The 60948-nt window shown below is 47.2% G+C and overlaps 1 protein-coding gene and 1 long non-coding RNA gene across 3 annotated transcripts; both read left to right on the top strand.

Moving 5' to 3' along the window:
* The first annotated feature begins 217 nt into the window (after positions 1 to 217).
* On the top strand, positions 218 to 36848 carry SLC25A17 (solute carrier family 25 member 17). 2 transcript variants are annotated; one of them, XM_072656241.1, is made up of 9 exons: positions 218 to 444; positions 21114 to 21174; positions 25171 to 25237; positions 25910 to 26061; positions 30573 to 30689; positions 31305 to 31450; positions 31928 to 32023; positions 34497 to 34579; positions 35771 to 36848. In XM_072656241.1, exons 1-9 carry the CDS (start codon positions 391 to 393, stop codon positions 35916 to 35918), a joined length of 924 nt encoding a protein of 307 aa, XP_072512342.1. In that variant the 5' UTR covers positions 218 to 390; the 3' UTR covers positions 35919 to 36848. The 2 variants fall into 2 exon arrangements, with proteins under 2 accessions (XP_072512342.1, XP_072512343.1); XM_072656242.1 differs by having other exon boundaries at positions 220 to 444; positions 35731 to 36848.
* LOC140534780 (uncharacterized) lies at positions 1513 to 1856 on the top strand. The gene is made up of 2 exons (XR_011977456.1): positions 1513 to 1600; positions 1701 to 1856. It is a non-coding gene; the product is annotated as an uncharacterized lncRNA (long non-coding RNA).
* Positions 36849 to 60948: the final 24100 nt, after the last annotated feature.

Below are 60948 nucleotides of genomic sequence, written 5' to 3'. Positions count from 1 at the left end.
CGCTGTTACCGAGGGAATCTGGGAGCTGCGATGGAAAATAATTCAAGAATGAAAGAAGTCTGTGCACAAAGCGAGAATCGCCTAATGCGCCTGCTCCAGGTCCCGGGCGCCCATTGGCGGGCCCGCGCCGCCGACCTCCGATTGGCTACCCCTAGGACACGCCCCCGAGAGTCCCGCCTCCTCTCTCCTAGGCGGGAGGGCTCAGGGCGACCCGGAAGTGGTTGCCATGGCGGAGGCCGGCGGTGAGGGCGGGGCCTGCGGACGCTGGGAGCCGGACGCTGGGCAGGGCCGCCGCCTCGCTGCCTGTTACAGCAGCGCGACCTCGTCTCGTCCACCCGCCGGGACGGCCACGGCCGAAGCCCCACCTGGGATCGGACGGGAACCGAGCCCATGGCCGCCGTGCTATCCTACGAGAGTCTGGTCCACGCCGTGGCCGGCGCCGTGGTGAGGAGGGGGCGGGGCGCGCGGGCTCCTGGGGGCGCCCGGATGTGGGGGGCTTGGGGGAACCCGGATGTAGACGGCGCGAGCTGGACACCCGGATGTCCGGGCGCGAGCTAGGGAGGGGGTCCCATCGGGTGCGTACTGATGAGTCTCGGAAAAGGACCTTTGAGTCGTTCTTGAGGCCGGGGTCCCTTGTCTCTTGAAGGGGGCGGGGCCATGGATGGCCTCAGACAGGAAAGTCCACAACGTGTCAGCTGAAGGGGGGTCCAGCCCAAACCCCACCCCGTCCTTGGACAGGAAAGGACCCGCCCCCGCTGCTGGGCCCCGGCCCTTGGTCGTCCTCGGGGTGGGCCCCTGGGGGGAGGGGCCGGGCCGGGTGGGCTCAGCCCCGGGCTTCTGCCGCAGCACGTGCTGGGCCGCAGCCGCGCGGCGGTGACGTGGCCCCGGGGCCGAGGCGGGGCTGGTTGGCTCCCACTGCGGGCTTCCCCCGGTCTTCTTGAGCCCCCCTCTGATCGTTGGAGATCGGGACCGCGTAGTTCAGATGGAGCGAGGACCCTCCGAGGCCCTTTGGCCCGACCTTACCTGGATCTGCGCCGCCGTCTGCTGCGGCTTTCTTTGGGCGGTGGGGGATGGTGCAGGAGCCCAAAGGCTCGGCTCCTGTGGCCTTGTCCTCCTCTGTAAAATGAGGGCATTGGACTTGGTGACCTCTGAGGCCTCTGGCAGCTTTGGATCTGGTCTTTAGAGCCCCCGGCCCCCTTCCCTACCATGACTAAAGTCAACCAAAGATCACCCTCCAGAAGTCACAGGAAGGACCGTGAAGTATCTTTTCTGTGCCAGTCTCATAGCAGGCCCTGCCCTCGAGGGACGCTGTGCTGGTGGGGCATGGGGAGAAACAGTGAGAAAATCAAGGTGGGAGAGGGTGTCCCGCGGGGGGCCCCTGCAGGGCCGCTTTGAGGAGATGACAGCCGAGCTGAGGGTCTCCCAGGCTGCTTCACTGGGGACTGGGATTTCTCCACAACTGCAGTCACCCTCCACCTGGGCCCTAGGGCCCTTGGCTCCAGGTCGGACCTGCGTGGGCATGGCTGCCCAGCAGATCTTGGGCTCTGCCCTCGCCCCGCCCGGCCGGGGCACCACCCTGGCTGTTCTTCCAGTTCCCCAGGTTTGTGATGCTCCCTGTTCCCTCCCTCCTCACTGCACCACATTGATGTGTCACACCGTTTTTCTCCATGAGGGTTCATTCTGCTCTTTTTTCCCCATAGCTGTTGCTGCTGCGTAGGCTTCTGTGGCAGACTCCTGCTCTTTCTCCCCAAGTCTCACTAACCTCATTTTTCCCCGTTGGAGGGCTCCTCTTCACCAAGCCCTGTTCTCCTCCTTCACTACTGTGGTTCCAAAGAAACATTCCATATTGAACATGATTATTGAACCTGATGATTCCTTCAGTCTTACGCGCTCAGCGTTCCAAGCTCACATACATAAGAGAGTGTCAATTCTGGCTGTGTTCCATAGTCTTAGAAAGTTTCCTTTTACATGTGTTCATGTACTTTAGTTCTCACTGGATTGAAAGTTCTGGGGCCGTGGTTTTTGTTTTTTTTATGATCCTAGGCTCTACCTTCAAAATGTACAGACCCACTTAAATTCTTCAGCCATATCAAGCTGAGGAAGCAGGCCTCTTACTTCCCTATTAACTATAGGCAGAATTAAAGTTGGAGTTTCTGAGACTGAGACTTCAAGCCAGAGGTACATCAGCGGTTATAAAAACCTATCTCTACTCAGGTCATAGTTTAGAATTCTTCAATAACCAGCCCTTGGGCAGCTGCTCTGGGCCTCAACTGCCAGGAGGAGCAGATAAGGTGGGAGGGCACTAAGAGCTGTGGAGTTTTGGAGGAAGAAGAAAGAATGTCATGGGGGCCGTGGTTCAGGGAAAGCCAGTATGACAAAGATGAGTCCCTTCTAGAAAAATGATACAATCTGGGATGATGGAGCTAGAGAGAGGAGGGCATTGAGCTGAGGGGGGTTAGGAGGAGGAAAGAATCCTGGTAATGAATGATGAGTGAGCATCTAGTAAGCGCTTCCTGGGTGCAGTGTGCTGTGGTAAGACCTGGTGTTGCAGATAGAGACATAAACAGACCCTGCCCTTGAGGCCCCATAGGAGTAGCAGAGATCCCACAGAGAGGAGGGTTCAACCACAGGGCCAATGAAGAGCCCCCATGGACCTTTGGGGCAACAACAAGGCACATGGTAACACATCTTCATTTCTGCTGATAGAACCATGTCCGTTTCTGATGCTGAAGCCTTTGGCAGTCACTTGGACAGTAAGACCTTTCTGGCCCTCTTCAGTGCCTCTGGCAGATGATGGCTATGTTGTCATGAGGCTTGCTTCCCTGGAGGGGGCTGCACCACTTGGGCTCTTGGCTCCAAGTCTTAGACTGAGAACTAGTGGGGCAGGGGCTTCTTGGGATCTGCCTGGAACAAGATTTTTCCTGTTGTTCCCTTCAGATGTCCATTTCATAATGTGGCATTTTCTTCTAATATAGTCCCTGCCTCCTTATGTAACACTTTAGTTTTACATGATTCAGAATTCCAGTGGTACTGTGTTTTAATATTTCCCCTGTAAAAAAATTAAGACTCTAAAATAGACTATGTTCACATATAATAAAACACTTTGCTTTGGCCTTCTTTCTGCCCTGGGGCATCCCTGCCTGCTCCCAGTACACATCTACCTCAGTGGGAAGTGCTTTGCTTCTTTTCTCTTGTAGCTCTCCTGTAGAAGAGCTGGTCTCTGACTTTTTCATGTCATAAGCAAAGTCTACCTGAACTTCATCCATTCCTCAGCAACATCCCAACCAAATCCATCATCAAGTCACAGGGAAGATGGAGCCTTGCTTGGGAGGGCACTCCAGTGAGACAGTAGCTGGGTTTTTTATTCAACATCATAAGCCTAGGATCATGAAGCTTCAGTAGGGCTGTTGCCATAGTGGGAGTTAGGCCTTCTGATTCCACGTAAAGGATTTTTCTCTCAAAGAGCCTTTGGGGCATTGTGACTTCGTTTGGACAACATATTGAGTAAATGAATGAATGAACAAGCATTAATTAAACATCATGTGCCGAGATAGAATTAGAAAAGTAGACAGCTGTGCCCCCAAGGAAATCTCATTCACCACAGGCTCATGGCAGATAGACATGAATCATGTGCAGTCTTTGAATGGGAAAGGACCAGAGATCGTCTAATCTAACTACATCTCATCCTGGATCCCCTTTCCTTTCATGACAAGTGGCCCCTCAGCCTTTGCTTGAAGGCCCCTCATGAGAGGCACTCCATACCTCCCCAGGTAGCCCACAGCACTTTCTGGTTACTGTCATCCTTGGGGGTTCAGGCCTGATGGTGCCTTTGACCGCCATGTCTGCCGATTTCACTTGCTTCTGCTCTCTAGGGCTAAGTCCATTTCTTCTCCATGACAGCCTTTCAAACATTTGAAGACAGCTCTCCTGGGCCCCCCATATGTACCACATTGGTATTAATAGAGAACAGTTTTCTCAGTTGTGATCTTTTTGAAAAGAAAACCATATAGGTATATACTGACAAATAATTACCAACTATGGTCTGGGCTTCCCTTAGGTTTTGTACAAGTTACATCAGTTTGAGGAAAAGCACGTCCCATGTTGAGAGCAGTATGGGATCCATGCCCTGTGGGTTGGGGGGGTAGCTATTATAGGTGCAGACAGCCGTTGTAAGTGCAAGTAGCTGCCCCACTAATGCTGCACATCATTGCCAGATAAACGTGCTTAGAAAGACAGAGCAGACTGGGTGAGGTTGGCAGGCCCTGCCCCCTTGTTACAGTTTCTTCACTTTTGCATTTTTTGCAGAATCAATGAGCAACATTAGGGAAGGGTACATCTTGTAAACATAAGTGGACTGAACTTTCTTTCGTGTATGTTTTATTTTGAGTTCTGCGACACCTGCCAATGATATTTTGTTGGCATCTTGGGATGTTGTAGAGTGGGAATTGAGAACCTTTTTTTTTTTTTTAGGGAGAATGCCATTTTACCAGGAGCCAATTTAGAGGCTGAGGACAATGGGCTGAGTAGCCTCATATCTAACCAAAGCGGAATCTGTAAGACTTCAAAGAAACAATTGCTGCAGACAGGCCTATCTGTACTTGTTTGAATCTCTTGTCTTGACTAGAAGACTCATAATTTATGGAAATAGAAATTTAGAATTTTATCCAGATGAGTTTGGTTTTTTAAAACTAGGATCTAATGCCCTGTAATGCCACAAGAGCCTTATTTTGTTGGAATTGTCCAAGAAGATTGAGAAATCTTGGGTTTTAACGGCAAAGCAGACTTTGAAATGACAGTGACATTGATCAGGACCTTGCAGGGCCCATCTTGGCTCTGGCCCATGAAGAGCCTGGCCTCAGACCTTCATAGGTAAAGGGGCATGATTTCCTTGACTTTCCTCCCAGGTTTCAGCCTTTCCTCATTAGGCAGCTTCCAGGAGGCCTCTGCTTTAGAGCTGAAAGGAGTTTTGGAGGCCACCCCCTCCTCTCTCCTTTTATAGATACAAAAACTGACGGCCCGAGAGATTTAGGGACTCTGTCTGGTGTAACAGGTGGTAAGCTTGGCCTAAATCTAATTCTTCCCACTGTATTACTCACTGCTGAAAAAAGTACCAGGGGCCTGGCCTGACCTTGCCCTGAGGAGGCCTACATCTTTCCCCACAACTTTCTGTCTCCACCTGGATATGTTCCATGTGTCCAAAACTGAATGCCCCCAGGTTTGCCCCACATGTGGAAGTCATCATGGTAGAATGGAAAGGAAACATATTAGTTCTGGAGGCAGGACCAGGATTCTAAATCTGCTTCTAGGGTTTATGTGCCACCTGTGGATCTGAGGTAAGCCACCATTCCCTTGGGGCCTCGGTTGCTCATCTCTCTGTAAAATGGGAGAGTATGGCCGTTGAGGTCACTGCAAGCCCTAAACCTGTTGTTACCCAGGCTCAAATGATCCCCCTGCTGTCATTCCACTGCCTTACTTAACAGTATCCAGCTGGTGGCCAAAGTCTATGCCTTCTGCCCTGCAGGGGGCAGGATTCAGGCCCCAAGCCCCTGTTCCCACCTTTATGGTGGGCCAGTCATTAACTTCTTCAGGCCTTAGTTTCTGCCCTCCTAGTCATGGGATCAGTGGCTTTGTAAGTTACACAGCCGTATCTGAATGCCCTTCCCTCCTCATCAGCTCTCATCCAGCTTGAGAGTAGAGCCCTTCCAGTCTTCCAGTCTGGTCTGGGTGCTACTGCCAGGTGTTCGTGTCACTCTGATCTCCCCAAATCATCCAAATTTCCCCATTGCCTACCAAATAAATTCTCACTTACCCTGGTATGTATGAATATCCTGCCTAATGCTGCTATCAGCGGAGTCTAAATATTGGATTTTAAGCAAAACAGTTCCTCAAGCAGGGCACATCCTAGGATGCTACATATATAGACCAAGCATTGCCATAATCTCTGGTGTCCAAGGATTCCCCTGGACTTCAAATGCTGACTCAAGCCATTGGAATTCCTCTGATTTTGTCTCAATTTAACTCAACAGACATTTTAAGCTCTTCTTCCAAAGCCCTGAGCTCTGCTTTGGAGCTACAAGGTCTAAAATAACCTTTGCTTTTTGGGAGCTCACTGCCCTCAAAAACTTAAGGGACTCACTGACCAGCCCTATGAACTAGTGACACATTCAAGGCTCTGACTGACCTGCTTGGCTTCATACCAGTGACCTTCCTATCTCCAGCTTTCCAGCTAAGTTGTACTCTCCTCTTTCTCCTCTCTTCTTGTCCAGCCCAACCTGTGTTTTGTCACATTGTCCCCTGTGCTTAGCGTGACCAGCCCCACTGCCGTCTCTGCTGGAGCATCTCTCTTCCTTCAGGTCCTCCTTCCTGGAGCCTCCCTTCTCTCCCCTACCTTCTCAAATTTCTCCTAGTACTTTGCGCTGTCTGCTATCTACTACCCACCGTAGTGCCTTGCTCATGTTCATGGGCAAGTTTGAAATTACTCCTGAATAATAAATGATGTCATTGTCAGACACCAGATGGGGCAGCAGTTTGCTGCAAAGTGTGCCCAGCTTCCTCTTCCTGCCTGTAATTTGTTCCTAGACGGACCCGATGACTGGTTCTTGAATTTGTCCTGTCCTTTGCCATCTCATCCCCCTTGCTCATACTTTTCCCTCACCTTCAAAGAAAGCCCTCTGCAGCCCTGCCTGTGGATGTCCCTGGCCATCCCCAGAAGCCTGACTCTTGTTTCAGCCCTTGCACAAAAAGCCTTAAGCCAACTGGAAAATTCCTTCTGAAATGTCAGCATTTCTCTTTTGCCTTGACTCTGATTTTCATGTTCTAGATTGTATATCAGTTTGCCCTGTCCTGTTAGATTATCAGCTCCTTGAGAGAAGGAATGGGCCCCTTTTGGTCTTCTTTGCAAAGTACCAAGAACGTTTGTCGAATTCTATGTATGTTAAATTGAGTAGACCTGTTTTTTCAGTTTTCGGTTCTTGGTAAAGGCCATATGTATGTCAGAACATTTGTTGTACTTTGGGTTGAATAATTATAATAATTGGTCTGAAATGTACCCATTTTAACTTCACAATGTACTTTTTTATGTCCATTATCTATCAGTCAGCAAACATTGTATGCGTGTTTATTCATTTTACATATGATAAAGCTAAGAGCAAGGGAATCCAGAGAGAGAAATGTTAACTAAACCCAGACTAGAACCCAGGTCTCTTGATTCTAAGATTGGGATTCAACTCTTATGACACCTTGTTCCTCCATTTTCTGATTTTGTGGTTTTTGGTTACACTTGAGTTTGCTAATGAATTTAATGTAACATCTTGAGTCCTCAAAACAACACTAGTCAGTCCAGTCAGTGACATTCCAGTTTACAGGTAGGGAAATCGAGACAGAGATATTGTACAGGTTACATTAGTTACACAGCCAGACAGTATTTCATGTAAAAAGGATCAGGGAAGAGGTGAGGATTTTGGATTACGAGCTCAGTGATAAAATGACCAAAGCTGACACCAGCTTTGTCTGCCTTCATGGTCAGAGAGAGTCTGCTGTGCTGAACTCTGTCTTGGTCTCACCACCTTGGGAGGCCTGGGTTCTGCATTGTGTATTCTGTTCTAGGAAAGGACTTGATAAACATGAACTACAGCATGTTTAGAAGTGACAGAGCTAGGGAGAAAATTCAAAATGACATCATGCGAGAATCCAGGCTGAAAGATTCCATCTGAGAAATGCTTATTTAATGCCTTCTATGTGCAGAATCGCAGTCTTTGGTGCTGGGCATATAAAGATGGAAAATGGCCTAGTCCCTGCCCCGAAGGTGCCTGTGATTTAGTAAGTGTGCAGATGAGCAGAATGCAAAATCTGTTGTCTTAGGAGCAAGAGAGGCCTAGATAGTGTTCTAGAAGAACGCTGGGGGAAGGAGAGAATTTTGTTTAAAGGCTTTTTGCTGATATCGTTGGCTTTTACATCAGTTACATCAAAGGGACCAATGTGTCCCTCCCCTACCCAGAACTATTCCTTTTAGCAAAGAATAAACCAAAGGTGGGGGAAAGGGTAAGCAGTTGAGCAAGACTGATGTAGCAATGAAAGTACATTGGATAGAGAGAATGTTTAATGGTTGGGTCGAGCAAGACTTTATGGAGGAATTGCTCCCCCCAGAGGAGGTGAGGAGGACATACGTGGCAGGTGTGGGGGACATGCCTGTCCAAACGCAGGGAAGCAGAAGATGGTCTGCCAGGTTGACTGGAACTTGGAGTGCATGGAGAGGAACCCTGGGAAATAAGGCTGGGAAAGTCGTTTGGAACTAGGTTGTGGAATTCTTGAGGGCACTGACGTTTTCTCCTCTTGGCAGGAGCTTTTAAAGGTTTGAGTGAAATCCTTTCTTTAAGTAACTCCCCCTTGCTCCTCATTCCGCCCTTTGGGATTCACAGGAAAGCCCCTTAACAAGGTCACTGACAGAACTGTTAAAAGAGGAGCAGACTTGGATGGAAGCCTGCCTGTGAACATCCATACTGGAAGGGATGTTTAGTCTTGTTGGCCTAGTTTTGCTTGGGCCCCAAGGGACAGGGCCGTAGGATGAGTGGGTGGTGGATAAACAGAACAGATTGTTACTTAATATATAGACACATTTACTTAATGGAGCTGTCCACAGCTGGAAAAGGCTCCTTTGTGGAGTCATGATCTTCCAGAGGCCTTGAAGCAGAGGCTCCATGGAGCCTGACAGGGATATTGCCGAAGACTCATTGCCTTCCTGAAAGAGCTTGAGAGTCTCTTCCAGCTCCTAGGATTCTGTGAGAGGGAGCTGATGGGTACTTCATACAAGGGTGCCAGTCCCTTACCTTCTTTGTGGTTAGTCCCATACCAGCCTCTTAATTTCTCTAGGTCTCAGAAAAGTGGTGTTAAATATTACATGGAATCACAGATCTCCAACCTGAAAAAATGTCCATACCCATGTTTCCTACTTTACCATAGCACTTCATAGGACATGATGTGGCTTCAGTGAATTTTGGACCTATTTTCTAATCTAATCCATTTCATTTACTTGTTTTAAATTTTTCTTTTTTATTATGACTTCAAAAAACATGAACATTGCCCTTTGTCCTCTCATTTTACAGATGAGGCCCAGAGAGGATCATAGTAATACGTGATCAGATCACTTGTAGCAGAAACAGAACGAGGGCCTGGGTCTCCCAACTGTTACTAATCTTCCTTGTTTTGATCAGAGATTTCAATCTGAAAGATGATATGTGATTCACATCTAGACCCTTTTGTTTTATAGAGGAAGATCTGTGGTTCAGGAGGGTGAGACTGGTCAGGGATTTCCCATCAGAGGTGGGACAGTTCTGTGAAGTTTGGATTCAGTCAAAGAGCTGCACTTGAAGACCTAGAGGGCCACATGTAGCCTTGAGGCCACAGGTTCCCCACCCCCAGTTAGGCCAAATTATTAACCTGAATGTCTCTGCTCCGCTAAAGCTCACTTGTTTCATCCATATTCAGGATGTGTTTAATGAATGTTTTCTTATTCATTCCTGTGTTTTTCCCACTAAAAAAAAATGGTGCTTAATATATCTCCCTTCTGCTTCCCACTTCTTCCTCCCCAAGTAGGGGCCTAGCTTTCCTAAGTGTTTTCACACTCCATACCATGCTGGCTCCTGTTTTCCTGAGATAACTTTTGAAGACTTGATGCTCTTTTTTGCCAGGCTTTTCTTTTTCCACCACTGACCTCTTCGGGAGGGGAATAAGAACTAGCATCTCAGAACATCATGGAATTACCTTGCTGAACTGTGCGTACTGCTCAGGGTGTATCACCTTTCCTTGCCTTCAATGTCTCATGTGAACCCAGCCTCAAGACTCTAAACTGTGTAGTCACCGTCAGTGTCTGGTCCCAGAGTTTGGCTGTGTCTCACTGTGAGCTCTGGGAAAGTATGCTTGAGTGACCCATGGAGGGTTCAGTTTTCCACTGACCTTCCTCCCCAATCTCTGACCTTGATTCCTTCTACAAGATTCCTAATCTCAGGTTAGCTTAGTCAGTAAGCATTTATTATGTGTGTACCAGGCACTGTGCTAAGCTCTAAGAATATGAAAAGGCAAAAGACAATTCCAGCCTTCAAGGGGCTCCCAGTCTAGTGGGGGAGACAACAAAGAAATATGTACAAACATAAGCTTTATGTGGAATAAATAGGAAATAATTAACAGAGGGAAGGCACTAGAATTACAAGGAGTTGGGAAAGGGTTCCTGCAGATGGGGGGGATTTTAGCTGGGACTTGAAGGATGCCAGAGAAGCCAGGAGGAGATGAGGAGAGAGATCATTGTGGACATGGGTCTCCGTCAGTACAAAATGCCTAGAGTCAAGCAATGGAAGGTCCTGTTTCTGGACTGGCCAGTGTCAGTGGATCAAAGGGCACACGCCAGGGTGTAAGGTTTGAGAAGAAGAGGCTAAGTTAGGAAGGGCTTTGGATGCCAAGCAGAAACATTTCTGTTTGACCCCAGAGGTGATAGGGAACCACAGCAGAACACAACTTTCCAGTCACGATTCCTAGAAAGAAAGAGGATACGAGTTCCTCAGGTTCTTTTCGTTTGTTGACAATCAAAAAACATTCGATTTAGTTGTCCAGTCTTCAGATATTTATTTAGGTTCCAGGCACTGTGCTAAGTGCTGAGGACGCAGAGGGAAACATCCCTGCCCTTAAGGAGCTCTTGTTCTAATGGGCAGACACCAGTAAAGGCGCTCTCTAAACAAACGGTCTTCCTTGTATATGTCACAACCATAGATGATTCCTTTAAAGTTGTAAGAGCAAAGATGACTTTCACACCTCATTATGACTTTTCTGGTGAGGCATAAAATGAGAAAGACATTTGTTGGCCAAAGGTGGCTGCCATTATCACGGAGGTTCTTCCATGCAAAGTCCCTCCAGGTGCTCCTACTTGTGAAGGAGATTGTGCTGATTGTCCCAAGGCTGGAGCGTTGCAGAACCTTATTTCTGGATAAGATGGGTAAACACCTGGAAGAATGGCCAGTCTCTGCACTATGATAAGTGATTGGATGAAGGGCCTGGGGTAAGGCTGGTGGGACAGTGAGTCAAGCTCACGATTGAACTAGAGAGCCAGTTGGATCAGTCTTTGGAAAGTGGCCTAGTCTATGACCTCAAGCTTCTTCCTAGACAAAAAGTCCACGTTTTTATTATTAAAAGTGTGTTCCATTTTGTTTTCATACAAAATCACTTCCCACCACCCCTCCTGCAGTTCCCCACCAAAGAGGCAGGCAAGCTGGATTAGAACCCAAGAAGCTGACCAGTCTTCTCCATGAAAAGAAGGTCTCTCTTTTTGTTTTTTGGAAAAAAAAAAAAACAAACAAAAACATTTTATTGTCCTCTTTTGTTTTGACACTGAAGTCATGGATTCTTAACTGCCTTCTGACCCCAATAAATCTTCCATTATAGAAAAACACTTAAACAAAAAAAAAACTGAGCACATCACATAGTCTGGGCCACATTGTGCATCTGGAGGAGTTTCTCATACCAAGGACTTGAGTTTTGGGATCTGTGAGGACATTGTAGCAACATTTTCTAGCATTCTGGGTACAAGATGAGGAGAGTTCCCATTATGGCCTACAAAGAAGCAGTTTCCAAGTGGTATCTCATTTGATCTTCATGGCCTGGTGATGTAGATCCTGTGTTATTTACCAGGTCCCAGGTGAAGAGCTGCAGGCTTGGACAGGTTTGTGCAGACTGGAAGGAGTCCAAGCCGCTATGCTCTTGGCGTCAGTGACTCTGGGTGCAGTTGTCATCTCTTGTCAATGACTCCCAGATTTCTAGTTTCAGCCTCCCTTTCTCTTCACCAGCCCTGTTGGATATCTTTACCTCTGTGAGCCAAGAGTATTTCATACTCACTGTGTCAGAGGTATAACTGTTCTTCCCCCCAGTCTCTGCACTTCCTGCTTGGCCCAGACTCTAACTCTCGGGAAGAACCATTTCAGGTAGGTCTGAGTACTGAGCAACAACAGCTCGTCCTGGCCCAAGCAAAGAAGTTGGGAGATGAAGGAGAGGGTGAGGTACCACGATTGGGACGTTCTGAGAACACTGAAGTGTTTGAACTCCAACTTGCTTACCACAAGTTGAACAGGTGTTTTTCTATTGGTCTGTCCTTCCTATGAACATCAGGGCATCCCACCAATCCCTTCACTTATCCAGATTTGCAGTCTTCATGTCACACTAGACTCCCTTCCCCTGGTGACCTAAGGTGGACCAGGCATGTTGGGAAGTCTTGCTCATACTGCCTGCCTGAGCATGGAGTCACCAACTCTAGCCCTTCTGGCAAGGTGGTAATTAGCTTTACTGTGCCTACAGTCTGCTGTGTGGCATCCTACGGCCCCCCAAATGGCCTGGATGTTTGGTCTACTGTTTGGACCACTCACTTGGGCCTCCCCTCTGTCCTGTGATAGAATCTTCCCCACTCAGCATTTTTCCATTCCATTCTGTCCTCAGGTTCTCCATCTTAGCCACAGTCATTGCCAGACCTGGTGGTTTGTTCACCCCTCCTTCACCACCCTAGTTATGGCTGGCCCCAGGTACTTCCCCTCTCTTCAGCCTGCACTGTTGCCAGGGATTTTCCTAAAGTGCATATTTAGCCCTAGCACACCACTCAATGAATGCTATGGGACCCTGGGCCCATGGTTACAAGCAGAGGTTTCCTTAGTCAGTAGCATGGAAAAGACACTCAGCAAAGTGACCGTGTGGATCTAGCCGAGCATAGCCTCCTGTGCCTGCCTCCGTTGGCCATGCAGGGCCTGTGATCAGAGCTGGCCTCAGCTAAGTCCTGGGCCTGCCATATCAGCAGCCTGAGTCAGTGAAGTTACCAGGATGCTTCTAGTAACTTTTAAAGAAACTCGCATCTCACCCACAAGGTGATGGTCTCCTGCCCTGAGGCCTCTCCCATGCTATTGTGGGCATCAAGAAAGTTCTCTTGGTCCTGCTCCCTTCGCTCTGCATCAGTTCATATAGGTTCAGTTTGTGATTTGTCCAGCAGCAATCATTGCACCATATTCTGAATGAGCTCAGCCAGGCCCCAGTCAGTGAGATCCAGTTTGTTTTCATTTTTTGCTACCAAAGCACAGCCTGCTTTTCCAGCACTATAAGATCATAGCTCCACAGCCCAAAGAGGCCCTAAAGGCCACCTGTTCTAGCACAGATGAGCACTTAAGGTCCAGGGAGGAGCAAGTATCAGAGGCAGGATTGGAACCCAGTCCTTGGACTCCATTGGCAGGACTCAGGCCACTGACCCCTTCAGCCTGCCCTGACCCTTGGACATGATCATTAGATACCAAGTTCTTGAGTGCCAGGCCTTTTCTTGTTGTTCTTAGAATCCAGTGTCAGCACAGTTCCCAACACAATGCTTGTTGATGGTTATTATGTTTATTAATGCCCAACCTTCAGAGATCCTTCCTTCCCCTAAAAGCCTGTGGCATTTTGAAGTCTATGAATTCTTTGGCCCTGAAGCCATATTTTCTGTTGGTACCAACACCTTTCCAGTCCCCAGCCTCACAGCCTCAGGGTTGTCCTTGATGCTTCTCAGTGCTGGTGCCTGAGTCCATTCAGTTTTGTCCCACAGCCTTTCCCATATCCCTTCCCTTTTCTCCACATTCTGAGTGTCTCCCTCACCTCTTGACTTCCAGTCTTTCCTCTCTGCTTCATCCTGCACATAGATGCCAAAATAACCATGTCCCTCCTCATGATCATCCATGGCTCCCTCCTGCCTCTAAGGTAGAACAGACTCCTCAGACTGGCATCAAAGGCCCTCCACAATCACGCTCTAAACTGGCCTTTCCAGCCTGATTTCATGTGACTCCCATCCATGTACCTTGTGTCTTAGCCCAAGTAGACCGAGCTGTTCTTGGAAATCAGCATTCCATCCTGTGTATGTGTCCATCAGATGTCTCCCAAGGGTTGTCACCCTGACCTGCCTCATTTCCGCTTTTTGGAATCTTCAGCTTAGAGGCTGATGGCCCTTCAAAGCCGGATTCTCACTCCAGAGCCTACCTTCCCTCCACCCAGGGTTTTTTCCCTTATTTACTAAATCACCTTGTGTTTTCTTATCTGCATATAGATTGCACACAGATTATCTTCCTATTCTGGAATCTCCAGTCCTTGAGGACTGGGGCTGTGGTGGCCCATTTTTTGTCTTGGTAGCCTTTGCATTGAGCACAATGCCCTGAACATAGTAAGTGCTAAATCCTCCTACCTGGACTGTCTGCTCCTAGAGAGCTGAAACTGTCTCCCTTGGATCTCTCAGCACCATTTTGTGACTTCTTGGTGCCTTTGTCCAGTGACTTTGAGCCATTTATCCCTCCTTTTACAACCTGCTAGAGTGCTTAATGCTCCAGAAGGACTGGCTCTGTCTTCCCTTAGAAGGAGTGAGGGGATCCAAGAGGCAGAGGGGAGCTAGGGTTGCTGTCCACGAGGGATGATGGCATGTCCTCTGTTTGGCTGGGGCTTCTGGGCAAAACCAGTTGTGAAGGGCTTGCTTCAGATGACCCACAGAAGTTGGCATCTTCAACCTCCATAAAAACTCAGCTTGGCCTTTCTGCCCCTTCCTCCTGTTCCTGGCTCTGTGCTTGGCAGCCAAACCAAACCAACACAGTCCAGCAGTGACAAGGCATTCAGCTTCTCCAGGCCCTTGTGGATGGATGGTCTAGCCTTCATTGGTCATCACCAGCAGAGCTCCAAGTCCATTCAGGAAGAAGTTGGGCCCCTCCCTGTACCCGCACTCCCCACCCTGCACCCCCATACCCCACCATCAGCTCAATCAGAAGTTTAGGCAGAGCAGCTGCTTCCTTCTGTCTGATTCCAGCCTCACGTGTTTGTCCTTTTCCTGCTAGTTATGCCTTGGACACTATCCTGGTGGCCCGTTTTTTTGCTCTGGTTAATTTCACTAATCTTTGCTGGCAATTAGGTCCTGAGGCCATTTCTTAGAACATGTCCTGATCTCTGGAGGAGCTACAGAGGAGGCCAGATACCATAGGGGACATGTACACGGCACTAAATCCTACAAGTTTGTCATCGGCTCCCATTTAGAGAGAACTTGCAACCAAAATAACCTAATATAGTCATACGAGTTTAACATGTTCATGCAGCCAAAGGTTCTCGAAAATATCTTTAGCGTTTCACTGCCAAACCAACTCTTAAAATAGTTTAAAATGTGAAGGCTTTGTCTGTCCACCCTCCAGGCTAAATCACAGAACGTTCAGACTCCATTTCATCTGAACTGATGATGCTGGCCCCCTCCCTCCAGGGCGTAGGACAGTGGATTCTTTGGAATGAATGTAGTAGGGGTAACTGGGTGGTGCAGTGGATAGAGCACTTGCCCTAAGTCAGGAGGGCCTAAATTCAAATCTGGTCTTAGTCACTTGATGCTTACCAACTGTGTGACCCTGGGCAAGTCACTTAACCCTGATTGCCTTGCCCCCCCCCCCCAAAAAAAAAAAATTGTGGTGGAGATAGTCCAACAAGGTTATCAGCAATTGTAGAGTTTGGGGTTTAACAATGAAGTGGCACCTGCCAGAGGCTCCAGCACTGGGGGGTGGTTAAGTGATCAGTTTTATGACTAAAAAAAAAAATCTGTCTTGGAAAAAGAAAATGTCACCTTTCTGGGAACTTGGTGCTGCTTTGGGTTGTTCCCTCAGACATGATGGCGGAATGCCCACTTAGGCAGTTAAACGCAATGAACATGAATTTCTTTTTCTTTGTGACTGGTGGCATCCTATCACATCCTATCCTTCTGTGTAGAAGAGTAACCCCATTGCAAATTGGCACAGATATTTTGACATGATAGAATAGATGTGACAACTACTGATGAAAAAACTGGTCTCACAGCCTTTGGCAGACAGTGGACATACACAGTGTATATTTTATTGTAGGTTCATAGACCTGGAACAGACCTTAGATGAGGAAACTGAGGCAGAGAGGGGGATGGCTGCCTTGGCCAGATCACTCATGGTTCCCTTTCCCTCCAGGCATTCCTAGCCCCAGTCTAGCACTCAAGCCCCAGCACCTCATTGAAGTCATAGCACTGTGTACACAGAGCTTTTTATGCCAATGATGGAGGAGAAAAATTAGAATGCCAGTTTGGGACAAATATTTGTCCTTCCCAGCCCCAGCAGACCATCCTCAGAATGATTTCAAATATTTGTTGAATTAATTTTTATACTGTTCTTCTGTCTCTGGGCCTGAGTTTTAGGACCCCCTTGGATCCCTGGCATAAGAAAGTCAATATCTTTAGCTCATATTGCAAGTGATTACCACACAGGGCTTGCCCAAGTTTGGTGCCCACCAATTTCATCCCTTAAACCAGCTACTTTGGCTGCAGAAAACTCGGACCTTCTTGAACTGGTGCCTTGGAAACAGACTGTTTCCTCATTTCCCCCTCCCCAGCCACCAGTCAGCAGTGTTTGAAATGGTCTTTGTAAATTTGGAATTAGGAACAGTTGCTATAAGAAATAACCTAAAAGGTGGTTAGGTTTCTAGGCTATACCATAATATAAGTGAAATACTATGTGTTGAAAATCTAAAAGTTCTAGCAATACTTTTATATTAATAAATAACAGAACCTATTCCCCTCAAAAAAAATTTTTTTAGGATCTTGGATTTAGAGCCAAAAAGGTGGTCTAGTCCAACCCACATGAGGAGACTGAGGCCTACAACATGGAGTGACTTTCCTAAGGTCACACAGCTAGTAGGTGGCAGAGTCAGAATTTGAACCCAGTCCTTTGACTCCAGACCAGTGTTGTCTCCACTATACCACCTTGATCTTTACTCCTAATGCTTCAGAAAACACAGTAATCAGCCAACTCATTGGGCTGGTGAGTTACTTTCTAGGGCTCCTGTAAGAGAATCTTAACATCGAAGTATGGCAGGCAACTTGATCAGTGTCTGGGGATTGCTGAGCATGCAATGAGTGGCAGTGACAAAAAGGAATCTGGAGCAATCAGGGACCTTGGAATGGTCCCAGTAGCTGGGAGAGCCTTGAGGCCCGTCCTGGACTAGATGGCCATTGGCAAAACAGGCTGTGACTGTTTATTTGGGTACCCGTAGAATGCTGCAATGTAATCAGCATGGGTATTCCCTTCAGCAGTGCCAGTCACAGACCAGTCATGCCTGTCAAGGGGCCTTGCTCCAGTCCTCTTGACCCCTTAAACACACTAGCACTGTGCAGCACCTAAACCATTTATTTATTGCCTTTCTTTTTCTTTTTCAATCATCCTTTGCTCCTGTTTCTATAATTCTTTTGCGTTGCTGTTCACACACCCACCATTACCCTCTGGGTGATACTCATGCATAATTCCTGGGAGATTTTTGTGTTCCATGGCTCATGACCATACGTTAATACTGTGGAATATTGGTATTATAAAAGATGGTTCTCTGTATCTTGGAGAAGTACTGGATCTTTATTAAAGGAGCTTTATAATTTCCCAAAGGCAATCCAACCCACTCTCTTCCCATTCACCAGATGGCTGGTTCAGGCTCGTTATCCTTTCCCAATGCAATGTTTGTTGGAGACAGAAAAACTGATGTAGGAATGTTATAGGACTGCCTTGCCTTCATAGCTAGAGCTGACATTTATATGTGTTTACAGAAGACTTCCCATCCCCACTGTACAATGTAGCTCAACAGATATTAAGTACCTAACAATTATTAGACTGGGATTAGGCTAGAAGTTAATCAAAACAGCCCCTGCCTATTATAATAGGTCAGATCCTTCTCAAGGTTTCAGTTTTCTCATCTGTAAACTAGAGGATGTTGGACTAAGATGGTCCCTAAGGTCCCTTTTAGTTTTAAATTCTGTGTTCCTGTGAGTCAGTATGTGTGTTATAGTTGAAGAAAATCTCATAGGGAACACATTAAGATTGGGGATGGAGAAAGACCAAGAAGTGGAGTTGTGGGAGAGTATTCCAGGCCCAGGGCAGAGTGAGAGGAAATGCCCAGAATCTAGAAATGAAGGGTCTTATTCATGGACCAGCCAGAAGGCCAGGGTCTGTGGGTCAGCGTGGGGGTAAGATGGTCCTGAAGGCAATAGGCAGCTACTGGAGTTGATTGAGTTGGGGAGAGGGAGGTGATTGGTCCAATTCTCACTTTGGGACATCAGTGTAACAGCTTGTGGAGACTCTCCAAGCCAGGACAATGGCACAGGTTGAGTCATGGGCCTCCTGAAGTCATTGTCATCATTTGTAAAATGAGAGGTTCTGAAAAGCATATCGCAAGGATCACAGAGCCTGCAGGAGAACCCCAGAGAGCTCTGGGTATAAGGACTCATTCACTTTGTGTCTCTGGGGTCAGCAGCTTCCTCCAGAAAGTGAGCAGCCTGAACTGAACAGGGTTGTTCTTAGCTGCATCAGCCTCCAGATGCTAATGATCCCAGTAGCTGTGTGACCTCGAGGAGCATTTGTTTTTGTGTTTTTGTGTCTATGATATCGGTTGTGTAGATGAGTAAACGATTGTCTCCGCTTGACTGTAACTTTTGTTTCTGTTGGGAGGAGACTAGACATTTCTTTGGGAACAGATTGTACTTATATGCTGTCTTGGGGGTGAACTGTTTGTTGATGGTGAAGGTGTGTGTGTGTGTGTGTGTGTGTGTGTGTGTGTGTGTGTGTGTGTGTGTGTGTGTGTGTGTGTGTGTGTGTCTGGAGCCCTCACCATCTCTTTGTTTTCCACTGTTTTTCGAGTTCTTATCTTTCCTCTATTACAATGTAAGCCCCATGAGGATAGCACCGCCATGCTTTTTGAGGGTATTTTTATCTCTAGTGCTCAGCATGGTGCCTAGCATTTGTTAGCTCTTAATAAATGCTTGTTGGTTGCCCATCTGACTGTGTATAGATTACGCCCTGTGTATATAAAAGTAGATTGTATGATATTTGTGTGTGTATGTGTGTCCAGGATATGTAAATGTACATGCCTAAACATATAGCTATCACATGTTTCCTTTCTGTAAATAAGCCTATATGGAAGATTCTGGTTTGGCCTGAGGGCTGTTGTGTGCAGCAGGCGAGGGGGAGGGGTTGCATGGATAATGAAGTGGGGTCTGACCCCTGGTTGTGAAGGCAGAGAGGCTTTAAATGATGGAAGGCCTGAGAGCTCCAGCCAGAAATCAGCCAACCCTTCCCATAAGGCCTCTGTGTAGGACTTGTCTTCAGATTTCTTGTAAGTAACTCTGGGTTCTACCTTTACAAAAAAAAAGTCACAGGCATTTTCTCCAGTCACCGTGTCATTCTTGTGAAATCTCTAAAACTCAATTACGGTTGAATGAGCTTGGTTCACATTTTATGATTCCAAAGCATCACAGTCTCATTTGAATTTTACAATGACTTTGAGGTTGTATAAAGATTGTAAGCTTTATTTCACAAAGGCAAAGCTGTGGTCTCATTTGATCCTGGAAACAGCCCTGTGAGATAATTATTCTCATTCAAAAGATGAAGAAACTGAGGGCACCGAGTTTCTGTGACTTATCCAGGACCAGAGAGAACTAGGGAAATGTCGGAGAGGGGAACCTAGGTCTTCTTCCTCTAAATCCTGGACCCTTTGCTTCACACTTCATGTGTCCTGAGAGAGATTTGTCCTCCGTGCAGGATGGGCACTCCTCCATGCCCTTCATCTTCTGACTCCAGCCCAGCTGCCCATCCATGCCTGGGCTGGTCTTCTTCCACAAATGGAGTTATGCCTTCCAGTCTTCTTGATGCCACTGACTGTTCAGCTTTGGCTCTTTAGTATAGTGCCAGGCACATACGAGGCACACACTCTAAAGGTTTATTGAGTTGACACCAGGCCTAAACTTGATGATACATTTAATATCTTGGCAATATATTGAGTCTATGACCTGAAGCCGTACTTGTATTTAGCCCCCCACATTCTGGCTCCAACTGATCTATGAAGCCTTTTCCATTACAAGCAAATTGACTTGCTGGCTGTTCTGGGAACTTGGCCTGTCACTCTTTGCCATCCTGCATTCATTCAACCCATCCTCAGTGCCTGCAATGCCCTCTTTCCTCCTCTCCACCCTCTCTCAGATTCCACATTTTTCTTCGAGGCGCAGTTCAGGGACTGCATCCTTTCCTGATGTCTTCCACTGAAAGTGGCATCTTCCTCTTCGAATTTCCTTATGCCTCTTGGTCATATTCCTTCTTCACCCCATTGTGCATTCTGTTCTCTATGCCTTTGTACATATTTCCTTAAGCACAGAGACAGTGTCTTTTTTTTTTTTAATCCCTGTATCAGCACGTGAGCCAGCTCAATGTCTCAGCAGATACAGAGTGCTGGGTCTGGCCTCAGGCAGACAGGAAAAATCAAATTTGGTCTCAGACGTTTGTTAGCCACATGACCCTGGATGGGTCACTTCATTTGTTTGCCTCAGTGGCAAACCCCTCCAGTATCTTTGCCAAGAAAACTCCATGGACTCTGTGGTCCTCTGCTCAGGAAAAGTTGGACACGAACACAGTTAGCATCTCACATGGGGCTCTGCACGTGGTAGTCTTTTGATGAGTATTTATTGGGCTACATTTTATTCCTCAAAAGATGCTTTTGTGTATTTTGCTTTGCAACACTGAACAGTAACTTAAAATCTTGAACAACATTTGTCAAAATTTGTTATGGAAAATAAGGCTGAACTATTAAATTGTATAAATTGAATGGGAAAAAATTTGGATTCTGGCTCTGCCATGTGGCCTTGGGTAAGTCAACTTTCTCTTACTGCACCTCAGTTTCCTCATCTGTAAAATGAGAGGGATGGTCCCTAAGGCTCCTTTTAGCTCTTAATTCTATAATCCTTAGTTTTTCCTATTGGAGGAAGGCAAGAGAGAAAGTGTACCCCAGCATTTTCAGAACTTGTCTTGATAAACACATGATCATAGATTCCTTTTTGTTTTGGAAAATTCAGTTCTTCCATCTGTGAATCGTTCAGATGCTCCAGAAGCGTTGTTGTCATTGTGGTTCCTATCCTTGGTAGGAGGGGCACATGAAGGAGTGATCCTCGGAGGTGTGGGGAGCTTCTAGAGCCTGGGCTGCTGAGGCTGGGGAGGCCACCTTGTCAGGGAGAGCCTCCCTCTCCTGAGATTCTGAGGTCGGTATTCTTTCTGCTTTTACAGGGAAGTGTGACTGCCATGACAGTGTTTTTCCCTTTGGACACCGCCAGGCTTCGACTTCAGGGTGAGTAAGCCTCTCCTTTGGAGTGAGTGTGCTCTCATTGGCCAGGTGGTCGGCAGTTACCCACACTCCCTTCTCAGGAGCAGCACACAGGTGACAGCTTCCTTGAGGGACCTGACATAGCCCTTTTCTGCCAGCTGCTGATGTCCCTTGTCAGGACCCTTTGCTAACGAGCAGGAACAATCGTTCTCAGACGACCTAAAGCTATACCCATTTTGGAATCTGCGAGAAAGAAGGTGGATGAAAGTGCTTGGTCACTCTCTATCACACAGGTGTTAGAAACCTCCCAGGTCATTGAGGCCAGCCTATAGAGGAATCTCCACTTCAGTGTGTACTCCTGGGCAGCTAGGGACCTCCAGGGCTGAAAGACATCGGCCCACTCTGACCTCAAATGGCTCTCATCATTGGGAAGTCAGAGTGGGCCTGGGGTGGGGCAAGCAGAATGAGTCTAGTTGTTCTTCCCCCTGCACAGACCCTCAAAGCCAACCTTCTTGATCCCCCTGAATCTTCACATCTCCCTTTCCTTCACACGCTCCTAGTTTCCATTGTTCCCCACTACCTTGTGTCTCAGTGTCTACGAAACTTGGTGTCCAGAACTGAGCACCTTACTCTAGGGCAGGGCTTCTTTGCACTCCCTTCTCTCCTTTCTTCCTTTTACTCACTCTCTTTCTTACATGAGTTATTTTCAAATCTGTGAAAAGTGTTTTAAGGCACGTGCAGAAATACAAGGTTACCAAGTATTTTGCATAACCAGCTCTTCGAGCAGGAGACGGCCAATGAGGCCGGTCTGCGGAATCCACCCTCCCAACAGGTGCTTGTGGAAAAGACGTGTTTGTTGATACCTTTTGTTTTACTCATCCATTTCCAAACTCTTAACACCATCAGAAAACCTCTAGGAGCAAAGTCAGCATTGAGTCCCGGGGGACACACCACAAAGGGGAGACAAAAACACAAAACCCTGCCAAAACGAACCCAGGGACTATATGAACACAGTTACAAGATACTTTGCGCACAAATAAAGTCAAATCTAAGTAAATGGAAAAACATCAGTTGCTCGTGGGTAGGCCGGGCCAACATAATAAAAATGACAATTCTACCCAAATTAATTTACTTATTTAGTGCCATATCAATCAGATAATTATTTTCCAGAGCTGGAAAATATAATATCAAAATTCATTGAAAGAACAAAAGGTTCAGAATATCGAGGGAACTAATGAAAAGAAATGCTAGGGAAGGTGGCCTAGGTCTACCAGATCTCAAATTATATTATAAAGCAGCAGTTATCAAAACCACTTGGTACTGGCTAAGAAACAGAAGGGTAGTCCAGTGGAATAGCCTAAGTACTCAAGACACAGTTGTCAATGAATATAGCAATCTACTGTTTGATAAACCCTAGGACCCCAGCTTCTGGGATAAGAACTCACTGTTCGACAAAAACTGCTGGGAAAACTGGATAACAGTGTGGCGGAAATGAGGCATAGACCAATGCCTGACACCGTACACAAGAATAAAGTCCAAATGGGAACATGATCTAGGTATAAAGATTGATACTATAAACGAATTAGTGGAGCAAGGAATAGTGTACTTGTCAGATTTATGGAGAAAGGAAGAATTTTTGACTAAACAAGATAGAGAAAGCATTATGAAATATAAAATGGATAATTTTGATTACATTAAACTGAAAAGTTTTTGCACAAACAAACCCACTGCAACCAAGATGGGGAAGGAAGCAGAAAACTGGGAAAAAATTTTTGCAACTAGTGTCTATGATAAAGGACTCATTTCTAAAATATATAGAGAACTGAGTCAAATATACAAGAATACAAGTCTGAACAGACAGTTTTCAGAGGAAGAAATTAAAGCTATCTATAGTCACATGAAAAATGTTCTAAATCACTATTGATTAGAGAGATGCAAATCAAAACAAGTCTGAGGTACCACATCACATCTATCAGATTGGCTAACATGACAAAGCAGGAAGATGATAAATGTTGGAGAAGGTGTGGGAGAGTTGGAACACTAATTCATTGTTGGTGGAGCTGTGAGCTGATCCAGCTATTCTAGAGAGCAATTTGCAACTCTGCCCAAAGGGATACAAAAATGTGCACACCTTTTGACCTAACAATACCACTTCTAGGACTGTATTCCCAAGAGATCATAAAAATGGTAAAGGGTCCCACATGTACAAAAATATTTATAGCAGCCCTCTTTGTGGTGGCCCAAAACTGGAAATCAAGAGGATGCCCATCAATTGGGGAATGTCTGAATAAATTGTGGTATATGAATGTAATGGAATACTATTGTGCTATAAGAAATGATGAACAGGAAGACTTCAGAGAGGCCTGGAAAGACTTATATGATCTGATGCTGAGTGAAAGGAGCAGAACCAGGAGAACTTTGTGCACAGCAACGACCACAGTGTGTGAGAGTTTTTTCTGGTAGACTTGGAACTTCATTGCAATGCAAGGACTTAAAAAATTCCCGATGCTCTTTTAAGGCAAAATGCCTTCCAAATCCAGAGAAAGAACTGTGGAATTCAGTCACAAAGTGTAGCAGATCATTTTCTTTTGTATTGCGTTTTGGTTTGTTTTATGATTTCTCCCATTCATTTTAATTCTTCTATGCAGCATGACTATGATGAAAATGTATTTAATAGGAATGTAAAAAAAACCAAAACATAAAACCTGTTCCACTGTCATCTGCTGATCCAAAGAGTTGGCCATCATGCCCTCCATTTTGGTTCTCTACCCTTTGTTACAAATGCTAGAAGACTGTCAATTTATATATGACTACTGAGGAGAACAGTGTTAGCTTTAAAATAATCAATTCTTGTGTTTAGTAAGCCCTTCCTACTTCACAGTAATGCCACTGTAATTCTCAGAAAATGGTAGATTTTTAGGTTTGCATGTTTGAAAAAGACAGAAAACAATTTGGAACTCCGCTGTCAAAGCTCCTAAACTACACATGCCCTTTGACCCTTGGGTACCACCATTAGGTAGGCATACACCCTTGAAGAGATTGAAGAAGGAAGTGATTCATCTGTACCAAAAAAATAATTGCTGCCCTTTTTGGTGTGTGCTTTTTGTGTGTGCGTGTATGTGCATGTGTGTGTGTGCGTGTGCATGTGTGCACATGCATGTGTGCACACACATGTGTGTGTTTATGTGTGTGTGTTCCCCCCCCCCCCATCAGAATGTGAGCCCCTTGAGGACAGGAATTGTTTTGGCTTCTCCTTAGTAAGTACTTATTAAATGCTTATTGCTTGCTTGATTGCCCATCATTTGGAGAATGGCAGAACAAATAATGATGTATGAATGGGATGGACAAGAAAGCATGAATTTAGAAAAACCTGGGAAGATTTGCCTGAATGGATGTGGAGTGAAGTGAGCAGATCAGTACAACAGTTAATAGTTAATGCAGTGACCATAACACTGTGAAGCAGCCCATCTCCCCCTTTTTATGTCCTGGGGCTTTTGAACCATCTGGCAAAGCCTTTGTAGCTTTTCTCAGAATCATGTTTTTGAATGCATAGAATAAAATACATAGCATTCTATAGGAAACCAAATGTAATGAATTAAAGATGTAGCTTTCTTCCCTATCCACGTTCACAGAGCCTCTGAAATTTTGGGGTCTCTGGACTGTAAGTTAAGAACTCATGCTAATAAAGAAAACAACTTAAAAAAGATGAAAGCTCTGATCAGTACAATGACCAATCCTGATGTCAGAAGTCTTATGATAAAGCCTGCCTCCTACTTGGAGGACCTAGACCTGTGATTTGTCCAATTGTGGGTGTGTACAGTAAGGGTCACAGACCAACCCGCCCTGCCCACCCAGTTCTTCTCTGGTCTGTGCCCTCTTCTTCCCTGTGTTAATTATGGGGTGATTCAGCCAACCTGTGCGAGGCCCCTTATCCTCTTTCTTGAGATTGCAGGGATGCTCAGGGAGCCCCTGAGTGCCTACAAGTGAGGAATCCTAACAGTCTCTTCCTTGATCTTCTAGTTGATGAGAAGCGGAAATCCAAGACGACGCACATGGTGCTGATGGAGATCATTAAAGAGGAAGGCCTGTAAGTGCAAGGCCATGAGGCTCTATGGTCCTCCAAGCATGCCCTGTAGTCCGCCCAGCCTGCAGGGAGGAGGGCTTTGTTGCCTGACTACAGGGAAGACTGGTGGTGGTGGCCCTTGGGATGGAAGGCTTGTTGGTGCTCCCTGTCAGCCCCCAGGGTCAGGGTGCCCTCTCCAGGCCTGGCTTCTGCCAGATGGAGCCAGATCTCTGCAGGGCAGTTACTGGTACATGCCCCTTGCACATATATCCAGCAGGTGGCATTTTGTGCTTCCAGTCGAAAACCAGGATAGATTGTTTGGGAAATAGCAATGGTGTCTCTGCCATTGGTCCAGGGGCCTCTGTGGCATCCATTCTGGCCTGTGCAGTGGGAGTCACTAAGTAAAACAAACCCACTTGTGTTAGCTTGTGGAGCCCCCACCCTCCTGCCTGATGTCCTGAGTACACGACATCTTTTAAAATATACAACTTCTAGGGGCAGCCAGGTGGCCCCATAGTGCATTTAGTGTTCAAATGTGGACTCCGACATTTATTAGCTGTGTGATCCTGGGCAATTCACTTAACCGGATTGCCACACACAGCAAAACAGAATATACCCCTTCTGTCTACCTCAAGGAGGGGGTGGGGAGCGGGCCAGTCCGGGCCCACTCCTGACATTCTGTTTGTTTTTTCCTAGCCTGGCACCGTACCGAGGCTGGTTTCCAGTTATCTCCAGTCTCTGCTGCTCCAATTTTGTCTATTTCTACACTTTTAACAGCCTCAAAGCTGTCTGGGTCAAAGGTCAGCATTCTACAACAGGCAAGGACTTGGCGGTTGGATTTGTTGCAGGTAACAAGGGTTTCTGAGGGAAATTGATGTTTTTTAAGCATTAGTTGTTATGTTCTGTATGTGCCTTCAAGGGATAGATTTTAGCCCTAATTAGCACTAAATAAGGGATTGTAGCTTCCACTGGGTTGACCAAGTCAACAAACATTTATTAAGCACCTGCTGTGTGCCTCCTGGCAAAGCAAAGCATCAGGAATTCAAACAGACAGTCCCTGCTTCTGCCTCCAAGAGCTCACCACCAGCCAACAGCTGGGATCAGTTAAGGACATTTGGCCTAGGGAAGGCACCAGAGAGAGACCATGGGGGGCCCCATCCCCATCCCCCCATTACCGTGACTGCAGTTAACAAAGATTTATGAGGGTGGTCATGATGAGGGGTGACAAAACAGAAGATGAGGAGAATACAGACCTTGAGGGAGTGCATGGAGTGCCCTGCACTTGGACAGGAGGACCTGAGTTCAAATCTAGCCTCAGACACTTAACTAGCTGTGTGACCCTGGGCAAGTCACTTTATGCTGATTGCCTCCAAAAAAGAAAAAAAACAACATTGAGTTGGAATATTCTGGGTAACGGGGACATCTGAATTCTGCCTAAAGACAGCAACATTTTACTTGGGAAAGCACTTTCCCATCATCCCTCAGGAGGACAGTATCTAGTGACAGTAATGTCATCTACCCACAGGCCTTTGCAGAAATGTCAGGTTTCAGAAGCACAAGAAAAAAGACAGACCTTGAATCCTGTCTCTGCTGTGTCCCCTTCAGGAGCTCTTCCAGATTGCTCAGCGTTGCTGGGGTCACACTCAAGCCCTTCCTCTTTCTCTCCAGTCTCTGTGCCCCTTGTAGCCCTGGGCACTTTTAATCAGCATGTGTGGAGCTGAAGCCCTTCAGGCCAGTGGTGCCCCTCCTGTAGCATCTGGGCCCAGAGGGTGTTGGGAAGAGCCCTGTTGGGCCACATGGGAAATGTGCCCTTTTCCAGGATACCCAAGAGAATGCCCAGGCTGCTCTTCTGTCCTAGGGGTGCATCTTTTACTCTGATGATGATAACTGGCCTTTCTCTAACACCTTAAGGTTACAAAAACCTTAAACCTCCTTGAGCCTCATGCCTGAAGCATTGGTCTGCTAAATGACTTGCCCAGGGCCTCACCCCTTTCGCCTGTCAGAGGCAGGATTCCAGTCTAGATATTCCTGACTCTGTATTCCACCACTTGCCCTCTAATTATGGAGTCCCTGAACCGTCCTGGGCCTTAAGCCTGGCTTGGGATGAGTCTGTCTGTTTAAGGTAAGGCTTCCTGCTATGAGAGGATGATACCTTGGAAATTATTCCAGTGTTGATTAGTAGAATAGATGCAAAGGAAATAATGAAATTGTTTTCAGTCCAGTCACCTTGCTTTGCCACATTGCCCCTTTCTGACCTTTCCTCAGGGTGAGCAGGGAGGGACCATCAGTGTCCAGCCACCTCCTTCTACCAATGCACAAACTGAAGGAGGGGAACGGGGGTGAGGGGAGTTGTTGAAATAGAAGATAGTTCCTTGCTTTGGGCCTCTTTTATTTCTCATAATAACTGTTTGGGTTTTTTTAATCTTATTGCCAACATATTCTCCAAGTAATTAGAGAAAATGTTGCTTTTCCTGCTGGGAGCATTGTCATGGTATAATAAACTGTGTGGGAACCAAGCATTGTTCTCTCCCAAGAACAGGAGAAACCTGACTATTGTTATTCAAACTGCATTAAACTTGGGAATTTATTCCTTGTTATTGTGTTTGTGCCTCAAACCTCAGCAGTCAGTCTTCCTAGATCATTGCAGTGAAGGTCCAAGCCAGAATGAGTGACTCCCTTCTGGTGCTGCCTGGGGTGGGCTGCCCCCGCCCAGGGCTCAGGGCTACTGAGACCTGCAGGGATCCAGAGGTCTTCTGCAGTGGTGTTGAGGCACTTCCCATCTTTTATGGGGTTCCTTCCCCTGTAGTTAGGAACGCTTGAGTCAGATCAGGGAGCTTGTGGGCAGGATTCCAGAGATCCAATGAGATCTACCGGTCATCTGCGTAGTGCCTTCTCCTCTGCTCTGCATTGGTGGGCTGGGGCCTGACCCAGAGGGTGGCTGACTCCTTCCCTTGGGGTGCTACAGGTGACCCTGAGGAGCTGAGAGCTAGCTCTTAATACTGTTGCTCATGAGCCCCCACATGGTGTGCTCCCTCTTGAATATCTAGTAGGTGATGGTGACTGGCCAGCCAGAGTTAATTAGTTTTTTGTTAAGGGCATTTGCTAAAGAGATAAGAGCGATTGGTGCACCACATTCCCTCTGAAAGTCTGGGACCTGCAGGTACATACAGAAGCCAGGGGAAATGCAGGTTTGTGCTTAGAGCATATGTGGCCTGTGGCTGATGGAAGGTCTTTTCTCTTTTTATGGGGGTCCTTTTACCCTTTTCTATAACTCTCTACTAGGCTCCTTTTAGAGCCCTGAGTTGCCTTTCCTCAGGGTGTCTAGTTTATCCTTGGATATTGCTCCTGGCTCTGTGAGAAGGCCAGACAGACCCCCGACCCTTTGAAGGTTGGGGAAGGGGCAGACGGCTCCTCCCTCTCCAGCCCCAGGTCTCAGGGGCTTGGCTGTTATTGGTTGATTCCATGGAGGAATCTGATTCCCTTGGGATGGGACTGACAGCCAGCCATAGATTTACTTTTTTATTTACTTGTATTTACTTTTTTGTTAAAAAATCAGTTTGTTGGTCCTTTCCTCCTGCCCCAAAATTGAATCCTCCATTGCAGCAAATACGGCTTTTCATTTAACAGTGTCCACAGTGTTCTGACTCTTTATCCCTCTACCTCCCTAGGAAGGAGGTATATTTTATATTGCATTAGCTTTTATTTCTCCAGGAACATAAAATGCCCTTGTCAGCAGAGGTACCTAATTGACTCCAGCCTCTGCTGGATAGAGTATGTCCTGGGCATATGATGGAACATAATTGTCTCTGTAGAGGTGGGCGGTGGCTAGGCCAGACTGTCATGTATGTTGTCCAATGAGGCATTGAGGAGGCAGAGGGAGGGATTCACCTGTACCCTGGCCTGTCCGCAGGCCAGTTAGCATTTCTTAAGCCCTATAGGCCCAAAGACAAATGCCATGCCCTCCTGCCTTCCAGGAGTTTCCAATCTCTTGGGGAAGGTGTGTGCACAGCTCTTTGAGGCAGCTGGTGGAAGGGTTGCTATAGCAACAAGTCCTCGCCTGGTGTTTGATCCTCTCCGGAGACAGCTGGGCTTTCAAAGACAGGCCGACCGCCCAACATCCATCCTTGAAGCCTTTCCCAGGGGGGTGGCCAGCCAGGGTCACACCCAGGCCACTGTGATGCCGCCAAGCCAGGAAATTTGAGGGAGGCCAGGATCAGAGTGTGACAGGGCTGTGTCGCTTGATCAACCTTTTCATTTGTCATCAAATGCTCTTGGGGCTTGAGTCAGCAGCCTCAGCCTGGAAGTTCTGTACAGCAGGAGAGCAAATAGCACTTGAGTCTCTTGGGCATTCCCTATGGCATTCTTTGAGGAAGCTTTGCCCCCAAGCACCTGCTTTGAGATCCCTCAATCAAAGCATTCTGGGTCCTGGGTCTTCGGGGACTCTGCCTGCTGGGGCTGGCTTCTTGGCATCGTCCTAGGTGGATACGCCAGGCTTAGTAAATGTCACTCTCCTTTTGTTAATGATTTCAGGATTGTCCTTTAAAAAGAATCTGTTAAAGTCTCAAGATGATCTTAAATGGGGATGATGTGTTTTAAGAGAAGCTCCTGGCCTCACGGTGTTGTTCCAGCCCAAGGCCTCCCTGTAGGACCCAGGTCCCTGCTCCTCCCGAATCTTGTAAGGAGTGAGCGGAGTGTGCTGCTTGTGATGCTGTCCCCAGCCCACTGCTTGTTGCCTGCCTGTCTGAATGGACATGCCAGTGTGTGGGAGGGAGCTCTGCTGAGAGCTGCATCCTCTCTGGGTCTCACGGTGTCCCCTATTTGTCTTGATAAAGACTGAGCCCTACTCAAGTCTGGGCAGAGAGTGGTGAAGGCACTTGCTCGGGGCTCATGCTGCTGCTGGGAATCAGCAGGCCACTCCTGCCTGTTCTGACATTCCTCATTTGGAAAGTGGGGGAGTTTCTTCTCTGAAACAGCCCACAGTCAAGATGTCAGATTGCATCTTGGGCAGTGTGTACGCTGCGGTGCCACGTGGGGAATGAAGGGTTGTGCCCTACTTTTCCGATGAGGAAACCCCAGTTTTCATGGTCAGACACAGCGCTGTTAATTGTTTTCTCTGTGTCTCTCTATGTCTCTGTGTCTCTGCATGTGTCTATGTCTCTCTATCTCTCTGTGGTCCCTCTGTCTCCCATCAGCCACATCCTCCTGAATTGCTTCTGATAGTAGAGGCTTGTTTGGCCCCCAGCCCAATCCAAAGAAGCCCAGGCACTGCTTTGATGTTGGTCTTTGTCTTCCATGGCAGAAGAGGTGGATCAGAAGTGATGCTTCCCTTAGCCGGCCTCTGCTTTCTTTCCTGCCCCAGGTGTGGTGAATGTGCTCCTGACCACACCTTTATGGGTGGTGAACACCCGGCTGAAACTCCAGGGGGCCAAGTTTAGAAATGAAGACATTGTGCCCACCAACTACAAGGGCATCTTAGGTGAGTACCTTCCAGGCCGTGGCTTCCTGCTCTGTCCCCCAAGGGTACCCATCTGCCTTTCTTGTCCTCCTAGTCTCTTCATGTTTGCCCTGAGGGGCACAGCCTGTGGAAAGGAGAGGCAGAGGCAGAGGCGTTCCTATACTGGTCAGACCTCTCTCACAGGCTTGACTCATTACCCTAAAGTTGTGCTGGAATGAAGTGTGCTTGCCCTGTGTGGGAAGAGTCACCCCCTCAGCATTCTAGGCAAGGAAATGGCAGCCACTGAGGAGGTGTCTCTTGACAGGGTTTGCAAGCCTGGAATCTCCATTGAAGCTGAAGGGTTAAGGGATAAGGGCAGGTGATTTCCTGGGCCCTTGTCCAGGGCAGGTCAGCACCTTCCCTGGACCTCAGAGCCTCAGAGAGCTACCAGGGGCCCTGATACAGACAGGTTGTGCCTGGGGTCCCCAGCAAGTGGGCATCAGAGGAAGGACCAGAACCCAGGTCTTGTCTCCAATGCCAGCTCCTACCCACTGCCTCACACGGCCTCTGGTCGTTGGCTGTCAGGGGCTGCTCTGTCCAGGGAGCTGCCTCCCCCGGTTCCTTTGATTCTGGAGCTTCCTGTCTCTTCTTCCTTAGACGCTTTCCACCAAATCATGCGAGACGAAGGGATCCTAGCTCTGTGGAATGGCACGCTCCCCTCCCTCCTGTTGGTCTTCAACCCAGCCATCCAATTCATGTTCTACGAAGGACTCAAGAGGCAGCTCTTGAAGAGAAGGGCACAGGTATGGGCCATGTCAGGGAGCCAGGCCTTCCTAGCCAAGTCTTACTCCTCTGAGGGAAAAGGCAAAGGCCCTTGTGGCCAGTGGTGTGGGGACTCTGGGTCCTGTGGCTCATGGTGTGAGGGCTTTAGGTCCCATGGCCAGTGGCAAGGGGGCTCTAGGTTCCTTGACCCATGGTGTGGGGGCTCTGGGTCCCATGGCCAGCGGCAGGGGTGCTCTAGGTTCCTTGACCCGTGGTGTGGGGGCTCTGGGTCCCATGGCCAGTGGCAGGGGTGCTCTAGGTTCCTTGACCCATGGGGTGGGGGCTCTGGGTCCCATGACCAGTGGCGTGGGGACTCCAGGGCCTATGGTCTGTAGTGTGAGGACTTTGTGGCCCATGGCCAATGCCATGGGAGCTCTGGGTCACGTGGCCCATGGTGTGGGGACTCTGTGGCCCATGGGATGGGGGCTCAACTCTGTTTTCTTTCCTTGGCTTGGCAGCTTTCTTCTTTGGATGTTTTTGTCATCGGGGCCATTGCCAAGGCCATCGCCACCACAGTTACCTACCCGATGCAGACCGTGCAGTCCATTCTGAGGGTGAGTATGGGCCTGTCCACAAGAGCCTTTTACCTGTAGCCCAGGGCAGCTCCTGGGAGCAGAGGCTCAGCCAGCCCTAGCTGCAGGCATTAAGGCCTCACGGTTTGATGAGACCTGCTGGGAAAACTGGCAGGCCTGGTCTCCCATGTCCCTCCACATCCCATAAGAAGCCCTTGTGTCCAGGTGGAAACTTGACCTTGGCATAAAAAAGATCACATTGTAAATGAATTAGAGAAGATTCATGTAGGAGAGGGTGGGGAGGAAGTAGAGGAGGTTGTGGAAAATGAAACGGACTGTTTGGATGACACAAAATTGAGAAGGTTTTGTACATTCAGAATCAGTGCAGTTAAAATAAGAAGGAAAACAAATCACTAGGGAAAGAAATAGGTGAAACGTAGGCCAGAGCCTCATCCTTGCTGTTTACAAATGTTCAGGTTCATCCCACCTCCCCAGAAACTCTGAAGGGCAGCAGGGTCTAGGCAGCAGGACCAACCCTGTGTCCCATGCCCGCTGTGCTTGCCTCTCTGGCAGTCTTCATTGGGTAGTGTCCCCTTGGATTGGATGGAGCCTTGCTTTGGGCCATTTCTTGAGATGTGGGATTTTAAAAGATTCCAGCTGGGCATGTCTTTACATTTTGAGAACATAGGGCCCTCAAACCCTGCAGTGTTGCTGCTGAGACAATGAAAAGCCCAAGAGACAGAGTTGCTGAGTAATTAATAATCAATTTATTAATTAGGCTGACTGAAAATCAAAATTGATGGTCAGTAGTCTCTTGCAGTAATCAGACAAAACCATGTTGATCACTGAATAACTACCTTTGGAAAAAAGGGTGCCCCTGAAAGGTAAAAATCAACCCTGACTGGTAAGCAATTAATGAGGGGGTGGACTTTTTAAAGAGGAGGTGGGCTAAAAACCTTCAGCCTCTCTTGTGGAGAACATACCTTGATCACAAGAGTCAACCACCTCCAGCTATCTGGCCAAAGGAATCCACCTCTATTCAGACAACTCTGGATGGTTTTCTCTTTCATGAGCTGGGTCACCCTAAACTCCAGTGGAAGGAAGTTCAAGGACATGGGCTTAACACTTTGGGACCAGAATTTACATAGATTCTGTTTACACTCCAAACAGAAGTGAGTTCCTCTAGTTGGGTGGGGTCCTGCCCAAGATCATGGAGCACACAGGATTAGGCCAGTCTCATCTCTCAGCCATGTCCTTCAGAGACAGCTGAGTGACTTATAGGGACTGGTCCCTGAATGAAGAAATAGAAAGAAAAAACCTTAATCCTAATTTAATAATTGATCATTAACATATAACATATATGTTATATATATATATATATATATATATATATATATATATATATATATGTTCATATAACAGAACAATCATCACTTCTCTCACCCCTCCAGCCCTGCCACCTTCTGGCTTCTCCAAGAATATGCCAGGGTAACCTTTGGCAGATCTGCACAGTCTGGACCCCTAGTGACCGTTGTGCATGGTGCCATGGGCACAGGGTCATCACCATGTTGGCCCCAGGGGGATGAATTTGGGGGCCACCTGCCAAGACACAGATGAGCTGTGATGGCTGGGGATGGTGGAAGAAGGACCCATTGATAAAATTGCAAAAGAAAACTGAGATGGGACCTGACTACTCCCCTCTCCTTCTAACACAGCAGATGATCTTTGAGCTGGGTCTTAGCAGTTACAGTTACTGGACAGAAGCTGAGGCTCCAATGGTCTCTCCAGCTTGGCCAGGAGTATTGAAGGGGTTCAGGAGTCACAGCTTTATTTTAGGACTGAATGAAGTAGATTCATTTTGAGTTCTTTGTGGGAAAGGTGGAATGCTGATTGATTGCTCCTTGCTCAGCTCATTCTTAATCATACTTAGCTTTCAAAATGGCCACTTAGCAGAAATGTTTGTGCCTGGTAATGGTACTCCTTGATGGCTCTTGGTGGCCTAGACATCTTCCAGACAGCACCAATGGAGCCAGCCTTGGGGAGGACCAACCATGTGGTCCCCAACTGAGAACCAGCCTGTAGATGGGGTGCCAGGGACTCCCCCTGGGTCTGCTTTTCAGCCATAGATGCTGCTCAAAGAACATCTAAAGGGCTTTCCCTATGGGTGGGTGGAGGCTTATGGGCCCTGGGAAGATGGAAGCCCTTGGTCCAGTGGCTTCCAGAGATACTGATGGGAACACTCAAGTGATTGTTTCCCCAGCTGTCTGCTGATTAGCCTCAGGGAAAAGCAGAAAAAAGGAGATGGTCATCATCGATCTTGTTAGTGGGGCTGGTGAGGGACTTCCAACTCTCTGAGGAGGCGAGGCCTCTGATGAAGCGTGACAAGTGTTCTCAGATGTCTTCATTACTGCATGTTGTCACTGTGTTGTCTCCCAGCTCCTCTCTCTGCAGACACTAAGGTGAGTGCAGTGCAAAAAATAACCTCTGGTGGGGGTCTCTCTGCCTCCTTTTCCAGTTTGGACGTCACAGGCTGAACCCCGAAAACAGAACATTAGGAAGCCTTCGGAATGTCCTTTACCTTCTTCACCAGCGAGTGAGGTGAGTCCTTCCCTGCCCCTCCCAGTCCTCTTTTATGACAAGGAGACTTCTGCCAGTGTCTTTAGGGGATGGGAATGAGCTTCGTCCCTTGACTTCTCTGTTCATTTACAAACTCAAAATTTATTATTAAATAAAACAAGCTTAAATTTAGGGCCCTCACCAAAAAAATCTGCAAGAACTCTCCTTACTGTTTCATTATGAAATCTCTGCTGCTATCCCAGACATACAGGGCCTCCTAGTCCTGGCTTCTCCTGGGGTGTGGGGGCCATCTGGCCAGGGGTTCTAGCCAGGCCATCTCTCCCTTGCCTCTCCTACATTGTCATAAGAGTGAGGGCAGGAGCATAAGGGCCACCATACAAAATAAGGCTGTTCATTGGAGCTCTGCCACTGAGCCTGCATAAGGAAGCATTCATTCACCTGGTCTTCCCTGGCCAGCAAAAATCCATATGTCATCTCCCCACCTAGCGTCTCTCTGCCTTCTCTGTAGAATTTTACTGGGGGCTGTGCCTCAATAGAATCAGTAGACTGGACAGTTGGAGGTCAGATTCACCAAGGCCTCAAGATTTGTCCCAGGACACACAATATAGTGGCACAACTTGGGCCATGGTGACCAGTGGGGCTGTCCTATCAAACCTCTGGCCAGAGGCTGGCAGTGACACTCCAAATGCTGCCCAGTCACTTCTCAAATGGCTTAGCCCTTTCCCTCTCGATTCTGGCTGCTGGCCTTGCCCCAGGTAGGGGTAGGTGGTGCCTAGAAGGACCAGGGAAGTGAGATAGAACTCTGTTCTGCTGGAACCCTCATCCCCATCAGCTGCTCTTTGGAGGTGGAGAGAGCAGCCCCATGATTTCTCTCTGCTTTTGGCATCACGGTGGCCCTCTAGCTGCCAACAGGCTGTATTCCCTCAGTAAGATCCTGCTAGGGCCTCCTCATCTCCTTGGTTACTAGTCTTGGAACCGATGGGTCATCCCCACCCAGCTGGCCTCCTGCATTTCAAGGAGATTGGAAGTAGGCTCCAGGATTGCAGCGACAGAAAGTCTGAGCTGGACATGCTGGCTCTCCATGACTGGCTTCTGTCTTGAGGAATAACGTAGGATGCCATGCTCTGTTGCCATCTATCCCTCCCTCCTCTCAGAAATGTGTCCTTTTCCAGGCTGCGTTTGCACCAACCTGCCCACCCTGTTTCCTCCTAGGCGTTTTGGAGTAATGGGACTTTACAAAGGCCTGGAGGCCAAGCTGCTGCAGACCGTGCTCACGGCTGCCCTCATGTTCCTAGTCTATGAGAAGCTGACTGCTGCTACCTTCACGGTCATGGGACTGAAGAGTGGGCGCAGGCGCTGAAAGGGAGCCTGGCAGTAGAAGTAGACAGGAGGAAGGTTGAGGGTGGGGTCTCCTTCTCCATGGATGGACTTGCTACTCTCTATCACTAGCTCCAGAAGCAGCTAGGGGGACATACAGCCTGAGGCCCACCAGATTGCCTCTTACTTTTATCTGTTGGTTTGATTTTTGTGGACTGAGGGTCTCTAAGAAATAGAAAACTATTAAAAACCTGCAAATGAAAACACTGATTTCTTACAAGAGTTGGATGATTTCTTTAGAGGGATGACCGTATGGGCTCCTTGGGCACTAGTTTTTCTTCCTAGTTTCCTCCTTCAAATTACTGACTTAGCTCATTCCATGGCCTTGTCATCAGTCTCTGGAGCAAGTCTTCTTCCCCCACTGCTCCCAGTGTGTCCCTCACCCCAGAATAACCCAGGGCCACAGCCGAAGCCTCTTCCCACCCCCTGTCCCTTGCCCTTAAGGGGATGTGGCCTTCATTGGGCTGTTGTTGAAGCTGTGCTCTGGGTGATCTTTTGTTCTAACTACATGGTCATTCCTCATATGCTCCTTGCTTCCCCTATCCCCTGAGAACCTTCCTTGGGGAGAAGACCTGGACCCCAGTTCACATGGAGAACTCCCAAGTAAGAAAAGTCCTTCTAGCAGTGTAGTTCAGCACCTCTGCAACTTCCTGGAGCACTGGGGAGTGAATTAGCTTTTTCAGGCTCCCACAGATCACCTGCATCAGAGCTGGTACTCGAACTCAGGGCTTTCTGGTTCCAGGGCCAGCTCTGTCTGCTAAACCTTATGGCGCACATCCAACCAGCACAACAACTGCGTGTGACAGCGAGTCCTTCAGTCCAAGGACTGTATGCGTTATGGGGGAGGAGGAGACATTTAAGGGGGCATATTGATATGGCACTTTATGATTTTCCAATAAAGTCTTATCAAACATTTACTGTGTGCAGACTGGTCCCTGGGAGAGAGAACTTTTGGGTAAGACACAATCCCTGCCTTAGAATCTGATATTTGGTCAGGATGAGATGCCCGCCCAGATGTCTTTCTTTCACAGTAAAGGCAGCAGAGAGTTCCTGAGCAGCACTGCTCAAAATCGGAAAGGTGAAGGCAGCAAAGGCAAGAAGACCACAGGATATGTCCAGTTTGACCAGAGCTTAGAGGGCAGGAAGGGAGTTAACACAAGATAAGACTGAATAGAGAGAGTGGCATTTGACATGCCAGAGACTGTCCAGGCAGCCCTAAGACGTGTGGACTGAAGAGGGAATGGAGTGGAGCTGAGGAGATCTCTGGGAAAACTGTGGTAGTCCAGGTGGGTTCATCGCCATCCGTCAAAGAATTCAAGCAGCCCTAATTGGTTCCCCTCAGTCAATCTAGAAACATGGCTTGTTCAGGAGTCACTGGTACAGGGTATGCCTTCAGAATCTTTATCTAGAATCAAAATCCTAATTGTCAGAAGCCTTTCTGGCTTGCAGGTCCAGGTTCATAGAAGCACCATGTTGGTGCTGTTGTCGTTGGCTACCAGCACCCACCTGGCTTGACAAGACCAAAGGAAGGCTTACGCTGCACTCTGTGAGATCATGTCTAACTGATCATAGAGCTGGAAGGAGCATCGGTGGAATGGTCTTTAAGCTGCCTTATCCTCTGTCATTTTACAGATGAGGAAACTGAGGCAAGCAGGGTTAAGTGAATTGTCTAGGGTCACACCACTAGTAAATATCTGAGACCAGATTTGAACTCAAGAAGATGAGTCTTCCTGACTCCAGGCCCAGAGCTCTATCCGCTGTGGTGCAAACTATCAGCCCGAGGCACTAAGTGGCAGAGCCAGGTTTTGAACACATGGCCTCTGATTTCTCAGCAGCTGTTGTTGATGTGATCTCAACCCAAAACCCTAGGCTCCTCCATAGTCTCCTGGAAGCAAATCTTTGCCTGACTCCCTGGTGACATTTTGAGACCTTGCTGATGGCCCTTTCTCCAGCTGCGGAAGTGGCCGACTTCTTCCTGAAGCTTCATCTCACTCTGAGAGGCTGGGAAAAGGGTGACTAACGTATCCTTCGGAGGGTTCTAAGAAGAGAAGGGGCCCCACCCGCAGCCACCCCATTGGCTCCCAGCACACTGCATTAAGGCTGGGCTTTCCCCAGGCTGCCAACTTTCTTTCCACAGGAAGGCTGCCCGGGCAGTGAGGCCAGCTAAGCATCCTGAATCACTAAGAAACAAACTCTCCTCGGCAGTCCTGGATCGCGTAGCATCCAAGCTGGGCCGTCCATCCAGGTCTTGCAGCTCACCTCCTGTTTTCATGTTCTTGTTCCTAGAACGTGACCAGAGTGTTCCAGGCATTGTGTGTTCTGATCATTTCTGATAAGCCTGTACCCTTCAGTGGGAGTTAGTTACCGTGGGCCACAGTATTTGGCCTCCCTCTGGGGGTGGAAATTTTTCTCTTTCTCTCTGCTTTGGTTCCTATGGTAATTGGAACAGAAGTAATTACCAAACTTAGAATGGCCCCACAGTGATCAAATCTTCCAGAAAATTGTAATTAGGCAAAATTAGTGATCTTGAACTAAGCAAAAACACAAACTCCCCACCGATGCTGAAAAGGAAGCCCCCTCCCTCACTTCCTATTAAGTTTACCTAATGCAGACAATTACTTTCACTCCTTATGAAATCAGAATATATGCATAAAGGTGCTGTCAGTGTGATTCTTCTTTCCCTTCTCCTCCTCCAAGGTTCCTCTCCTTCCTTTCCCTTTCTCCCTACTTCCCCTCCCAGCTCTCCTTTCATTTTCCCCCTCTCTTTTCTTTCCTTCCTCCTTTCTTTTTCTACCTTCTCTCTCTTCCTTTTCCCTCTCTCAGGCTTTGCTAATGCTGACCATGTTTGGTCTGAGTTCTTGAAGAGGTCTACTGAAGCATAAGCCATTTTGGCGTCAAGCTTCTGGCACAGGGTGGGCATCTTCCCAAATCACTTTTCCTTTCACACAACTCTGCTGCTCTTTGTCTGCCTCTTCTGTCAAGGGTGACAGTTCCATAATCACTTGCAGGGATGGCTGATCCATAGTGGATAGCTGTATCTGGCAAGGCACAAGCTAGCATCAGCAATGAGATGTTTGAGCAGGTCGCACAGGCCTGCCCTGTCACTGTGCCGAGGTGACGAAAGCAATTTCCTCCAGGCTCTGTCTAGGCCAGACATATCCCCTGAAGAGCGGATTGATGGAAATTGATACTCTCCATATTCATTCCTTGGTGTGAGAGCTGGTCTCTGTAGAGTGTATCCTGATCTGTTAAACTGGAAAGAGAGAAAACAATTTTACTGTGAAAAACCTTTGGAAACTGGGTTTTGTTCCCTGGGTGATCGCTGTCCTGCCCTCTTGGCTTCAGGTTTGTGCTAAGTGGAGATAAGATCCTAGGCTTGGGTCTGATGGGGAAGGCCTCGGTGCAAACAATCTGGATTGGAGCATGTAGAACCAGTTTTCCTCTGTAGAATTTGCACATAATGTTATCCTAATAGTTCAACATCTTTCTGATGTAGGAAAGCAGGTAATGTCACTCTGCTTTTAAGTAACAGATTCATGCCAAGCTGAATTTCTGCACTCCCAGTTTCTCAGTCAATCAATAAACATTAAAGTGCCTACTATGTGCTGAAAAAAGAGGCAAAAGACTCTGCCCTCAAGGATCTCCATGGTCTCGTCGGGGAGATAACAAATACATGCAAGCAAGCTCTAGAATAGATAGGAAATGATGCACAGAGGAAGGGCCCTAAAGAGGACAGCCAGACCCCAGAGGTGAGGGGCCTTGTTTGTGGAATGGACAAGAGGTCAGGGGCCATGCATTGAAAAATGCTCCGGGATTGGGGATGGTGGTGAGGGGGAGCCACTGGCTTTATTGGGTGGAGGGACCTGAGCTTTAGGAAAATCACTGAATGGAGGATGGCCTGGAGTGGGGAGAGATGTGAGGCAGGCAGACACCCATGCCCCCTGCAATTACAATCATCCAGGTGTGAGATGATAAGGTCCTCCCTGTCCAGAGGACCAGTCAGACCCTAACTTCCTGTTTCCTGGTTAGTCTAATCTGTCCTGGCATTCCCCCAATCCTACTATCAGTAAACTTGTTTTATTTAATATTCACATGAAAACTCTATATTTAACTTTACTCATTGAAATATAAACTGGTTTTATAATAAAGCAAACAAATCAGTTTGTCCCCAGCTGGGCCAGTGACTCAGAGCTCCATCATGTTGTTCATTTAACCACCTGGGGTCAAGGCTTTCTTATGAATCTCAGCCTAAGCCTCCTCTCTTCTCTCCTCTTCCAGCCCCACCACATGAAAATTATACTCATCAGAAGATTTGAGAAATACTTTGGTGGGGATGGGTGCCTTGCATTGCTTAGCTCAATGTACAGTAGAAAGATGTTGGCTGGAGCAGCCAGCCCTGTCAGGACTTCGGTAAAGAAAAGGACAGCGGGATTTTATTGTGTAATAAACTCGTGTCAATACTGCTCCACAGTACCGCACATTGGACCTGCAAAAGCAAAATTTTAAAAGGGCAATCCATCTTGGCCCCCAAAGGCATGCTCAATGAGAGCATGTGGGGAAGATGGGGAAGGTGAATGCATAACAGAGAGGTGTAACTTAGAAGATAAATGGAGGCCCTTGCTATGTGCCAAGCATTATGTTTAGCTCTGAGAATGCTGAGAGAAAATTGAGACAGTCCCTGCATGTTCCAACTGAGGGAGACACACATAAAGGAGGGCACATGCTCACATCTCAGTGAAGGGCAGACAGCCAGGCCCCAAGGACCTTGGGGAGCAAGGACAGAGCTGATGGTTGTCAGTGGGTTCAAAGGTCAGAGTGAGAGATACCTCCAGCAGGGGTGGGATTGTGGGGTCAGCTTCCAGCTAAGCAGTGGGGGTTAATGAGGGAAAGAAAAGCTTCCCTCTACCCCATACCCTCCGTGGGCATCTTTGAGTGTCCTGTTGATGGACTGGGGCAGGGGAGGGGAAAGGCCCTTAGGTGAGGGTCGGTAACGAAGAGAAATTGGTACAAAAATAGCACACACACTGAGTAATGATTGCCCTTGGAGACACCTAATAGATGTTTCGTGAATCAACTGTGAGCTGGGGATTCAGCATCACCTCAATTTGACAAATGTCAGAGTCAGCCCAGCAGAGCGATAAGGAGCCAGCCTTGGAGGCAGGAAAACCTGAGTTCAAGTCTTAACTTTGACCTATCCTGGCTGTGTGTGACTGCCAGGCAGCTCTCTGAGACTGGAAGTACAGAGCAGGCCCCTCTCTGCCTTACCTAGAGTTGCTAATATCAGTTAAAATTGTCAGTGGGGACCAGATGGAACAGAGGCAAAAATGAAACCAGCCAGCCCTGCCCTCCAGCTTCTTGTGTTCTTCTGAGAGATGGAGCATGTGCCTAAACTATGGAGGTGCGAGTCAGTGGAGGAGAGGTGGATGAGGGGTGCTGCCCCTTCCTTGTGTTCCAGTGACTCCTTAATTTCTCAGTCAAGCTCTACTGTGGTTGTCGCTTTCCCCAGGGTTCTTGTCCTCAAGCTTCCGACCATATCTTTGTGCATAACCTCTCTTCCAGATTTCTTCTTCCCTGAAGAACACTTGTTCCTAGGGAAATGTTTGTGGTTGTGCCTGCTTTGTTAGCCCTTGGGGAGTCGATTGTTTCTCTGGGCTTCCAAGTATCATCTGTGGCTTTTGTTAACATGGTTTATTGCCTTCATACATGAGTTCAGGAGAGATAGCATGGATACGTGGAGAGCACATTGAATAGTCGGGCCTTTATATGCACTGTTCCATACCCATAGTCCCCCACCTCTGCCAAGAAGCAAGAAGAGAGGTGTCTTCTCATCTCTTCTTTGTTTGGTTTTGTTGTTACGGTTTCTCAGCATTCCATGTCAGCTGTTTCATGGGATCCTCTCCAACCTAATAGTCTGGTTGAATAGCTTTGGCTGAAAGGAGAGAAATGGAACAAGAAGGCAGTGGATTCTTCACGGGGTTTCAGCAAGAGCACGTTTGCTAATGGCCTTCTCCTTTGGTGACCCAAGCTCTTGCCTTTCTTCAGATTCCCAGCACCTAGCAACATGTCTGGCATGCAGTAAGCACTTAATAATTGCTTACTAACTTAATAACTAAATTGGCTGTCCTAATTCCCTATCCCAGTTCCAGCTCCTGTATGCCTTCCTCTTAGTACTGCCTATTTTTAAATATGTATTTTTTATTTATTAAGCATTTCCTAATATTAAAACATTTTTAACATTCATTTGAAAAATATTTGAGTTCCAAATTCCCTCCTACTCACTCCTTCCCTGCCCCCCCCCCCATGGAAGGAAAGCAGTAATACATCAGTTATACAGTACTACCTATTAACATGGGAGGAAGATATATATATATAGGTCAGGTTGAAGAAGATGAAAAATAATAATAATTAGTAGTAGTGGTGGTGGTGGTGGTGGTAGCATTTATACAGTATCTTCTATGTGCTGGGCACCATGCTAATCCAACAACCCAGGGAAGTAGGTACTGTTCTTATCCTCACTTAACAGTTGAGGAAACTGAGGCAGACTAGGGTTAAGTAATTTGTTAGGTCACAGCTGGCAAGAGTCTAAGGATAGATTTGAACTTGAGTCTTCTTGACTCAGCACTCTATGCACTGTACCACCTAGCTAGAGGTGGGGCTCCTTTTCAGCATGAACTGGTATCCAAACTATCATGGGATCCAAAGTCTAGAGCTGAAGGAGACCTTGGCAGCCATGCAGTCTACACCTCTCCTTTTACAGAAGAGGAAACTGAGGCCCTGGATTTGGAGTGATTTGCCCAAACTCACATGGGTAGTAACTGTCAGAGGACTCGAGCCTAGAATCTCCCCATGCTGCCGTCATTCCTTCTACTCCAATGAATCTATGACCTCCTCACCTCAGAGGGAACTGTCCCTCCTTGTACTTGTGTCCTGGGAGGACCTGGGCTGGAAACCTGGCTCCATTATTTAATACCTATGTGACACTGAGAGGAAGAAAGGAAGGAAATAAATGTTTCTGTGCAACCTACTATGTGCCAGAAACTGTGCTGAACACTTAAAAGTACTATCTCATTTGATCCTCACAACAACCCTGGGAGGTAGGTGCTGTTATCTCCATTTGACAGTTGGGGAAACCAAGGCACACAGCTGTGACATGACTTGGTTCCACAGGTAGTAAATATCTGAGGCAGGATTTGAACTCGGGTCTTCCAGTGCTCTGTGTACTATGATACCACCTAGCAGCCTTGGGCAAGTCACTGTCCTTTTTAGGGTTTCAGTATCTTCCTATGTCATATGAGGAGGTTGAACCAGAATCAAGGATTTTTAATTTGGGATCTGTGAACTTTCTTTAAAAATTATTTTGGTAACTGTAATTCAGTATCACTTGGTTTTTTTTTTTTGTAATACTATATATTTTATTTTTTATTTGTAATCCTATATATTTTCTTTGTAATCCTATATGTTTTATTTTATGCATTCTAAGACATGATTCAGAGAAGGACGCCATAGGTAGACATAAATCCCGAAGAGGTCCAGAACCCAAACAAGATAAAGAACGCTGGCCTGCATGATCTTTGAGGTCTAGCGCCAGAGCTAGACAGTCTAGGGTCGGTCAGTGAATCGTCAACCTTATTGATAAGACAGAGCAAGTGAAAATAGAATATCTGGGGCCTGCAGTTTTAGGGTCAATGAACACTGATAACAGTTGCTATTTATAAAAAAATCTTCCAATTTGCGAGAAGCTACATGCTTCATCTCATTTTGCGCCAATGACTTAGGTTGGTGATAGACTGCCTCCTTGGGCATCTGCATTATGGCCATGGTCACTGACATTGGTCAGCTTCATGAGGGTGGAGACCATGGGATTGAAGGGAGTTGCCTTTGCATCCCTACAATGCAAAACACCACGCTTCAATAAGTATGTGCGAATGAGGGTTTGTCCTTCCTTGTGCAGGGGAAAGAATGAGACATTTGGAGTTAGGAGACCCAGGTTCTAATCCTGGCTCACTCAGCTATTTTTTTGACTTTGGACAAGTCACTATCTCTGGGCCTCAGTTTCTCCATCTGAAAAATGACGATGTTGTAGTAGATGACCTGTGACATCCCTCCCAGCCCCGAAGCTCCTCTTCAGTTTCCTCAGTAATACAGACATCCGATCTGTCAGTGTCCCTCCTATTTCTGAATTTGTAGTCTTATTTCTTGATGGAAATAATTCTAGAGGTCAAAGGGAGCTTTCCCAAGTCATCCCAGGAGTACTTCCATGTCCAGAATTCAGCTCCTTGTTCTCCTTAGGGGAATGGATGCTCCCTGGTTTTTTGCTGTCCCGGAGACAAGCGAAAGAAGCCACCAGGGGGCAGTTGGAGCCTGCTCTGGTACAGAATGGTTTATTCAGGTCTAGAAGGCCCGAGTGTAAGAAGGGACGGTTCTTCCCCAAGTAGGCAGGGAAAGAAAGATCCTCTGGCTTGAGAAGGGATGTCTAATGGGCCCAGGCAGCCAGCCAGGGAACAACATTTATTCCATCCACCTCCGACAGAGGTCAGACAAGGGAATGGACCGCTTCCTCCCTCAAAACAGCAAGACGCACACTAATGGAGAAGATTGGAGAAGATGCTGCTGTCACCTCTGACATCACTCCACTTTCTGTGAATTTCAGGGACAAGGCCCGAGTTCAAAAATCATCTCAAGAATTTAATTTTAGTCTATTCCATCTGCTTCCCAACCACTAACAGGTCAACTACTAACAAGTTGCTAAATTGGCTGATTTACTGGGAGCCTCCTTCCTCCTCTGGGAGAAGCTCTTTTAAGGAGTGAGATGATGAAAAGGCAGAGAACTTCAGGAGGCTGCAGGTGAAACTAGGTGAGTTTGAGGGAGCTGTCCATTTCCCAGAACCCAATTCCCATTGCCAGTGGGCTGTGCGTCTCCACAGACCTTTCCCTTTTCTTCCCCCAAGGAAGATCAGGTTGTGGGACTCGAAGATCTCCAGGGCCAATTGTTTGGTCAACAAGCACTTGATAAGTGCCTATTATATGCCAGGTGCTGTCCAGAACACTGGACATGGCTATTCTCAATTGGACTATGTTGACGTGGTTCAAGAGCCTCTCTAGGGAGAATGAGTCCTTTGTGTCTAAGGATGAGCCCACATAAGGTCAAGTCATTCCTGAAGGGATTTGGAGGTGAGAAAGGAGAAGTAAGGGGTTCCTGTAGCTCAGATCTCATCTTCTGCAGAAGGCCTGTGCTTTCCTGGTCCCCGCTCTGAGGTCATCTTCCACCTACTTTGTCTGTATCTTGTATAGACCTAGTTATTAACATATGGACCCCTCCATTAGACTCGAAGCTCCATGAGGGCAGAGACTGTCCCTTGTATCACTAGACTTTAGCCCAGACCCTCGTACACAGTATAATAATATGTAACAATACATTATATATAATAATAAATGGTTGTTTACCAAGTGAATGACAGGCAGGGAAGATCACTGACTGTATTATAAACTTAGCATTATTTTTCCATCTATACAAATGTAATCAGTTACCCAGTCTTGTCAGTCAACCAAAAAAGCACCTGTTAAGTGCCTCCTACATACCAGGCTCTTTAACAAATGAGCATTTATTAAGTACCTACTATGTTCCTGGCCCCCTACTAAGTAAGCACTTTACAAATGTTATCTCATTTGGTCCTCATAGCAACCCTGGGAGACAGGCGCCATCATTACCTCCATTTTTTCTCAGTAGTAGTTTAAAAGGCCAAGGTCTCCCAGTGCATCCAGGGCCATCTCCATTCATTGTGATCTCTGTACTGCCACTGGACCCAGATGGCTCTGGAGGAGAGAGTGAGGCTGGTGACTTTGCACAGCCCTGCCTCACTTAAATCCGATTCACTTGTGAATCAAGACATCACCTTTGTGATGTCATTGGCCCTCTTTGAGAACAAAGGACAAACAACAATGTCCATTTTACAGTTGAGGAAACTGAGGCAGGCAGGGGTTAAGTGACTTGCCCTGGATCACTGAGCGAATAAGTGTCTGAGTCTGGATTTGAACACAAAGCCCAGTGCTCTATCCACCAGGTCACCTGGCTGCCTCTGCAGAAAAGGCTTCTTATAGAAGGTGCTGCTTGAATGAATCAGAGGGTTTGTAAAGATGGGGTGGGAGAGCATTACAGGCTCAAGGGACCAGACTGCAGCCTGTGCAAGGCAGGGGGTAGGCAGATACGATAAGTAAGCCCAGGGGCTTCCACAATTGGAGAGAAGTGAGGGCTTTAAATGCCCCACCTAAACATTTGTATCTTATTCTGGGGCAATGGGGAGCCCTGGAATCTTCTTGAGTAGAAGAATGGCCTGGACCAACCTGTGCTTTAGGAATATCACTTTGGTGGGGTGGGGGCATGGTCTGGAAGCAGGTAGGCCAATGGAGCCAATACTCAAGGTGAGAGGTGACCAAGGCCTAGAAGAGGGTTGGTATTATGTAGCACAGAGAAGGGGACAGATATAAGACAGGTGGAAGAGGTTGAGACAGGAAGACCTGGCACCTGATTGGAGGGAAGAGGTCAGAGCAAGGCCAGGATTATAGACCAGGAGAACTGGGAGAACAGCTATGCCCACATTGGAAGGAGAAACATTTGGCAGGGGGAATGATGCTCATGTAAGACTCCTGCAGGATGCCTAGGAGGATTTGTGGGACCAGTGCTCAGGAGAGGGATAAGGGTGGAATGGGTCGATTTGGGAGCTGGCTGCCTAGAGATGATACCTGGGTGCATGGGAGTTGATGAGAGCACCAATGAAAAGAATACACAGAGAAGAAAGACTGGGTCCAGACAGAGCCTGGGGCTGCTCCCATTGTGGGACCAGGGGCCTTAGATGGGGAGAGGAGTCACAACAGAGTAGTGTTAGGAAGACTTAGGCCCATTATCAAATGAGATAATATGGGTAAAGTGCTTAGCACAGGGCCTCGTACATAGTAGAAGGCACATGATAAATGCTTGCTCCTGCCTCCTTCTTCTCCAAACTCCATCTCATCTGTGTCTCCCCATGGCTCCTCCAGAGGGCATCTGCCTAGCTGCCACCAATGTTATAGAAATCACCCCTCGCCAAACACTGGCAAGGCTCCGAATGCGTCCAAATCTTCTCTTGTGCAGTAGTGCAGCTGTCTCTGGAGTCCTTCAGCATGGGCAGCACAGCTTGGGGATGGACGGGTCACTGGACACATGGAAAGATGGGCAGAAGCAGAGGTCAGGCACTATGAGTAAGCATAGACATGATAGCCTTCCTCTGGCCAACGTCACAAGGGTTTACTGAGGCCTGCTGCAGGGCCTGGCGCAGTGGAAAGGGGGTGAGATTTTGACCTGGGGGCCCAAATTCTGGCCTCCTGGCTCTGGAGTCAGAGGATCTGAGTTCAAACCTTGCTTCTTACACTTATGACCTATGTGACCTTGGATCAGTCCCTGGGTCTGAATTTCCTTGTCAGTATAATGATGGTCTCTGAAGCCCTTTCTAGATCTGAGATCCCTTGATGCCCTAGGACCCCAGGCAAATCACTTCTCTTATCTCACTTATGGGAGGCAATCCAGCACAGTGGAGAGCCAGAGCACCTGCGAGACCCCTTCCCGCTCCAGATTTGGGATGCCTCTGAGCCTCAGTTTCCTCTTCTGTAAAACTGGAATAATAATAGTGCCTATTTTGGGATTATTGTGAAAGTCAAATAAGATTCATGCAATCTGCGTGTAATTTACTTTTTAAACCTTTAAAGGTTAAATGGTTGCGAGCTATCATCATCATCATCCTCACCGTCATCCTCACCGTCATCCTCACCATCATCATCACCATCATCCTCACCATCATCATCACCATCATCATCATCCTCACCACCATCATTCTCACCACCATCATCATCCTAACCATCATCCTCACCATCATCCTCACCATCATTCTCACCATCATCATCATCCTCACCATCATCCTCACCATCATCATCATCCTCACCATCATCCTCACCATCATCATCACCATCATCCTCACCGTCATCCTCATCATCATCATCATCATCCTCACCATCATCATCACCATCATCCTCACCGTCATCCTCATCATCATCATCATCATCCTCACCGTCATCCTCACCATCATCATCACCATCATCATCATCCTCACCACCATCATTCTCACCACCATCATCATCCTAACCATCATCCTCACCATCATCCTCACCATCATTCTCACCATCATCATCATCCTCACCATCATCCTCACCATCATCATCATCCTCACCATCATCCTCACCATCATCATCACCATCATCCTCACCGTCATCCTCACCATCATCCTCACCATCATCATCACCATCCTCACCATCATCCTCACCATCATCCTCACCATCATCCTCACCATCATCATCCCCATCATCATCACCATCATCATCACCATCATCCTCATCATCATCATCATCATCCTCACCATCATCATCACCATCATACTCATCATCCTCACCATCATCCTCACCATCATCCTCACCATCATCACCATCATCCTCACCATCATCCTCACCACCATCATCATCCTCACCATCATCATCACCATCATCATTACCATCATCCTCACCATCATCCTCACCATCATCATCATCCTCACCATCATCCTCACCATCATCATCACCATCATCCTCACCATCATCCTCACCACCATCATCATCCTCACCATCATCCTCACCACCATCATCATCCTCACTATCATCATTTTTATCTTCATCATCACCATCACTATCATCTTCATCATCGTCATCATCACCCTCTTCAGACAAAGGTTCTTCACCTTTCTTGGGTCCTAGGCCCCTTTGGTAGTCAGGCTAGGGTGAAGTCTCTGGATCATGGTTTTAAATACATATAATAAAATTCCTCTGGTTACAAGGGGAATCAAAGGTTAGTGATAATAAAGATGTTGCTGTTTTCCCATCCACATTCACAGACTCCTTGAAATCTGCCCATGTGCCCGTGCTCGGTAGGGCAGGGGCAGGGATTGCAGATCCCAGGTTAATGCCTTTCCTTTGTATCCCCAAGCCTGGCATGGTGTCTGGCACATAGTAAGTGCTTAAAATGTGCTTGTTGACTGACATTCAACTTTTAACTGAGGAAGACCCCAATTCAAATCCAGCTTCAGACACTTGATAGCTGTATGACCCTGGGTTTAAGGTCTCTTCTCGTTCTGAATTCTGCGATCGCACAAGCCAGGGCCTCTTCCTCATGGCACTCCTGCCCTTTGGGCTCCCAGCACATTCATTACAATTTGTAAAATATTGTTGGGGAGCTTACTGGGGACAAAATGAATTCCATTCAGTCCTGGCTCTCAAAGAGCTTACTTGCAGCAGACACCTGGGCCTGGCCAGTCTCTGGACCTGAAGTGGCACCGGCCCCAGCTGGTGTTCTCACATGTAAGACACACCTGCTCTCCCGCTTAGTTATGCACAAGATGGTCCTTATCAGCTGCTTAATTAAAACTTGTTTTATCTCCTTATAGAGGCAGGCAGACATGTGATACTGCTCCTTTTCCTGATCAAGTATCCCTAATCCTTTTGTTTCTCTTTGGTGTTTGCTCCTCCTCCGCCTCTCTCTCTCTCTCTCTCTCTCTCTGTCTCCCTCTCTCTGTCTCTGTCTCTCTGTGTGTCTCTCTTTCTCCCTCTCTCTCTGTTTCTCTCTCCCTCCCTCTCTTTATCTTGCTGTCTCTCTCCCTCCCTCTCTGTCTCTCTCTCTCTCTCCATCCCCTTCTGTCTCTGTCACTTGGTCTTGGGCTCTGTCTCTGTCTTTGTCTCTTTCTGAGATGCTGATTGGGTCCCAGATCAGGTCCTGGCTACAGGCATTTGGCGACAGAAAGACCTGAATTCAAACCCTGCCTTAGACACATATTAGCGGTATAGCCCTGGGCTAGTCAGTTAATCTTTATCTGCCTTGGTTTCCTCATCTGTAAAAATGAGTAGTCTGGTCTAGATGGCTTCTAAGATTCCTCCCTGTTCTATAATTATAATTCTAAGGCCTTGGGTACATCATTTTGTGGGCCTCAGTTTCCTTATTTGTAAAATAAAGTAGGCAGGTTGACTGGCCTCCAAGTTGCTTTGCAGGTCTGGATCTCTAATCCCATCCCTGCCAGCTGGGCTTCCCCAGGCTCGCTCTCTACTCTGCACTATGCCCTGGACCTGCTCCTGCTTTTATGCTTTGCAGTTTTTCCCTGGCTCTGCCAACTGTGATCATTCCCTCCAGGCTGAAGCCCAGCTTGAGGCCGGCCATGGGCTGGCGCCATCTGACATCTGACGGTGAAGCGTCCACTGCTATTCATCTTCCTCCTCTTTCTAACATCAGGTTCCATCAGGACCAGATGGGATCACACGCCTCATTTGCCCGGCATCCTTGGCATCAGAGCTTTTCTGCCCAGGCAAATGGGCCAGATACCTGCCTCATACACCCTGCTTTTGTTTTAATCATGTGAGACAAAAATCTTTCCTGAATGGACTACTCTCCCTCTTAAACTTGATATGTTGGACATGGTTGAATGAGCGAATGAATGAAAAAGCATTTATTAAGCTCTTATTGTATGCCAGATACTCTGATAAGAGCTGGGGATACAAGAGAGGAAGCAAGATTGCTCCTCCCCACAGGGCACGTCCATTCTAATGAAGAAGACAGCACATACACAGGAGCAGTGGCCAGAAAGGGGATGTCACAGGGATGCTGAGTGATGTCTTGGAATGATTTAGCTGAACCTTCTCTAGGTGCCTGGTTGTTGTTTGAACATCTGTTCTTGTGCTGCGATGCTGCAGTGGAGGAATCTGTTAAGTTGTTTAATATTTGAGTTTTTGAGTCTGTTTTCTCTTTGTAGGAGGGGTGATCAGGGAGGCCCTCATGGGCAGGACTGAGGCACCTCCTGGTGAGTTTGCCCTCTGGCTCCTTGCTGCTCACATGATGCAGGGAATTCCTAACTGGTCCCCAGACACCAGGGGATTGCATCAAAGATGACACTGGGGGCACCAGTCAGGTGTTCTCTGTACCATCCGGGTTGACAGTAATATGACCCACAACCCCCCATTTCTGCAGTAAAAAAGGAGGTGCATTTTCTCCCTGTTAATGATAACTGAAGGCATTCCTTCAATTGCTGGATTAACTGTCCCTAATTACCATGGCAGCTTCTGGAAGGTATAACTCTCAGGGAGGGGAGAAACAGAGATAGAGGCACATCCTGGGCTATGAAAGAGGAGGCTGAAAGCAGATGGATTCAGGAGGCCAGGGGGCAGCTGCAGGTAGAGGACAAAAATACAGCCTAGTCTATCTCTGTCTGATAGGACAGAAGGAAGAAGGAAAGGGGGGAGGAGGGAAGGGCGTGCTCTCCTTTGCTTGATAAACCAGAAGCATTCCTTAAAAAAAAAACCCCAAACTAGAAGAAATGCTTTGAGGGGAAAACAACAGCTGCTCACACGTCAATCAGACTTTAAGGCTGGCAGAGAATTTTCTTCCAGCCCCCACGGGAATTAGTGAGTTCAGGCGGCATTGTTACCTTTTTGCAGATGAGGAGACAGAGACTCAGAGAAATGAGGACAGTCACCTAGGGTCACCAGGTTCCTGATCCAGGGCTTGTCCTTAGATCTTCTTTGAATACATACATATACATACATACATACATGCATACATACATACGTGTATATATATATATATAAATTTTTATTGATGTCCTTTTTACATCACCTACATTTTTCATCATATCCATCTCCATTCCCCACCTGGAAAGCCATCCCTTAGAACAGAATTTTAAAATGCATCAAATGATTCCAGCCTCACATGCTGAGTTCCGCACCTGTCATTCTCACCTCTGCAAAAAACATGGTGGATAGGGGAAATCCTTTTATCTCCTCTCTGGGGCCAAGCTTGGCCATTATGGCTCAGACTTCATTATTTCGTTCTCTCCAGGCACGTGGTTGTAGTCACACTGCATGGTATTTTCTGGGCTGTTTCTTCACCTTGCATCAGTTCATAGGAATCACCCTCTGCTTCTCTGGACTCATTGCATTCATCATATCCTTACAGCACAATAACAGTCCATTGCCTTCATGGACTACAGTTTGTGTAGCCATTCCCCAATCAACGGGCACCTATTTTTGTCTTTCCTTTGCTTCTGCAAAGGTCGACATGATGTCTGGCATGTGGTAAGTTATTAGCTTTTGCTTCTTGACTGACTTTTCACTTTTAGCACAAGACCTGAGTTCAAATCGAGCCTTAGGTAGAGGACAAAAATGCAGCCTAGTCTATCTCCATCTGATGGGACAAAAGGAAGAAGGAAAGGGGGGAGGAGGGAAGGGCTCCCTCTTCTTTCTTACTTAGTAGGTGCTATATGAATATTAGCTATGATTACTATTATTATTTCAACGTTATGTTTTTGATGCTATAAAAAGCGCTGCCGTTAATGAACCCAGACACTTTGATTCCAGGGCTAGAAGTGTTGCTGGTCCACTGAGCTGAATCTAAAGGGGTGAAAGGGAATCCAGATCTGTGATGGAAAGTTGGAGGGCAGGGAAACATCACACGGAGAAGAGAGAGCAGAAAAGGAGGGAGAAACGTCTGTTTCCATAGTGCTTTTTCACAATAACCCTGGGTAAATCCCAAGCATCATAATGGAGCATGTAGAACTGGAAAGCAACTTGGTGGCATCAGCTCCAGTCTCTTCATTTTCTAGTCCCAGACAAGAGAAGTGCCTAGTCCAGCATCACACAGCTAGGAAACTACTGTTGCTACATCCAGCAGACTTTCAGATGTACCACACACATGTCCTCTGGACTGAGCCCAGTACCTCATACACAACAGGCCCTCAAGACAAGTCTTAGGATCATAACATTAGAGACTCAGAGCCAGAAGGGACCTTTGAGGTCATCTAATTCAACCTCCTCCTTTTATAGAGAAGAAAACTGATCTCAGAGAGGGGAAGTGGCTCACCTACTACCACTACTGCGAAGTAGTGAGAGGCAGAGGTACAATTCAAACCCAGGCCCTCTGACTCCAAAGCTGTGTTCTCCCTGCTTTCTGACAAGATCTGATATTACACTTGGAGGCAAACACGCTGCCGCAGAATACAGGCAAGGTATCCTGAAAAAGAGACACAAAGAGAATTAGCAAGCATCTTCATGCAGACTGAAGGCATGGAAACCAAATCAATAATTTCCCTAAGGCCTGACAAACCTGACTTCAGAACCCAAGCAGGACTCTGAAAAACCTGGGGCTGGGTGGTCTCCGAGGCCCTTCCCAGCCTAACATTTTCTGATTCCCAGAATAATTAGATTAGAGCATCTGAAGCTAGCAGGACCTTGGAGGGAATGTTGTCCAGCCACCCTGCTTTACAAAGCGAGCCAGCCATGGGGAAGGACCTTCCCCTGCCCAGGGCCACGCAAGGAGAAGCAATAGAGCCAGGACCATAGCCCTCCCCTGCCCCTGCTCTCCATTCCCCCTTGCCTACCTATGGTACAGGATTCTCATTGCCACCCTTATGACCAGGATTTAGAGCCAGAAGGGACCTTTGAGGACATCTAGCCCAACAACTCCATTTTACAAAGGAGGGAACTGAGGCCCAGATAGGCAGCCAATAGCAGAACCAAGATTTGAACCATGAATGAATCGATGAATTAAAAAGCACTTATTAACTGCCTACTGTATGCCAGGAACTGCACTAAATGACAGGGAGACTAAAAGAAAAGTAAGGGGAACTCTGCTGTGGAGGAATTAAAATAGAACAAGGAGACACAATACTTTTTGAGTACCCAGACCCCAGCCCTAGACTGTGTGTGGAGTCTAGAGTTTGAAGTTTGCTCACCTGTAAAATGAGAGGGTTGGATGGATAGCCTTGCTTTTTGCTCCAAATCGATGACAGAATAACCGGAACATCTCTCTTTTTAAAACTTTAAGGTTTGCAAAGCACTTTGCAAATATTATCCCATTTTAATCTCACAATAATCCTACAGGGTATGTACTAATAGGATCTCCATTTTACAGGTGAGGAAACTGAGACAGGCAGAGGTTAAGTGACTTGCCAAGGCCTGGTGATTTCACCATTACAGTATCTTTCCAATATGCCCCCTTCTCTCCTCAGATGCCCTCTTGGTGCAAACCCTCCTCACCTCATACCTGGACTATTGCAGTAGCTGCTGGGGACCCTCCTACCTTGAGACTCTCTCCATTCCAGCCCATACTCTGTTCAGCCACCAGAGTGACTGCCCCTCCCCCCCACTCAGTATGCTCCAAGGGCTTCCTGTCACCCCCAGAGCCAAATACAAAATGCTTTGTCATTCAGAACCCCTCCTGCTTTTCAATTCTTTCCTCCCCACTGGGCACTCTTTGAGCTAGTGCCACCAGCCTCCAAGCATTTTCTCTGGTCATACCTGATGCCTGGGATGCCCTCCTTCTTCTTCTCTGTCTCCTGACCTCCCTGGCCTCCTTCAAGGCCCGGTTCAAGCCTTACCGTTTACAGTCAGTCTCCCCAATCCTTTTCAGTCCTAGTGCCTTCTCTTCTTTGCTTACTTCCTACTTCTCCTGTCTTTAGCATGTTATCTCCTTCATTAGTTTTCCTTCCTGAGGGCAGGGATTGTCCTTTGCTTTTCTTTGTATCCCCAGTGTGGATATAGTGCCTGGCACTTAGGGCACATAGTAGGTACTTAATCAATGCTTATTGAACAAAGCTGACTTGCCCAGAGATGCACAACTAGTAAGTGTCTGAGGCTGGATTTGAACTCAGGTCTACCTGACTCCAGATCTACCACTCTATCCACTGCACTATCTAGGTGTGGCCACAAGGCACAAGTCATGCTTAAAGGAACCTAAGAGACTGTCTAGTTCAACCCCCTAGTTTTATATTTTAGGGGTTTTTTTTGTTTTTATTTCATCTTTTGCGTGGTCAAACAAAACTAATCCCCACCTTGGTCATGTCCATCCAAAAATGCCTGTCTCCTTCTGCATCTTGAGTTCATCAGCTGTCTGGCAAGAGGGTATCAGGTTCATCACCAGTGCTCTGGAATCATTTGGAATCAGAATTCTGAAATCTTGCTAAGTCGTTTGTCTCCAAAGTGTTTGGTCATTGTATGGATACCTTGTTCTCCTAGTTCTGCTCACTTCACCCTGGGTCAGTTCATACAAGTCTTCCCAGGTCTCTCTGAAAATGGGATCTGATTCAGAGTGAAGTGTGATCACTCCCCTTCTAAGGTAGGTTCCCCACCTCCTCAAAGTCCTCACATTGAAATGCTTGGTGGGGCCTCCAGGCTGAACTCCCCCCACTGCCTGCAGGCTACCTGCTGGTCTGCAAAAAGGATGCCCTGTGCTTTCTCCTTGGATTTCCCAGTCTCACTTCCGACTGGAGCTCTTCTTTGGTATTAGTGGAAAAATTGTGGGAGAGAGTTGGACAGAACTACTCTTCTGTCACGTTGCTGGTCCCAGGTCCCTCATTTGAAAGGTTAGAAAGATAGACAGCCAGACAAATAGATAGGTGGGTAGATATAAAGATAGATAAAAGGTAGACTAATAGATAAAAAGATAGACTGATAGAAAGATAGGTATAGATAGATAAAAAGATGGATCTATTTATTGTTTACTGTGTGGCAGTCACTGAGCTCAGTGGTGGGGATGCAATACAAATCCAGGCCAGTAAGACAGTCCCTGCCCCCCAGGGGCTTACGTTTGACTGGGGGTGGATGGCATACATAGGGGATCCAGAAAGTGACCCAGAGGAGCAGGCACAGATGACATGGTGTGAAAATGAACGGAAATGACAGGGTCCTGATCCTGGGAAGGAAGCCATGAGAGCTCTCATCAGAGAGGAGTATCTGAGGCATGGAGTTCTGGGTTCTGATGGAAGGGAGAAGCCAATGGCGGCCGTAGCGCAAGTGGTATGGGGCAGAAATGGTCCTCAGACGCCTGCCCTCGCTGCCTCGTACCAGCCCTGAGCCTCCGTCTCTTCCTCTGTAAGGGGACAGGTTAGACAAGGTAACCTCTGAAATTCCCTTCAGTTCTAAGTTCTCTAACCCAGGCTCAGATTCTGTCTCTGATACTACTACTATGTGACAGTGAGTCCCTTCCCCTCTCTGGGGCTTCTTTTCTCATCTGTGAAATGGGAGGATTGTATTTGGTGGCCTGTGAGGTCCCTTCTGTCTCTAGTAATAGCATCCTCTGAACTCCATGAACCTCAGGACTGCTTGGCAAGTTTCCCTCCAAACCTTCCACTCCCATTGCTTCTGGGCCACCTGACGTCATTTGATAGGATGAGAAGGCTTCGTGTTCTTTTCTGGCTGGTGTTGGATTAGCTGGTCTTGTTTGCCCCCAGCTCTGGGGCCTCTCCTGGCCCTTGTTTGAGGGGGCTCTTCCACCTGACCTGTGCTTAATCACTGAGCTTGCCTCATCAGATAATTACCAGATGAGTAGCTGGGGTGTGTTACAGGCTCACCTGATTGATTTACACCAGAGTAAAATGGTCTTGTTATTTTTATTGCCCCCAGAGCTGTCATTCCCTTATTTTCCACTGGCTTGTTATTAATTACTGTTGGGGAAGGGGGTGGAGATTGCAGACATTCACCCCAGGGAGCCCAAACCAGCTCCTCTCCCAGACACAGGCCCAAGAATGCTTTCGACACTAGCCGGTAGCCATGGTAACGGGAGCCTTTGCCAACCCTCCTTCCAGGACATTTGTAACCTTAATTTCTCTTTTCTAGGAGATGGACTTCAAAGCCTGTTGGGACCTTGGAGGGATTAACTGTGCTCTTAGGTTTTTTCCTTCTTACGCTTTGCTTTCCTGTTGCTCAGCCCCAGGTCTAATGATAAAAGACATGTCACAGGAGAGACATGTTCTGGGGGAAAGAGGAATGAGTCTGAGGACCTGGGTGGCATGTAAACTCCCCAAGGGCAGCGAATGATCCCTCTAGGCTTTGGCGAGCTCAGGGTTCAGTGGAGTGCTTTGGCTTAATACGACTCATAAAGCTTTCTGGTCCAAAGACTTTGTAGAAATTTGTCAAAAGTCTCTTCCTGTGAATAACAACATTAATCAATCAGTTAACATTTATTAAGCACTTATTTAAGCACAGGGGATTAAAAAAAAGAGTCCCTGCTCTCACAGACTTTACAATCAAATGAATTATGATCTCGTTATAGTAGCAATAAGTAACCAATAACTAATACTGATAACAGTAGTAGCATCATTGATGTTGTGTCTTTAGGCTTACAAACATCTCAGTTGAACAGTACTTTCCTCTACTCATACCTGAAAGGCCATCCTCTGATTCTGCCTGGCCAGTCTGTCCTGTCCCACAATCCTTGCAGTATTGGGGGTCTTCTCTCTACTCTGCACTCTCAGTCCCAGCCCCTCTCTCCTGGACTACAGCCGAGTCTCCTAGCCACTCTCCCTAAATCAAGCCCATGCACGGCCACATCACTCCCCTACTCAGAAAGCTTCAGTGGCTCCCACCACCCCTAGGAGAAGATAACAGCTCTTGGGTCTTTGAGGGCCCTTTGCAGTCTGCTTCCAACCTGTCTTTCCAGATTTATTATACACGCCTCTCCTTCAGGACCTCTACGTTCCAGCCAAAGAGCCCCCTCGATGTTCTCTGTCAATGTGCTTCATTTCTCACCTTGCCTCTGCATGGGCGATCATCCCCTGTGTCCAGAATGCTTCTTGCCGTTGTACCTTGGAATCCTGAGCTTGCTCCAGGGCCCCACTCAGGTGCCTACAAGAGGCCTTTTCTGTCCTCCCAGCTATCCCCAGAATTACTATTAAAAATTGTCTCACATTTACTTAGTTGGACATATGCTGCTTTACCCTGAGTAGAATGTAAGATCCTGGGAGAGGAGGACTAGTTCATTTCTCTCTTTACATCCCTAGAATATAAAACACATAGTAAGCACTTAACAAACGCTTGTCATGTTGAATTGAACTGACTCCAAATCCAGTGTTCTTGGCCATTACCACCTCCCCTCCCCCCACCCTGCCCAGGGCCCTTTCCTGGTACATGATGGAGCCATGTTTGGCAGCACCTGCCAGAACTTGGAAAACATTGGCATTTCCTTCCAGAGCTCAAGGTCCCTGCTTCACCACGATGAGCTGCTGGAAAAGAGCATCAGTCGTGAGTACAGCAGATAGGGACCAAGATTCTTTTCTCTCAGGTAAGTCAGGGAAGACTCTCATGCCATCGATATTTGCAAGATAGTTTTTTTAAATGTTCTGTTTATCTCACGTTCTGACAGTGTTTCTGTCTGTGGTGACTCGAGGCAGATTTCTTCCCTTTCTGGGTCTCAATGTTTCTGTCCATAAATAGAAGGCATTAGACTAGATGCAGCTAGGTGGTGCAGTGGATAGAGAACTGAACCTAGAGTGAGGAAGACTCATCCTCCTGAGTTCAAATCTGGCCTCAGACATTTTCCAGCTGTGTGACCCTGGGCAATTCACTTCACCCTATTTGCCTCAGTTTCCTGGAGGGAATCTATAAAATGAGCTGGAGAAAGAAATGGCAGATGACTCCAGTATCTTTGCCAAGAAAACCCCAAACGGGGTCGACTGAACAACAAAGATCAGTGACTAGCCCAAGGTCACACAGGGTCACACAGGCAGGATATGTCCAAGGCAGGACTTGCTCCCAAGTCTTCCCAACTTAGGCCTGCTCTCTCCAATTCAATGTGTCACCTCTCTTGGCCAAATGATCTAAGCCTTCATTGTGTGATTCTTACTGCCTCACCTTCAGCAGGATGAGCTTTTCCAAGTTTTGCAGCAGGGGTGAGAAGCTGTTATCAGCAACCTTCCTGCTCACCCACTTTCTGAGACCCCCTTGTGACCAATGGCTCCAGATAGCTGACCACTCAGCTGATCTAGAGTGACCATCTGGAACTCCTGGACAGCGCTTTGCATTGGTTTAGTGGAACTGGATTTGGATTCGGAAGACTTGGAATGGAAGCCTGACTCTACCACTTTCTTAACTTATGACTTGGGACAAAGTTCATCTGTCTTCTGATCTGTAAACTGAACACTTCTCACATCTCAGGCTTTGGGGAAAGGCGTGCTTTTTAAACCTTAAATTCTCATGGAAATGTGAGCTTTGATGCCAGGAATAGTGTCTGAAATGTGATCTCAGCACCTTGGTCTAAATACCCTGGTTTATGATGAGTGTTCCTTAGGCCTCCTGTTTTTACTCTCCAAAGTCTAGACTGACCTTGGTCATTGCCCATGGAAGGGCTTTACACCCAATAACTACCAGACATTTCTGGAGCTCACTCTTCCCAAGATTATTTTCTCTTGTTTTCTGAGTTCCTTCCATTTTTCTATGAGGATAAGGGCGGGGGGAAGGTATTGATACAGTCAGGAAAGCTCCAAAAGTCTTTGATCTTCCTCTCCCCGCCTCTCCCCTGTCATCTCTTCTCTGATGTTTGCTATCACTTTCTCTGGTAGGAGGCTGCTTCATGAGAAGGAATCCAGTCTCCTTCTTCCAGAGTTTCTTTATCCTGGTGTGAGTCATTCCCTCCATGATGCTTTCAGGTCATTAAAGCAGGAGAATGTCTCTAGGAAAAAAGGAAAAAGATTAAAAACCAGGCCCACTGGGATCTTGTTAAGCAGACCTCAGACTTTCCTGGCCATTAACAAATGACTCTATTAGCGACTGACTCAGAGAAAAAGGGCAGTAGAGCCAATTCCCATAAGGAGCAGGCGGAGGTCCGTGTCTGCCAACTCACTGTGGGCTTTCTCCAGGCTTTTTTGGGTGGGGTTTGGGTTTCACTGGGGAAGGGAAGCAGAAGTAAGTGGAATTTCAAAGTAGTCAGCTTACAAAACAACATTCTTTTAGCATCTTGTTTATATCCCAATCATTTCATACCAGGCAAAGAACAAAAGTGGTCAACAAAACCAGCTGACATTGATCAGCTGTGAGGCGATGGTGTGTGCCTCGTTCTACACCCAGTCCCACTACCTTGGTAACTTGGTCACTTAGTAGGAGGAGAATAAGTATTTATATAGCGCCTACTATGTGCCAAGTGCTTTACTCATATTCCCTCATTTGATCCTTACAACAGCCCTGGGAGGCAGGGGCCTTTATGATCTCCATTTTACAGATGAGGAAACTGAGGCAAACAGAAGTAATTGACTTGCCCAGGGTCCCAGTAAGTATCTGAGGCCTGATTTAAACTCAGATTTTTCTGACTGCTCCTAGAGCTCTATCCACTGTGCTATTAGCAGCCTCAATAGTTTTTTAAGGGGAATGCTTGGGATGTCTTCACCTAATTTCCCAAATTTCCCTGAGAATTTTCATTAAAAAACAACAACCGTCCATCTTCCTTTCCTCAAAGGAAATAACGTTATCGACCTTGGCTTTCCCTCAACAATCTCTTTGATCAGGATTGCTTTTGATGGAGAAAGATGGAGCTTTTCCTTTCCCTTGTGATCGCCTCTCATCCAGACAATGAAGGGGATTTTGATATATGCTTAACTGAATGAGTCTGGGTCTGACAATACATGTGTCATCCATTTGGGTTCCTCAGAGTCTTTACCTCTCAGCCAGTCTCTCCTCTCCTGAGATTGGACCATGAATTTCAGCCAAGCACGAAACTGAATTTGATATTCAGTTTGCTTTAACTATAAGACCCCTGAGCACTGGACACATGTAGAGGTAGAAGGAAGAGATAAAGAGAGGAGGGGAGGAAAGGAAGGCGAGAAGGAAGTTGGGGATGAAAGAGAAAGGGAGAGAAGGAAGAGAGGGAAGGAGAGAAGGAAAGAAAAAAGAGAGGGAGGGAGAATCACAGGAGCCTAGAGTTAGGGCTTGGAGGAACCTTAAAGATGACCCTGAGGATCAGAGCAGTTGGTAGGTTGTTGTCCTTGGTTCTTACAGAGGACCAAAATGACCTCACTGTCTAGAGTCAAGTTTCAATGTATCCACCTGTGGCTGATCAGACCAATATGAGGTCGGAATACTCTACCACAGGTCAGGCACAAATAGTGCATGTGAACATCTGGGGTGGATATTCCAAATTTGCACATCCTACGTTT

The sequence above is a fragment of the Notamacropus eugenii genome, chromosome 3 (assembly GCF_028372415.1).
Source record: "Notamacropus eugenii isolate mMacEug1 chromosome 3, mMacEug1.pri_v2, whole genome shotgun sequence".
NCBI classification, from domain to species: domain Eukaryota; kingdom Metazoa; phylum Chordata; class Mammalia; order Diprotodontia; family Macropodidae; genus Notamacropus; species Notamacropus eugenii.
Note: the sequence above shows the minus strand (reverse complement) of the source record. Positions and strands in the feature narration are given on the sequence as shown.

Coding starts and splice junctions, on each gene's coding strand:
- SLC25A17 (XM_072656241.1), top strand. CDS start 391: ATGGCCGCCGTGCTATCCTACGAGAGTCTGGTCCACGCCGTGGCCGGC. Junction 21,175..25,170: donor CGCCAGGCTTCGACTTCAGG/GTGAGTAAGCCT, acceptor TTGATCTTCTAG/TTGATGAGAAGCGGAAATCC. Junction 26,062..30,572: donor GGCGGTTGGATTTGTTGCAG/GTAACAAGGGTT, acceptor TTCCTGCCCCAG/GTGTGGTGAATGTGCTCCTG.